Source organism: Mytilus galloprovincialis, chromosome 9, assembly GCF_965363235.1.
Source record: "Mytilus galloprovincialis chromosome 9, xbMytGall1.hap1.1, whole genome shotgun sequence".
Classification (NCBI taxonomy): domain Eukaryota; kingdom Metazoa; phylum Mollusca; class Bivalvia; order Mytilida; family Mytilidae; genus Mytilus; species Mytilus galloprovincialis.
This window is the reverse complement of record NC_134846.1, coordinates 40,985,528-41,057,616: the sequence shown is the minus strand read 5'-3', so window position 1 is coordinate 41,057,616 and position 72,089 is coordinate 40,985,528. Positions and strand designations below refer to the sequence as shown.

At 31.4% G+C, this 72,089-nt stretch overlaps 1 protein-coding gene and 2 long non-coding RNA genes across 3 annotated transcripts; 2 read left to right on the top strand and 1 right to left on the bottom strand.

Annotated features, from left to right (window-relative positions):
• Positions 1 to 8,099: 8,099 nt before the first annotated feature.
• LOC143045011 (uncharacterized) lies at positions 8,100 to 13,934 on the bottom strand. The gene is made up of 3 exons (XR_012968843.1): positions 13,443 to 13,934; positions 11,892 to 11,959; positions 8,100 to 10,082 (listed from the first exon to the last, which is right to left on the bottom strand). It is a non-coding gene; the product is annotated as an uncharacterized LOC143045011 (long non-coding RNA).
• A 1,878-nt stretch (positions 13,935 to 15,812) lies between these two features.
• Positions 15,813 to 24,037, top strand: LOC143046888 (uncharacterized). Its single transcript, XR_012969292.1, has 4 exons — positions 15,813 to 15,889; positions 21,670 to 21,828; positions 23,346 to 23,458; positions 23,903 to 24,037. It is a non-coding gene; the product is annotated as an uncharacterized LOC143046888 (long non-coding RNA).
• A 1,401-nt stretch (positions 24,038 to 25,438) lies between these two features.
• Positions 25,439 to 57,712, top strand: LOC143046553 (uncharacterized). Its single transcript, XM_076219712.1, has 5 exons — positions 25,439 to 25,568; positions 29,410 to 29,598; positions 55,949 to 56,107; positions 57,115 to 57,420; positions 57,690 to 57,712. Exons 1-5 carry the CDS (start codon positions 25,490 to 25,492, stop codon positions 57,710 to 57,712), a joined length of 756 nt encoding a protein of 251 aa, XP_076075827.1. The 5' UTR covers positions 25,439 to 25,489.
• The last annotated feature ends 14,377 nt before the right edge of the window (positions 57,713 to 72,089 follow it).

Here is a 72,089-nt window from a genome sequence, read left to right as displayed (position 1 = left end):
TCATCGCTGGCGACCATGTCAACACATCTTCTATTGGCGACTTCCACCCATACAACTATTATTCCATCTTCCCACAATGCAATGTCAACAAAATTTATCTCAAGTGAACGCTCATGTGTATGGTCTAGTTTGAGAACTGTTTCTGCTTCTTCATCGCAAACAAGTATCAGTGATAATACAATCAGTACGCATATGGAATTTATTACCTCCGACTCACAAATGGATAGCGATGACAGAATAGTGGCAAATGAATCTATAAACAATAGTTTTAATAATAGTATCATTTTTACATTAGGTACGTTCTAAATTCACTAACTAAAAACAGTTACAAACTTATGCCATCTTGAACACATTCTAGCAGTTCAAGCCTAGAACTAGCTGATTCTGCAGTTTTACCTTGAAACTTTTCGTCTTAAGTATATCTGTTTTAGAATTATGTAATACAGTTCTATGAAGAATACATATGTCATTCATAATGACGTGTTAAAAAAATCTTAACTGACAAGCGACTAGACTACAACGTCTCTGTCTTTTGTACAACTTATTCAGCATTTTATTTTACTTAAATAATCTAGGACTACAATTCCTAAAATGAAAAGCGAAAGATATCAACGAGATATTCAAATGCACTAGTCGAAATCACACTGAGCACCAGGACTGATAATTATAATGCATACAGAACAACAAACATTAAAGCAAGAGCAACACGAACTATTTTAAACAAACCGGTTGTAACCTCGGATGCTCTGGATCGGTAATAAGAACTTTGCTGCACGTTAGTCTTGACAATTCTAATTCTAGTGACTTGAATAAAATCTCGTTTGAGGACAGTAACTCTTGTTGGGCGTCTTCTGATAAATGTTGAAATATCAAAAGTAGGAAGATACAACGAATGTCAGTAATAATGATTGTTAAAAAGATCATGTTTCAGACTAGATACACGAAAGATAATCTGTTCAAAATTTTGTTGAAATTGCATCTGTGGATTCGACAACACACTACGGACGACAACCTCGACAAATAACGAAAACGATAACTAAGTGATGGCAACCGCACACAAGAACCACACATAGGGTGATGTGACCTAAAATTTCCCTAAAATGACATTTTTACTGGTGTTTGAATAGATATAGAGTATAGAGTATTAAAGTGTTTTTTTTATAACTAATAACATGACATTCCTATTTCAGTTCTAGCCGCTATTGCATTTGCCATTCTAATAATAATGGCAGTACTTGTAACAAAAGTAAGAGGGTATCACTATAAACTACTCAGAGTCTGAATTGACCAGTTTTTGTGCTCGACCAGTAAAATCGAGCACACATTTTACTCGACTAGTCTCGACATTGTGTCGACTGTACTTAAATGTACTTAAGTGTACTCGACTGGGTCTCGACTTTACTTAATTAGTCTAATTCAGTACTTGATGATCTTTGTGTAGTCTGAAATGGTCTTGACCAAGGCTAGACCTGTTAAGACATGTTTTGACTAGTCTCGACATGTCTCGACTAGTCTCGACTCAGTCTCAACCAGTCTTGACCTGTCTCGACTTGTCTTGACCTTCAAATTTATTTTTGACTTGTGTAAATCAGCCTATCTAACTAAATTAAATATTGATCTTACAAAATGCAAGCTTATTATGTAGTTTGATTTATTGCTGTGAAATGAAAGAATTTAATTTTACAATAGGTAAAAATACAAATTATTATATAAATTTAAATAGGCATCTTTAATTTTTTTAAATTTGACAGCAATACAACAAAAAAACAAAATGACCTAGGAATCGAAATGGGGAATGTGCCAAAGAGACAGCAACCCGACCATAGAAAAAACAACAGCAGAAGGTCACCAACAGGTCGTCAATGTAGCGAGAAATTCCCGCACCCGGAGGCGTCCTTCAACTGAACCCTAAACAAATATATACTAGTTCAGTGATAATGAACGCCATACTAATTTCCAAATTGTACACAAGAAACTAAAATTAAAATAATACAAGACTATCAAAGGCCAGAGGCTCCTGACTTGGGACAGACGCAAAAATTCGGCGGGGTTAAACATGTTTGTGAGATCTCAATCCTCCCCCTATACCTCTAGCCAATGTAGAAAAGAAAACGTATAACAATACGCACATTAAAATTCAGTTCAAGAGAAGTCCGAGTCTGGTGTCAGAAGATGTAACCAAAGAAAATAAACAAAATGACAATAATACATAAATAACAACAGACTACTAGCAGTTAACTGACATGCCAGCTCCAGACTTCTATTAAACTGACTGAAAGATTATGCTTTCATCATATGAACATCAGGCACAATGCTTCCCGTTAGGGGTTTAGTATCATACCATCATAACATATATGAGAAGAACATAACCCTTGTTAATATATATCTAAGATAGCTGCATAGTTTGATGAAAATCCAAGTTGATTTGAAAAAGTTTTAATAAAAAATAAAGACGCCTATCTGAATTTATATAATAATTTTTATTTTCACCTATTGTAAAATTAAATACAGATTTTTTTAGTGTTATTAAAATTTGCTGTTACAAAATGTAAAAATTATTAAAAATTAAGTAATGTATCTCCCGCATGCAAAGCTCTGATTCCTTTCACGGATTTGGCTAAACTTTTTGGACCTTTTGGATTATAGCTCTTCATCTTTTATATAAGCTTTGGATTTCAAATATTTTGGCCACGAGCATCACTGAAGAGACATGTATTGTGGAAATGCGAATCTGGTGCAAGAAAATTGGTACCGTTAATGTTATATGGTACCAATTTTGATTAATCACAGGTCAAATGAATAAGTGTTTTGGTTTTTTTTTCCTGTTAATGCACCTTATGTTTTAAACTTCTACAAAATTATCCTTGCATTTGTATGAAACTATGGATAATAACACAAGTATATCGTTACTTGCACTTCCATCTTTTTTTTTATAATCCTTCAGGAGTATACATTTAAAGCTTAGAAATCTGTCTTAAAGGTTATTTCAAGGAGCAGAAAGTATAAATCCATCATGACAACCGTATTTTACGTACGGTGACCCATAGTTGTTAATTTCTGTGTCATTTTGTCTCTTGTGGCAAGCATAACAAATCTTCGTTTTTATATGTGTCCTTCCTCATAACAATACAAAGTTGTGTAAGATTGCCAATGAGACAAATGTCCGCCACAGACTAAATGATTTGCAGTTGCAGGTCACCAAATGGTCTTCAACAATGAATGAAACCCATACTGTATAGCAAGTCATACAACAATGTACAAAATCCAGACATTTTAACAAATTAATTTATGAAAAAAGTAATAATCAAACACCAAGTCTTCCGTAAATGATGTTTTCAGCTCATTCTTATATTTTACAGTTACACCATTGGTCTAGTTAAGGTGAGGGTTATAATTCCGTAAACATGTCTAACTACGCCATATTCTATGTATGTGCCTTTTCCAAGTCAGGAGACTTTAATTCGGTTGTTGTCGTTTGTTGCTGTGTTAAATATTTGTTTTTCGTTAATTTTTTGGTTCATAAATTAGGCCTATAGTTTCTTATTTGAATTGTTTTACATTTGTCATTTTGGGACCTAATATAACTGACTATGCGATATGGGCTTTGAGAATATCGGTTTGTCGATATGATAGGCATATATTGTGTTCTGACATCGTATATTTAAAACCTCAAAAATTGTTCTAATGTGCCCAGAGCTTAAACTACTTATACAGATGTACTTCTCGATGAATATGGTTTTTTTTTAATTTGTATTAGAAAGCATGCAAAATGTTCGAGGTATGTGACAGCTTTATTAAAATATTCTAATCTAATATGTTCTCATTTGATAATCGTCTTGTACTTTACTTTAGACAAAGAAGGAAGAAAGCTAGTTCAGAAGGTAAAGGCACTCGTTTTAAACTCGGTGGTCGACAACCATATACTTAAAATGAAAACAGGTCATACGAAAAACCATGGAATGATTTGAAGATCCTTAACGTTCTGAATGCAAAGTTTATCATAAAGCAAAAGGTCAAAGTAGCCCTAAATGCCCAATTTATTATGTAGCGAAAGATCAATATAACCACCTTGATTTTGATTTAAGAAGTAAGCAGAGCAATTTTGTGGAAGCGGAATACGATGTGTCTATGCCGACAGTATTATTACCGATGCCAGACATAAATAAGCCATCTTCAAACATTGCAATGCACAATGTTGTATTAAAAAGCGAGAAAAATCAGAGTATGCCATTGGATTTTCCTCTAGGTCTTTTGTCAAAGAAGAAGTCTGCAAAAGAAAGTGTGGCATATTGTGATACTGCAATAGTTCACACCAAATGCTTGTATGATTCACCAAACCAATCTAAAGGGTTTGCAAGAATCTCCTAGAAGACTGGATTTTGTCTCGGTAATTACAAAAACATGGTAAAAATACATGTATGTATGAAATGTTTAATAAATCACATGTATTTATAAAGGCACGCTTAATAATAGTACATTGTTATGTTGAAAAATTATTTTCATTAAAACAATGCAATAAAACTATGACCCTACGATTGTATTTTTTATTGTTTCACTGTTCGACAGAAAACTACAGTCTTTAACAATGCTAGCTTATCAATTAACTTCCTTATGCTTTCATTACAGTCATTTTCATACTGATTGTTTTTTCAGTAAGTCATGTCATGGCTACTGATACTTTTTTTTATTGAATATACTTCTATTCTTTATATCTTCTTGTTGATTGTAGAAGTATGCAGATTATAATTGACAGAGATCGAGAAGATTAAGTTAATAGAAAACAAATGTGTTATTTATTTGTCCTTGTTGTAAATTCAACTATACTAAAAGTAAAAAAGCTAAACTAAAACATGAGTAGTTTGCTTTTTTGTCTAAGAATAGTTTGTATTGTGATAGTGATATCAAAAGCAGGTATGTCGAACAGCTTATGGATTCAACATGTATATGGAACTTTTTTTTCTCCTTACTTTATAAATATTTAATCATTATTTAACAGTGTAGAATCAAAGACAGTCTTAGAGTGCACCACGGCTATTTCATATATTTAAAGTGTCCTGCACATGTGTTTTTTTTTACAACAAAAAAAAACAAAACAGTCTCAAATGTCGTAATTTTATCTCACTCGTTTATAGCTTTTTTGTTCTAAGAACAATTCATCTACGTTTATGTTAAAAAAAAATCAACACCACTACAATAAGTTAGATCGTTAAATATTGCACTAATTTATACATTGCAATTTTCCATAGGAACCCTTTCAACGATTAAAATGTGCTTCTTTTACTATAAAGTTTCGTAAATAGTTTTTTCTTATATTGAACATTTCATATGCACATTTTTTTTCAATGGTCAAACTTTGGGGCTGTGCTTATTTTCTCTACTTATTAGCACTAAATTACTAAGAGTTTTTACTCAAACTAAATTTCCGTTATGCCCTTCCTTTCACTCATGTTCAGGATCTTACTGAGAATTCAATTTGATTGCCACCAATGTGTTTTTTTTCCGGAAACATTCCCAAGTATAGCATGATTTGTCTCTATGACTATTTGAAAAAGTAGAATAGCTGGTTGATTGTTGGTTCCTTAAAGTTCATTGAGGAATGTTTCATGCGTGTTCACAACAAAAACAAATAACCAAGAAATACAATAGGCAAGTAATGTATAAGAGGCAGGACGGGATGATGCCATCGGAAAACTAAGGTAAATGGGTTGCTTACAATGTCTAGTTACAGCCCTCTCCACTCCCAAAAGTTGTTGTAATTGTTCGTAACGTATACAGATAGTGGCACACTCTCCGAACGAGGTAATGGATTAAGCGCCTCCAGTATGATTGGTCGCTACTGCGGAGTAACATTGATCGTATTGGCGGTTGGTAAAAGACAATTGACACACCTTTTTAGCTTAGATTTTGGCTTATAACTCTGAAAGCAAAGCATTTAGGGCAAATCTGGCAGGGATTAAATTGTATATCAGGTAAAGATCCATCTGCCGTGAAATTTTCAGACGAATCGGACAACCGGTTTTTGGGTTGCTGCCCCTGAATTGGCAATTTTAAGGAAATTATACCGTTTTTTGGCTATTATCTTGAATATTATTATAGAAAGAGATACACTGTAAACTGCAATAATGTTCAGCAAAGTAAGATCTACAAATAAGGTATTATAATTCAAATGGTCAGTTGACTCCTTAAGGAGTTATTGCCCTTTATAGTCAGTTTTTACCAATTTTTCGTAATTTTTTTTTTTTATCTTTTACAAAATTCTTCTCCTCTAAAACTACTGGTCCAAATTTAACCATTCTTGACCATAATTATCACTGAGGTATTTAGTTTTAAAAATGTGTTTCTAGACCCTGTCAACCAACCAAAATGTCCGCCATCGCTAAAAATAGAACATAGGGGTAAATTGTAGATTTTGGCTTATAACTCTGAAACCAAAGCATTTTAAAGAGCAATTCAGATAAGGGGTTTAATTGTTTTGCAAGTCAAGATCTATCTGCCTTGAAATTTGCAGATGAATCCGACAACTGGTTGTTGGGTTGCTGCCCCCGAATTGGAAATTTTAAATGAAATTTTGCTGTTTTTGATTATTATATTATTATAGATAGAGATAAACTGTAAATAGAAATAATGTTCAGCAAAGTACGATCCACAAACAAGTCAACATGACCAAAAAGGTCAATTGACCCCTTAAGGAGTTATTACCCTTTATAGTCAATTTTTAACATGTTTAATAATGTTGTAAATTTTGTAAATTTTTGTAAATTTTAACAAAATATTTTCCTCTGTAACTAATGGGCCAAGTTCATTATAAATTAAGATAATTGTAAGAAGCAAGAGTTTCAGTAAAGTCAGATCTACAAACACATCATCATCACCAAAACACGATTTTGTCATGAATCCATCTGTGTCCTTTGTTTGATATGCACATAGACCAAGGTGAGCGACACAGGCTCTTAAGAGCCTCTAATTATATTTCCGGGTTGTCGCCTTTATTTACAGTTTATAAAGATAACTGCACGCTGAATACTAGAAATGAACTCACTTTTGAGAACGAATACTTTCCACGTCTTTTACGAGTAGAAAAGTAACATAATAAATTGTAGCGAGTATGTGAATCTTTAATCTTTTCTTTTAAACTTCAACACAAACTTAGCAACACTGGAACTCTCTCAGGGTGAAGGTGTTTAAATAATTATGTCTATTGTTTACAACTTTCATGAAGTATAATCCAAAAGTAAACGTTGACACTCCATAATTGCGCTATCAACATATGCACTGGAACTTCAAGTAGTAGGTAAAAACATTTTGAATTTTCCCCTTATTGTCGTCTTATGTTTTGGTGGTAAATACTAATGCATAATCAGCACATGCCAATTGTTAATTACATTTCTATATTTTTACGTGATGATTATAAAGGTCCTTTTGTATTGGATGCAGCGAGTTACAACTCCGACCAATGCATATCATGGGTTAGACATTCTATCTTTTGTCGTAAAGGGTGAAGAAGAGGAGACTGGATCGTAACCTTTGGCTAGCGAAAATACTACATATAAGTGAATTAGAAAATCGCAATATAAATTCCGAACTATGGATATTTATAGTATTGTTTAGTTCTATTTTGATATGAACCAACATTTGGGTAATATTGTCTATACCATAAAAAAATGTTTTGGGTAAATTTGCTTGACAAGAAACATATGTTTCTCGGATTTGCACGAAACAAAACGAAACAAGAAGGAAAACCGTTTCTCAAAACATTTCAAAAGCAAACCTGCTTTTGAATTAAACATTCTGACTTATATAACTGGTTTCTATACCATTGATCAAACTCTAAATTGTGAATTCATTCGCAAGATCATTAATGTTCAGTCACCCACACATAGTATCATATTTAACAAAAAATGAATAAAAAACCAAACAATTAGATAATTCGATCTAAGTTAAATGGGCATCTATGAGAAAACCATGCAGATGGTGCTCCATGCAAAGTTGTTTGATTTTGATGAAACTTTGCTGACATGTTCAGGTTGACCTCATATGAAAGTCATGCAAGTTTGAAGCCCTTACACTGCTGGTAACCATGGCAACGATAGGGATTTAGGGTATTTTCGAGTTTATTTATAGATGCATTTACTGAAATGCATAGATTTCATAAATTTCTCAAATAGAAATAAATACTATAATACTTCTGAGTGTTTAAATACTATAATAGCACAGATAGGATGTGTATGAAGTATAAATCACATAATTTTATTAAACATAATGATATATATAGAAAATAAGGGTGTGGCAAAACACATAAAATGATAAAAAATATGGCCTTTTCATCTAATCACACTAAAACAGACACTACAGCCCAAAAGTCGCTTTAATTTACCCTAAATTTCAGAAATGCTGTGCATTTTCTTTGGTTCAAAATATTTTGAAGGGATTTCGGTTGCAAATTAATTTTATAGATTTTATTGATCATTTAGATAGCCTCCCCCCCTTTTTTTGTATTTTCGCAATAAATTGAGGAAAGTCTCATATTTTAATGAAACCAAGCATTCAAAAATAAATACTTGAATTATACAGATTGTAACATGCAATATAGGTAAATCAAATAGAAAATTCAAAGTGAAATGGATTTTTGTGTCACAAACAATAGTAAGCATAAGGCTTAAAAAAGGGGGGAGCTGCCAAAGACAATTTTTTTTTGGTATTTTTTTTAATTCCAAATTCCTTTAGTACACTTGTCCCTATTACTTTAAAGAGTAAAATCCATTCATTTCTTCCTAGTAATCCCATTTTTGGTTATTGCAGCTTGCTAATTACTAAAGTTGTATTCTGGTTACTGAAAAATGATATGAAATTCAATGTCAAGTTCATCATATTGAAAAATCTTGACATACAGAAGTTGTGTCTGACAGGTAAACAAAATTAAGACATGTTGCAACCTTTTACTTGCATGCTGGTTACCATATAAGTCATTTTGATCATGAGTACCTGAGACAGTGTGGATAAAATCTGAATTTCTATTGTACAAAGGGAGATAATCCAATAAAAATGCTGATTTTTAAAACCTTACAATTGCATGTACATATTAATTTAAACTAACATACACTTCATCAATTTAATAAAATATAAACATATCTCTATTTGGTTATCTGGAGAGAGTGTTAATAGTGCATTTGAGCATATACTCTTGGTTTGCTTTTGTTGTAGTACTTTCTAAAATTCTCATAAAAAAGGTCTAAATTTATAAATTCTCTATTAGCATTGATAGTGATACATTTTTAAATATCTCAATCTGTATAAATGATCATAAATGTTATTATTTTTTATAGCATTAGTATTATATTTAACAATCAATGAAGATGATACAATAACACTAAATGGTGCTTACATGCAAGAATAAGATTATTATAAACATACATAAAAAATAATTCGAATTGACTTAGCAGCACAAGACAATTGTTGCATTAGCTATGGATTTTAGGGAAGTATTAAATTGTTTCCATACTATCTTATAATAATTTACATATATGTAACTACATGAACTATGAAAGGTAATTTACTAATAATTCAATGAATAAAACTAGTTAGTCAATCTAAGAAACAATTTCTGACAAATGAAAATATTATTATGTTTATCAAATGGCCAAGTACATTCGTAATCTTCTTTATTGTCTTCAATACTGATGACCTTTAAATACAGAAGTAATTTAGACTTCTTATTCGCTGATAAGAAAGCCTTGCTGATGGTGAGACAGTGAGAACATTCTATTTCCTAGCAAATATCTCTCTCTTCTTATTTGTGTTGCAACTGTGTGTTGACTTGGTGGTTTTCAAGACTTCAGCGAGATTCACATTGCCGTTTTTTTTCCTTTTTTTCAAAGCATATGAGTTTCATTTCAATTTATTTTTATTTGAGCTTGCAATTTTTTAACATCAACAGGAAAAATCAAAGACAGATCAGAGTCTTATTCAAGTATCAGTAATATTATCTAAGTTTTTCTTCATCATAAACATGTTTATCAACAAAAATGTGTCTCAGCAATCAATCTTCTTTCATGAACTCCAGTTATTTTTGGATCACCAAATGTCTGTAAAAAATAATAAGAAAACAATTGTTATACGTTAAATGATTGAAATTTCCTAAAAAGAAATTACTTATTAACTTTGTCTTAGTGTAAAATGTGTTTCGATTATCACAACTCTGACATTCCAGTACATAGAATAAGAAATAAAGTATACTAGCTAAAAATGGACCTAAATTTTATTTTTTTCTTATTCCAAGCTGCAGCAAACTTAATTTTAATGAAGTTAATTTTGCAGATTTCATCTTGTATTAATGACATTATGAATATACAAAAATAGGGGGATGAGTATTGATTGCAAATGAGACAAATATCCACAAAAGTTCAAATGAAATGAATGTAATGCCTCTGTACAACCTTCAACAATGAGAATAAAACAGCTCAAGGGTACATTCTATTACAAATACAGAGATTGCACCTTCATCAGGTTGGGGGGGGGAGCACTTTATAGACACTACATTCAAACTTGATTCACATGATACAGTTCAGAATTTGGATTGTAATGAATTATTAGACACATCATACATGTAGGTTTCTGACACAGAATAAATGTGGTAAAAGAACTGATGATTTTGAAATTGGACTTGTGCCAATATCCAAAATCTAAAGTTTAAAAGACATGATTAGATTTATCATATCAAAGAACCCCATATATGCAATTTTTAATGAATTTAAACAAAGTTAAAGTTTGGACCCCAATTTGAATCAACTTGAAAACTGAGCCCAAATTATAAATCTAAACATGCTAAATGCATGATAACATTTAGCATAGAAAAAAAAACTTCAATAATATTTTAATAAACTAACAAAGGTTTTTTTGCCCCCATGATCTTTTTTGCAATTTGAAAACGAATATTAAAAATCTAAACATATAAGAAGTATTTAACCCAAAAAAGTACAATACACCTTTTAATTTTGCATAATATCAAAGAACACCAATTATTCAATTGTTTTATGAAATCAAGTTTAACTTTTGACCCTTTTGACCCTTTAGCTGATATAGACCAATTTAAAAACAAGCCAACACATTTGAAATTGGTAAAACAATAAGCATAGGAATAAAATATATAATTAATTTTACAGCTAATTTCCTAAGGCATGTAAATCTAAGACTTCGGTTAGCTTGCATGGTTTGTTTGTATACTATACAATTGCAATTGACATAACGTCTAATTAAATTTAAAAGTACTCCATAAAGGTTCAAATATGCCTATATTTATTGTTTGAAGATATCAACCTTAATTTCAAAGCTTGAATCAATATTTATACAAACAGAGCAAGCAAACCTATCAAAGTTTTACGCTACACGCATTAGGAAAATAGCTGTAATAATGGTAAAAGTGTTTTTTTCAAAAATGAAAAATACAAATGTAGTCTTCAGGTTTACCATAAATGCATGTATACTATATATATAAATGAGGATCTCAGTGTCAAGCTGACAAGAAAACATATTTTTTTCTAGGTTTAGTTCTTATAAAGAGAACAATGATGAGTAATGAAAATTTTGTTGTGTAAATTGTACTGATATGGCCCTTAATTGATCATAAAAAAATTATTTGAGTGTTCTGTGTGTTATGTTTACTTTTTGTTCACCAGATTGTTAAAATTGAAGGGTTAATCTAATTTATTGATTATTTATCATGTTTTTACAATAATAAATGTAACTGGTCAATTTCCAATTTCTATATATGATTATATTTCACAAATAATGCCACAACACAGGTCTTATTTGCTGTCTATTTAGTAGTCTTTTGTTATGACTTGTTTGATTCATTTTTTTTATCAATTATACACAAAAATGTATCATATATTTACCTATGTGATCTATCATATCTGCTTTCATTTTAACATTATTTTTGTGCTTTTCCATCTTCAACATTAACCTGGCCTGTTGATAAGAAATAAAATATTGTATATTTGTACATTTGCATGATCAGTACAGTGAGTTACATCTACATGTACATTGTACATTAAGTTGTCTTAACATAATGCATTGGTTCATTGAAAAAAATTTTTTGTAGATATGATAATTAATTTGTGTAAATGTCATAAATGCTATGATATCAATCACATCATCAAGTAATTCATTTCTTCAGTATTGTTATTTTGAATTTGTTTTATCTGAGTAATCTGTAATGTTATAATCTCATGTTGCCCCTTCTGGGCCCTTTAATTTGGAATACATTTGTAGCATATTCTATTCAGATTCTATTTTATTAACGATAGAAGTAAAGACATGTACAAGGTCTCTTTCCATGTTTATAACTGTGATACAGCCATACAGGACCTGCACTAAGGAAATGTAAAGAAAAAGTCTCACAGTAACCAATTTTTAGAGAGAAAAATAACAGCTCATAATTTGTAAAACATTTTTTTGAGATTGAGAACCATATATTGTATCAATCTAGCTGCATTGTACAATGTACATGTAGTACTGGTAAAGGAATGAATAAAGACAGGAAATTCACAACTCTTTGGGAGCTATATTGTGACTTTAACAGTGCTTAATCAAAACCTGTCACAAAAATCTTTAGGGTAGGGATAAAAATAAAGGTAGGTAAGGGTAGTGCGGTTACCACACATACTTTTTAGTTGGCATAAATGTACAGTAGTTTTCGTATGTTTATGTAATTTATACGTGTTTCTCCTTTCTCCTTTTTTTAATATAAATTAGACCATTGATTTTCCTGTTCGATGGATTTTACACTAGTAATTTAGGGGTCCTTTATCTTGTTTATAGCTTGTTGTTCCGTGTGAGCCATGGCTCTGTGTTGAAGGCCGTACATTGACCTATAATGGTTTACTTTAATAAATTGTTATTTGGATGGATAGTTGTCTCATTGGCACTCATACCACATCTTCCTATATCTATCTACTGAATGTTTTCTATTTCAATGGGTTGTATTTAAAAAAAAAAAGGGATTTGAAGCAACCATTATTTTTAAATTAAGAGAAAAAAAAAACAGAGTCAATGGACTCTATTGACAATTTGTCAAACAAACTCAGGGCGAACAGACCTGATACCGGAGGGTTTTGTAATAGAATATATATTTTATCATGATTCTTGAGAGACTGATAGAGAAAAAAGTTTTTCTATTACACTTTACAAGGCAAACACATAAATCTTTTAGTTTCAGAAGAATTTTAAATCATTATAAATGTATGTCAATGAAAATTAAACCAGTGTTTGCTTCAAGAAAATTATGTTAATACGCCCCCCCTTTCCCCCCCCCAAAGAGAAATGGTATATGCTCTTCTTCCGATATTTATGTTTTGAATCAGATGTGATGTTTCTACAGTAGGTCTTTTTATGGTGTCAAATTGCTTTTTCTAACCACAAAAAAAAAAAAAAAATAACAAACTTACCAGAACCAACTGAAACTGAAAGTTTTGCTTTGAAATTTCCGTTGCTAGATTTGGAAGGGTCATGAAAGGATGGCAGCAACTCATTTTGTCTTCTTGTCTACTGCAATCCAACTACTGTCCATGTTTGCAGCATATGCATTTTAAAATGTGAGTCTGAAACCTAGACATGATAGTGATGGTCTAGCCTCATGAGTCATGTCTAGACTATCTGATCAGGATCAGACTTATCCCAGTGGCAGTGGGAATGTCTTTGCCACATGGTTTGCTATGTCTTTGTTACACTCTTTCAATAAAAATAAGTTTTTGGCTACACCGTACTCATCAAAAATATCATTATTTCCTATCCTTCTGCACATTTGTTGATTTCCCTCCTTCTGTTATTGACACTAAATCTACCTTTTATTGTGAAGAGTTTTACAAAGGGAGATAAGTTTAGCTATATTTTTCAGTTTTTCATCTTTTATTCAAATAAGCTTATATCAATTTGCAACCAAAATCCCGTTAAGGAATACTAGTTTGTAGTGAACCATAACGTTTAACAAAATATTTTTTTCAATTTGAGTGACTTTTGAGGTTTATGGACATTTTCAGTACAGGCTGATTTCAAATTTAAGAAAAACACAATTATGTCAATAAAAATAAAAACAAAAATAAAGGTTGAAATAAGATCCAAATTACAGTTTATTTTAGTAGAAAGTCTGAATTTTAAGGCCAAACAAATTTTTTTGTCATATAATACTTTGAACTATTCAATAAAAAAAAAACCAAAAATGTCCATTTTCAACAACATTTTCCAGCAAATTTGGTACTAAACAAGAATTGCCCTGTATTCACATAATTTGAGATAAATTGTCATGTTTTAACCATAGAACTATTAGATGTACTTAATACTTTACTAGGAACTCAAAATCAGCTGAAAATTCCACAACCCCTTTCATAATTTTTTTTTGATTTTGCATGGTTTTCTCGTAGACATCCATTTAAGAGAACAAATCACAAATTAAGACTTGCACATGTTACTTATGCAAATATTGGGCGGTTAACTAACAATAAAAGTACGACTCTAGCCTCTTTGAACTCTTCAATAACAACAACACTAAAAGCACAAGAACATGTACAAAAGTTCAAAATAACGTCATGTGGAATATAATTGCAGTCATTGTGTTTAGATGATATCTGCAGATTTAGTAATCACGCCCTCTTTTGTTTGTTGATATTGATGACTGTCTTAAAGTTTGTATTTCAAAGATTTGAAACTGCAATGTAATGAAAAGTGCAACATGAAGTGATATTGATATCAACAATACATATGTACATTTTTTTGAAAAAAATATTTTTGTAAACAACAAATTTGATTCCCACATTATCAAGAAAATATTGTCGACAAAAGGCGTATTTACATTTGTATAAAAATTCGTCCGCCATTACATAAAATGAAACAGATTCTCGAAAACTTTGACATCATTATGATAATACTCCAAAAGACTTGAAGTCCCAATTTAAAAAGTAATTATTTTTTTTTACCTCAGTATGTTATTCAGAGCAGATATAAAGTCATTCGGTGACAAAATTCAGCTTTACACTAAGAGTGTATTTCTTAACTTTCCTTTTATGAATATAATAGAAAGGAAAAAATTCGCCAGTGGAATTTCAATACACTATAAAACCCTAATATTTGTGATCATTAGATTTATTTAAAATGCATTTTTCTGATATTCTGTTATTCTTATTCGACCACAATACTAAGCACACATTTACAAGAGGATCATATACCAAAGTAAAATTACTGTTTATTACATTAAAACAAACTGAGTATTAACAATGACTTTAGTTTAACGCCATAAGATGTATACAACGGTACATCTTGATAAACAAAGGCTACTACCGTGCAGGTTTTGCAATATCACAGTAAACATTACCCTGTCACCTTAGCAAAGAATCATGAAAGAGCTAATGATTTTAATGATAGTTTTCATATTTGAAATGATATTTATGCATGATATGTACATTGAGAATTTGTAGATTTCGAAACCGAAAGTTGTTTGTAGTACAAATTGTGCAGACTTTAATAAAATATAACACTTGATTCAAATGTGGATGTAAACATTGCATATCAAACGTTTTTTTTATTGTTTAATTTTTCAAAAACAATTTTCAAGACGTCGCCAAGTGGTTTTTTTTTTCTATAAAACAATCATTATATCAATACGAAAATTTCCATAGCTTATTGCAAAATGGTTTGATTGGTTTTTAATTGTCGATTGAAATTGAATAAAACTATGTATTGCAACAAATTATCAATGACAGGAAACGATTGTTATATTTAAACAACTAAATAACAGGAAATTTGTCTTAATGTCAAAATGTTATGAATATTTAAATGGATACAAAACTCATTTGGATGATTTTATTGTTCTTGTGCTTTTTACCTTGGAAAGTCAAAGCAGGTAAATTAAACATATTTCATGTCGTTGAAAATTGTTGCCATTTGACTAGGGATTTTCCATTTTGGATTTTCACCGGAGTTCAGTACTTTTGTGATTTAACTTATTATCGAAAGTAAATTTGTTCAATTCTTAAACGAATATTATGGATATCGCATGAACATAAGAACAATGATAAAAATACAACGATCATGATAGACAATGAAGCAATTATCTACCCGATATTTACTATAGGTCATCGTGTTGTCTTCAAACGTAATACATGTACAAGTTTAAGTTATTTTCCAGATATATCTCAGTTTGAAATTGAGTAATATGACATGTTTTCAACAGTTAATACACTTCTATTCTTTAGTTGTAACAGACAAATAAATATGTTTTATCTTTGAACATGTAAAAGGCATGACCTGAACAGATCTGAGGTCTCTGAAAAACAAATTCCATAATAGTGCATGTGATGAATTTACCGAAGTGAATTCTAACCAATTTACTAAACATAACTTTATAATTAATTGTTTAATTTTGAAAGAGCTGTACTGATCAAAATGGCTGATAAATTTTGTTATTTGTTGACCAAAGATTCACAAAAAAAACTTTTATTTTATTTTTTATTGCAACAGTGTGCAGGATTCCTCGAAATGACCTAGAGAAAGTATTTCAACTTAGTATTCATGTTTCGAGTTAGATATTATGACTTAGTTATAAGGCTTACCACCACAATTCAATTTGTTCGTTGATTCATTACTTTCGTCATTTAAATTTAAAAAAAAAGGATAAATATATGTTTAATTTAAAAACACAAACAACATGATTTCAGACTGCTTATTAATAGAAACGTCAATACTTGTAATTAGACAATATACGTATAGTGTCTTGAAATATGAAATTTATTTGTATGAGCACGGTGGGTATGGTTGTCCTGCGAGAGAACGTTCTGTGCTGGTGATTTGGTCCTGTCAGGTGCTGGTGGGTCCTGATTCTGTGCTGGTGGGTTTGTTTACATTGTATCAGAACGGCAATAAAAGGACTGTTTTGTTGCTTAATTTTTCTCTGACGCGTCATAAGTACCATGTGAAGTATATTACAACAATATTATATAGCAAAAGTCGTTCAAGTTCGTTAAACGGAATTGCCCTGACGCTGTGCTGGTGATAAGAAAAACGGTCCTGGTTCTGTGCTCCTATGCCCTGGTTTTGTGCCTTTATATTTTAGTTAAAAGTGGCATATGTTCAAGATCATTGATGCTGTACTGTTATTGACTAATTAACTGTTGTCTGCATTGACATTGTTTCGAATCTGTTTACTGTTATTATGAGAGAAAAAATACCCCTATTTTTTTATTTTTTTTTTAAATTAAATGTAATCTTATTTATTGGCCTGTTAATGGAACCCTTCTTGCCCCCTTTTGAGATAAGAAAATATGTTTACGATTTTCGGGATTACGATCATTTTGCAAGATCACCAAAATACGTTGTAATTTATACAATACTTATATATATAAAGTAGAGATGATGTGGTATGTTTGTTGTCAATGGACAAATTTACATAAGAAACCAAAGGAAGTATGTGTTAACAACCATACGTCATCGTACGACCTTCAACAATAACCCATGAAATAAAAATGTAAAAGGTTTTGCATAAAATGGAGAGCAAAAATATAGAACAAAGGACTTTCTGAGCGTTGGAATCATATGTCTTTAGCAGCTTAAAACTCATTTTTTTTTGTGAACAATTTAGTGCTGACTATAAGAATGACAATAGTATTGCGGGTTTTTTTGTTTGGTTTTTATTTTTGGTGGTGGGGGGGGGGGGGGGAATTGGGGGTAAGTTAGAGCGAGGTTACAGTGAAAGTTTTAAGCTTGGAATAGAACACACCATCTCTGTAGTAATGACTCCTTACTAAGATATTTCACTTCATCCATTTTTTTCTGCATTTTTTGATATTGTGAATTCCTAGTATTATTATATTAAAATGTAGCCTTAATTTAAATTACAGACAGCCGAGTACGCATTTTACTTTCAAGGCGTGTTTACGTTGATTGTTAAAGTCCTGAAAACGGATAAATGGAAACAAAAATGTTTGATATATCTTGCTTTTGATTCAGTTTTTTTAAACATAAATTAAGGTATTAAGGTATTAAGGTATCATTTAAGTAGGTAAGGTATACTACCCTCCTTTCGAAGTAGCCTGGTCCTACAGACAGAAAGATGTGTCATTTGTCGGACTAGTCTACTCATAAAGTAGGGTAGTTTACATAACCTAACTGACTTTTCTGTTCAGCAAGCAAGATAACCAAAGATATTCCCTTTGTCTACACACTCATTGAAATCGGCTTTAATATTGCAAAAGTTCAAGCAATTTGGGCAAAACATACCAAGTAAAAAAAAATCAAAAGGCAAATGTCTATCTACCTTGCACATTTCAGAAAATTCATATCAGATAACGAAACTGGGTCCAGCAACATGTATAAGCAATTTAAGATTTTGACCCTCACAGTTTCCATTCACCACAAATATTCTCGTTATAACGAATCATTTCAAATACAAAAATACCAGTTGCAGCCTTTTGTTTATCTATTAATATATGTATACGGATAAATTTATGAAAGGCAGCAGGGTCACCAGGGTGAGGAGTCCATGTCATCTGAAATAAATGCTAAGCATAGATCTAGAAAGTATGGTGGCCGGATGCGGCCATTTCGCCTATTCGCGTTTTCGCGTTTTCTCCTTTCACTTTCACGCGAAATCGGGAAATCGAGAAATCGAGAAAGCGAAATCGAGAAATCGAGAAATCGAGAAATCGAGAAATCGGGAAATCGAGAAATCGAGAAAAGTAAAAACTCGAAAACACGAAAGCGAAAACGCGAAAACGCGAAATGAATTTCTCGATTTCGCGTTTTTGCTTTCTCGATTTCCTGATTTCCCGATTTCCCAATTTCTCGATTTCTCGATTTCTCGATTTCCCGATTTCCCGATTTCCCGATTTCCCGATTTCCCGATTTCTCAATTTCTCGATTTTGCTTTCTCGATTTCTCGATTTCCCGATTTCGCGTTGGAAATGTGAGAGGAGAAAACGCGAAAACACGAAAAGGGGAAATGACCGCAATCCGCCACCATAAGAAAGCGACAGATAATCATGACATTAAAAAAACTCTCTTCTTTTCGACTTTTTTCGAACAAATTGAAACATAAAATGAATTATATAGTATTGTGGAATTTTTAACTTGTGTTCAATTCATTGGTTACACCTTTTACTTGTATAACAATCCTGTCAAGTATGAGCTGGGTAAAATATTTCAGAAAAGAAGATGGAAATGTGAAAGTTTCCGTGCGTCAGGTGCAGCAGCATACGAACAGTTAACATGCCTCGTCAGGGTGGAAGCTAAAAAGTCCACAAAAATTTGATTTAAAACCTTTATTCGTTCCAACAAAGTTATTGAGATTTTGTTGAGGATTTAACCATCTACGACAACAAGAATTTTTTTTTTAGAATTTACAGCTCTTCTATAAGTATATGCAAAGCAAACCATTGATCAAATTGCTTGCTATGATTGTTTGGATGTTTGTAAACGACAGGTAAGTAGTCTGTTTACTATATACTAGAATTTGTTTGGACAATAAACATTAACTCCAATTCCTGTCAGTTTGTATTTGTCCAATCAAATCCCAGTATGTATTGAAACTCCGCCTACCTATTGTTTGAAAACATCCAAGCAAACATAGCAAGCAAGTCAATCAAAGTTTTTTTTGCATGCTTTTATAGAAGAGCTGCACTATATAATGCAAAGAAGCGTTTAAGTCTTTCGCCAAAAAAAACTATCAATTTTAGTTTGTCCTATGTAAACTTCCGTACCATTTCCTTCCATTCATGACTGTAAAATATTTCTTGGTACCTTCTTAATTCCTTTATAAGTCTTATGTAAACATAATTATGACATAACTGATGTGAGCACAAGATTCACTGCACACTTTTAAAGTTCTGCTTCATCAAACATTAAAATGTGAACTTAAGTTTTGAGACTTTTTCAATCGACACGATTGGGATTTTTGTATATATGAGAACATGGTTTATCTATTAGTTGAAAATGCGGCTTTGAACTAGCTTTCAGTACCTGCGAGCATTCGTTGTTCAATAATGTGTGTCTTTGTGTTATTATTTTATGTGATAAATTGTTGTGTTGGTACACCACTGTAACAATGAAGGAGGAAATGAGGAGGGTTGGTTGGGTGGAAGTGGGGAGGGGTATGCGGAGCGCTAACAAACATGTCTATGCAGCATGGGCTTTGACCATTGATGAAGCATCAATGTAAGGGGCATTTAATATCTTAATAAAACTATTCTTATTTTAGATACTATATATTATTATCTGATATTGGACAAAAGATGTTGCCCTTTTATGTAATTATGTAAAACAAGTTACGATCATTTGAAAACACATATTAAACAACCAAATGGATGCACAAGAGCTAAAATAGGAGTCATAGATCCTATTGACAACAATTATCTGCCCAATTTTATTGATTTTGTAACATTTGTTTCAAATATGACCAACTTCTTATCCAAAATCACCAGCACCGTATCAGGACCCACCAGCACAATGACAGGACCCACCAGCACAGTATCAGGACATGAATAAATTGAGAAAATTCTAAATTTTAATAAATTGCAAAGTTTTTTCACAAAATAGTTTTGTCGTGTGGATTACGGTATAGAAAGCGGACTCTATGAGCATTTTTGTTTTAGATTTTCAGTTCTAGATTTTCTGAAAATGAGCATGTTTGTGCTACGCTTACTGAAACAGTTTAGAGGGTCAACTTTTTAATGGTTTACATATGAACCCATAAGAAACAAAATTGAAAAATCTCAACTGTTTTCTTCCATTTTTTATGAGTGAAAACGTAAAAAATCATCATTTTCGTCTTTGTTTACATTTTTTCATTGATCACCAGCACCCGTCAGGACCGAATCACCAGCACAGAACGTTCTCTCGCAGGACAACCATACCCACCGTGATGAGGCTTAGAAACGAGGGAAATGCGAGGTTATACCGAGCATTTCCCCTGTTTCGTGCCGAATGCAAATAAATTTCATATTTCAAGACACTAGACGTATATTGTTTTTATACTGAAATCGATAAAAATTTTAAAAAATAACAAAAATTTGTAAAAAATATTGTTAAAAAAAAAGTGTTTGGAATTTCCCTTTTGGGGTACCATTTTGGGGTATTTCCCTATGACCGTAGTCAAGGCGGTAGGGCATTGACATTTTAAGGAATTAGAAAGGGAAAATGAACTTAATTAATAACTTTAATAAACATGGTATATACATTACCAATTTGAAGACATAAGTTTAAATTCATAAACGTTTGACCATTTTTACTACACGTTGTTATGGTTGTGACGTGATGTTGTTGGTGAAATACAGTAGTGCCGGTAAGAAGGCGGGGCTTATAGGTTAGTTGAGGTCATTGACGTATAAAGCTAACGTTTATACGTATAGCTTTATCTGTATAGTAAGATAGCTGATTGCAGTATAAAAAGATTAAAAAGAATAATCCGTATTTAAAAAGATGACCTCATCAACCCAAAGTAATATGCATTGGGTAGATTAATTCAGATATAAGTTGCTCAGTATCCGTCCACATGCCCTCTGAATCGATGATTGGCGGTTACAAATCTGATGTATGGTAACATTTACATAAAATATCTGTTTCTAACCATACGGCAAACATTGATTGAAAATTTTGTTTGAGGTAGTAACTTTTCAATTTTTACTATTTTAGGCCATGGCATGACAATAACTCCCAACAGAATGACTTGGCTAGATAGCTTTAGTTACTGTAGCTTAGCTTCTGAAGACAGTATACCCTATTTAGCTGACGGCGAATACAGAGGTTGGGGTGGTGGGATTTATTTAAACTCGCAATGGATGTTTCATAAAGGTAACAATACAATCAATAGTGTAATAGGGTATCAAAGTTAATAGCATTGTTCTTTTATAAGATAGAGGTTATACTAGCTATCTAATTGCTGGATAAATCCGTATATTTATGTCTTTCTTTTAAATCTTTAACACTCTTTTTTTACGACTTTAATAATGAGCAAAACCCGTATTGCAGAGTTACCTACACATGAAAGGGGATATAACAATATTGAACATATTTTTCAAAAAGCAATAAACCACGTTCAGGTTATAACAGTGTAATATTCAAAACAAATACGACAAACAACAACAATAAAAATGATTATAGATACAAGTAAGTACTATAAAACGCTTTTCGTCGATAACAAACTCAGTAGTGACGCTCTAATAAAAATGTAAGAAGGACAAATAAAGGTTGAAGTTTAAAGCGCATTGAAGACTCACAAAAGGTTTTGGCTAATGTGACAAAAATGACAATATATTGTCTTGGTAGAAAATCCTTGGTATTTCATTATTTATTCACGTTTTGTAAAAAATCAATCTATGATTAGGAATTTCCAACTGGATAACAGGTACTTTATTTGTTTTATTTTTTATTAGATTAGAAAGATTAGAAAATTAAAACAATAAATAGAATTGCATCGCTTAGAAATCGTTTCATTGACAGTTTGATAGGAACACTTTAATTTATCATATATTTTGGACGAGATATTACTTAACTGTTGCATACAGATTATCACATGTAACCGTATTTATTGTTATCGTTATTCGGATTGGTTTCTTTATGGGCAAATACCAGTTTTTCTTTCCGCAACAATGATTTTACAAAGGTTTGTGTGCACCTAATTAACCTGATTTGATCACAATAAATCATCCCAAAAATTTATAAAACATTTGCTGGACTAACAGTTGATGCTTTAATAGTTATGTTTGCTACCAAAAATTACTCATATTCCCCTTTTATAAAATTCGACTTCGACGGCTGATATTCCGCACATCGAACATAAGGATTACATAAAACTCATAATAAAACATATTGAAGGTTGATATCTAGTTACTGAATAAGATACTTCTACAAAGTGTGTAATATTGTAGAGAAGTATCATTCAAGAAATACAAACGATATTGAAATGTATCTGTCTAAAATGTAATTTCCAGTGACACTCGCATATATGTCCGTCGTCAATCGACATGCGACTTAAATTTATACTTACATGTGACATACGAGTTTCGTTAATAAATAATAGATATAACAGGTGTCTTTCCCTTCACGAATTCCAATCTCAATTTGATGAAAAACTTGATTACTTTATGGTAAACATTGTATTATCTTATAATGAATGTACTTGAGCCGAGAAGTAGAAGCTTGGTGAGTGTTTTTTTTTTTTACGGAATCATCTCTACTATTGTACCACATGTATCATCATATAAAAAAAACATTTAACAAAAGTAGCAATGCTTAGTTATGCGTTTTTTAGATATCGGTTTCGTGAATTTAATTGTTCATATACAATGTTTGTATTCTTTCATTTCAAGGATGTCATAGCAATTCTGGATCAATGAATAGTAATGGTGTCTATGATATTAAAAGGTTAAAACCAATACTTTGTTCAGAGAAATGTAAAATGAACGAATATTTTGCAATGAAAGTAAGTAGCGCGTTTTCTTTTTTATATAATGCTATTGCTATTTACTTAAACGTGACATTGGAAATTTCTAATTTATGTTGCAATTATTTACGGCTTCATTGTCCCTGTTCTTAATTTTGTCGTGCCGTTGCATTGATAGCTCTCATTATTAATTGTGTATGGTTTTGAAGACTTTCGATTTAATTTGAAATTTTAACCATGCCAACTATTTCTCTTTTTTTAAGTGTATCTGCTTCACATTACACATAAATCATGTAAATTTCATAAGTTTTAAGATTATGCCATATGCCAATGTACCATTGTGATACATGACCAACTGCAAAATTCACCCTTTCATTCAGCTAGCACCAATAAAACCCCTATAACCACACAGTTGTGCTATTATGTTATTTATGTAGTTGAGCTTATTCTGTACCTAGGGAACTTATTATACTTGTATTGCAGTACAACTGGTGTCTTTGTCTACATTCTCTTTACAATTTGGAGGAAGTTGATTCGTCAAAGTGCACGTACAAATGTGCAGGGTCAAACAATAATGTATGTGGAGAAAGATCTCATTTTACCGTGTACCAGCACTTTATTGGTACGTGATTTGTTTAAATTTGCCTACTATTGTAGCATACAAACAGCTTCTCTTTATTTTTCACCAAAGATTAAAAACGCTTACCTTTAAATACATACATATATATTTATTCATGAAAACACAAAAATCAGGTAAGTATATAATGAAGTATTATTTATATGGTTAAGACGTTTTCATCCTTAACGGGACTTATGTAACTCAGTAACGTTACCACGGGTAGTATTTCCTTTACGCATTCAGGTTTGCTTTAAATGTCTCAATGAAGTGCTTCTCCAGAACCTTTCTATATTCGTCATCATCAACGCGGCGACATTTTTAGAACGGCAACATTTTAAATTTTCAATTGGCGCATATGTCTAGGTGTTCACTTAGTGGTATTTTCTGTAAGTTTGGATGGCTGGTTTGTTGTTTGTGGACACGTTCTCTTGTACTTAGTTTCCGAGTTTGTTCGATGTAATTTCCTTTACATGTTGGGCATGTTGTACAGTAAATAAATTTCTGAATGTGCAAGTCATGTGTGCAGTTACATGAACTATTTATAAAAATAAAGATATAGGAAGATTTGGTGTGAGTGCCAATGAGACAACTCTCCATCCAAATAACAATTTATAAAAGTAAACCATCATAGGTCAATGTACGGTCTTCCACACGGAGCCTTGGCTCACACCTATAACAAGCTATAAAGGGCCCCCAAATTACTAGTGTAAAACCATTTAAACGAGAAATCCAACGTTCTAGTCTATATGTCCACTTTTAAATGTTTCTGATAAACACGTTTTAATATAGTTATAGCTATCGTTACTTCAAATTCCACATCCTGAATCTCTACATGTTTTCACAAAAACATTTGCAATTAAATTGCTCTTTTGAAATCCTTTTTAAGTTTATTGGTTGTCTCCTACCATTTATTATAGAGTTCGATGGAATTATTTTCCTTATCCTCTCACTTTCCATTAGAAAGGGTTAATTCGTTTTGATGGCGTTATACACATTGGTGATGCCAGGATCATGCGTATTGACGAACGGAATTATGATTTTTTATGTTTTTTGTTTAGTAATTCAATGTTGAGTTATACTGCGTTCTTCAGCCTTTTTTTCGCTTTTTAATATATTTATATATATGTGTGCGTGTGCGTATGAGTATGTGTGTGTATTTACACAAAATCATATTCGTCCCGAGTTCTGTAAAAGCGGTTGTCATTATGGAAAGCAAAACACTAAACTAAAAGTGCTATCAAAATCAAATTTATGTGCAGATAATGCTCAACTAGAAGTATTTTGGTATATCGATTTTGCAATGAATAGATAAGTTTTATAGATATTTATCCATTCAAAAGACAGTCAACAATTTAATTTATGTTAATTCATATTCATTGAAATTCATTTAATTCATAGGTAAATCCAAACCCAAGCCTGATGTCGATCAAAGATTTGCCTGCTCTGTTATTATGCCTCGAAATGGTACGTTTGTACTGAAAGCTGTAGACTGCTCTTCTAAATACTGGACAGCATGTGTAATATATGGAGGTAAATCTTCTCAAGAAAAGTTAGGTTACCACTTGTCCTTCCTGATTCAATAGTATGACGTTCTATAATAATTACTCTTAGAAGTATTCAGTATAAATATACTCCATCTCAAACTAGTTTTTATATATTATTTAATTTATCCTTTTACAAATTTTGATGTATACTTAATACAAAAGTCGATAAGTCTGAAAAGACCAGTTTTGTCTGAAATTGCATGATTTTTTACTCGACATTCTTTATTTGTCTGAATAATTATAAAACAATTTTTGACATAGTATAAATTTGTCTAATAAGGTTATTAATTTTTTTTGACAAATATCTTGACAGTATGGACAGTGTCTAAAAATTTCCCGACACTTTCTGTATTATCTGATAAGCGTCTTGGTTAGTCTGGACCAATTCTTGACTGTCTTAAAATTGTCTCGATCAGTCTTGACATATTATTGACATTATTAATAATGTCTGAATATGTCTGGACATATTCTTCACATTCTAAACAATGTCTGAATATGTCCCGACGCAGTCTTGACAGTCTCAAATGTGTCTTTACACTATCTCTACAGAATAAACTTCGCCTGAAACATGTACAGAATCGTTCTGCACTGTTTATAACTTTCTATTGCTGTTATATACTCCGTTTTATTTTGACTAAACTAGACTTTGAACAATCTAGGATTAATTTTGTATAGTAAGATACCCTTTGAGTGCAACTAAGTTGGAACACTCTGAATAATCTTCCATGTAATTTATTTTGATTAAATTTTTTAAAACGTTTAATTATTTTTTCACTTGGAATATACGTCAAAGTTACTGACAAACAGCATTTAGATTTTTGCCGTTCGCAAAACTGCCATACTTAAATAGCTATATAGGTGACTTGAGGTAGTTTTAAAATGTGACCATGTGTCTCTTTTGGACACAACAATTCATCTTTTGCCTTTGTGTAGCTAAAAAGAGGGCGCTTTTTCGTTTAGGTCAAAAATAAAGGCAACAGTAGTATACCGCTGTTCACACTGATAAATCCATGGACAAAAAACAAAATCGGGGTAACAAACTAAAACTGAAGGAAACGCATTAAATATAAGAGGAGAACAACGACACAACATCACAATGTAACACGCACAGAAACGGACCAAGCATCAGACAAAATCCCACGAGAATAACAAATATAACATCAAAACCAATTTGTTCCCATCTTAATTCAAAAACCTGATTCATTTTTTTACAATAACTAAAAACATTTTTTCATTCAAATTTGAGTCTAATTTTATTATTTTTTATCAAAAATCTTTGGGAATTATTTAATTCATTTTTTAAGTTAAAATAATTAACTTCATAATTTTGCTGAAGAAAATCCATTTTTATTCAATTTGTTTTAATCAAAATGATAATGTTCATTTTCATCTATCAACAAACTTTTTAAATGGTAGTAGGATGGTCGGTCAACTGATAAGATGTAAGGCTGATTACAGGTCGAGCAGTACTTTTTCATTTTACAGTTATGTGTACCATTGGGTGTGGAATACCTTAATGTTATGGGGGACATCCTGTCCACCGGTAATACTTATATTCCAACAGATGACACTACACAAATTTTTATCTTTTAAGTCAAGGAGTAAGACTATAAAATCCTTTGAAGCATTAGGATACCGTCATACTTTGCTATTTATAAAAACAATATTTTGGTACAATCATTATTTAACATATTAACATTGAATATTATGAATCTAGGATGAACTATGTCTACAATATAATTGATTTTAATCATTTAGTAATTATCCATACAAATTAGAATCGAAACTTGTAATTATTTACATTGTTTTATACATGTATATCAACATACATTTGTACCCATATTTCTATTGTTAATACTTTAGATTTCATAGCCATATTTGTATTTGTTATACTATTTATATACCCGTATTTTCATTTATTTTACATGCCCAACTTTTATTTTTGTTGTTCGAAGTGTAATTGTAAATGAAACAACAGTATATTATATAAAGAGAAATAAAGATTAAAGTTATATCATGAATATTAAGAATTGTCAAGTAATATTTAAATACAATTTAAAATGTTCAGAATATGTCAAGCCGTTCTGAGAAAAAATAAGAATGTCGAGAATATGTCAAGAAATTACAAGACAGTATTCAGATGTCAAGAATTGTCAAGAAATGTTTAGAACATATTCAGAATGTTAAGAATTTGTCAAGAAAAAGTAAGACACAAGTCATACTTTTGGAGAATGTCAAGTAAAAGTTCATGCAAATCAAGACAAAAAATGTTTTTTTCAGACTTTTAAACTTTTGTAGTGAATGTATCGATTCATTATCACATTGTGCTGTTTTAACATGACGTTGTTTCACATTCACATTAAATAAAGATATTCTGCGATTGACGTTGGAAAAGTGTCAACTATAGGAAATACTGCACACTCATTTCGTATAATATATTAACCACAAATCACAAAATGAACTTTTAAAGTGATTATTTGTTTATTAAATGCTCAATGTTGTATAAACATATTTTATGCTAGCCGGAAAAGTCCAAGACAAACACTCAATGCCATTCGTTTATTCGACAATTGTGTCGTCAACCAACTGTTTTCCAGATGAGAACGTTAGTTTACCAAGCTTGATTTGACATCGTTTGAATAGAAATATCATTGATATTAATTCAATACAAGTACACTAAAAAGGAAAAGATGAATAGAAGTATGACTTGGATTAGTAGCTTTTAAAACATTTTTAGACATTTTGCTGCGAGTTGATAACTTATCATTTTCCTGACAGGAATGAATGATTTATAGTTGCATTAAAATATTTCTCATTTTTGTAAGTGTTATTTTGTGTTCCCAATACCTGTCATGAAGCCTTCACACAATTACATTTTGTGATGATAACTCGCGTATATTTTTGACAATTATTTCCTTTTAATAGTGGTAGTGTCCTTTTTTCATCGTTTTAGCTTCGTTATTCTTTTGAAAGTAACATTTGAAACTTCTGATGGCACTTTAACGTCGTTATCAGCTATTTTTTTCAAAGTAATAAAGCTGTAATACACAATTAACGGAGCGAATATACAGGGTAATGTAGGTTAAGGAAAGTACGATACATTGATGGTGTACTGATAACTCATTGTGTCGTCATCTATAGCGTGCCGTAAGCCATTTGTGTGTAGGAGTTGCATTTAATGTTGATGGTTTCAACTTTTCATGGTGCGAAACGATCCATGTATCCTACATCATAGATTTATCAGCCCATTAAGTAGTGACGTATATAAATCGCCAACAAATAAAATAGAACATTCACCTGATTCAAACAGGTCTATATCGAGACATTATATCTTTCAATGATTTTGTATTTTTTTTTTAATTTTTAGAACAAGACAAGTTTGTACTGACCTGGAATATTTATCCAAATGTTCGTTAAATGTCAGTGATTGAATTAAAACATCTCCAAGTTTATTTCGATCTATTTCTGGATATAAATGAGTTAATCAGTAATAAATTGTTTCACATGTCTAATGCATGAAAAGATTAGTATATTAAATTATAACAACATTCCGGTCGGGTTGATAGTTTTGCCGGTCACTATTACCTTATCGTCGAGCTCATTAAATTCACATTCTGCTACGAGGTCTTTATACCTATATATATTTTTTTTAATATATGTAATCAGTCTCTTTTTTTATTTTAGTAACTAGACAACTCGGATTCACAGAAATTTATCAGTCAGTAATTATTAGATGTGAACACGTCTTCCTTGAATTCATATTTTGTTTATGTTACTTTAATATGTTTGTTTCAGTGTCTTCGTTTATTTCATTTTCTTCATTTTAGTTACCAGGCAAATGGGATTCACAGATTCTTATCAGTCGGCAGGTAGTAGATGTTCCTCGTCAAATGGGTCAATACTTAGCACCATCGACAATCTTGATAAATTGGAGGATGGAAGAGAGTACTGGTCAAATATCTTTAGATCCAGATTTCTGAAATGGACAACTAAGGCAACATTCGACGAAGTCTGTTGTAGGTTTATATGTAAATCAATTCGTAAATTCAGAAATTATTGCGATGTTTTTATTATTGCGAAAAATGTGACAGTGTCATATTCGCAATAATTTAAACTCGCATTTTGAACATTTTAATCTGATGTAAATAGGATTTTTTTCAATATCGCAAAAATTAAAATCGGGTTTTTAGTCTAAAATGACAAAATCACAATAATAAATGCACGCAATAATTTATGAATTTACAGTAATTGCATTTAATTCGAATTGTTCGTACCACGCAAGCCATTTGGTTCTGTTGATGATAACGATAATAAATCACATTACTCATACAAGTAAACGTTACAATACTCACTCCAAAACGGTTCTCAAGCACATGTTTACGTTATCATTGAGGAGCTCATACGTTTAGTACATGACTGGTTCGGGTGTCCCAGTTCAATGTATTCTGTGTAAGACTGATTCAGCGTCTAATGTTGTGAAGGACGATATAAGGTGTCAAATGTGGTGGCTCTTATGTTGTACGGTTTTGTGCTGTTTCGTCATGAGAAAGTTGTTCTTTCTTTTTCATGGTTTTTTACATTACGGATTTTGTCATTTTGTGTTGTCTACTATTTTCATTACTCGGCGCTATGATTTTTAAATCAATGTTCCCTTTTTATGCTAAGCCTGTTTTTTTTATTCATTCAAGTAAGATTAGTTTATTCGATACGAATACTGTAAATTCAGAAATTATTGCGAGGTTTTTATTGTTGCCAAAATTGCGATAGAGTTGTAAACGCAATAATTTAAACTCGCATTTTAAAATATTTTATATGAATAAGAAAGGATTTTTCCAAAATCGTAAAAAAATAAAATCGCATTTAAGTCTAAAAATGACAAAATCGCAATAATAAATTCACGCAATAATTTCTGAATTTACAGTATATAACAGGTCGCCGCATTAACCTTGACAATTGATTTCGTATTCAAATCAATTTCTGTGAATTAATACTTGTGCAACTTACAAAATATCCTCGATATTTGTGGGTAGCTAAAATAATTGAACATGTTGAATTGATTGATGCTTCTACATAAAACCTACACTGAAAAACAAAAGTAACTGTTCATAATGTCTGAAGGAAAGGAGTATACTTTTCATTCTATTTTAGATCAAACTCATTGTAAAGTCAAAGCATGGAATACTGCGCGAATAATATCATCATATGAAACATTTCAATATGTATGGTACAAATCAGTTATCAAAGGTACCAGGATTATAAATTTATACGCCAGATGCGCGTTTTGTCTACACAAGACTCATCAGTGACGCTCAGATCAAAATAGTTAAAAAGCCAAACTAGTACCAAGTTGAAGAGCACTGAGGACCCAAAATTCCAAAAAAGTTGTATAAATATATGATATCAAGTTAAGGCCACACGGCACATATTTGTTTTATCTATGATCCAGGGGGCAAAAACACACGAAAAAAATAACCATATCAGTCAAAGGAAAATATGGACAGAATATCCATTCTAACAATAAACTCGTCCTAAATACTAGCTATAGGAATACAAATTAAAAGCAAGATATCTGTTGTGTCTATGAAATACTCATTAGTGACTTCGAATCAAAGCTTGAAAAATGTCATATTGAGTACGAAAAGGATGAGCCTTAAGTACTCAAAGTTTCGAACGGTTTTAAGGAATAGAGGTTACTGTAATGTATTTATAATACTCGGAACGAAAATCTCTACCCTTTTTATCATATCTATAGTTTTGTTAACAGTTAATCCATTATTTTGACCATATTAATGATACATTTGTAATCAATGATAAAAAGTAAAATCTCAAAAATACTGAACTCAGTGGAAAATTCAAAACGTAAAGTCCATAATAATATATATATAATTTATTAGCCTCCTATTGGAGACTATATAAAAAAGCAAAGACAATTACAATTGATCATATACAAACAACACGAGTTTTTATTTACACAAAGATAGTTAATAAAGACAGGATCACGACGAAAATTTCAATTATTTACACATGTTCTTTACAGTTTGAAGATAATTTGTGTACTACTACATTGTAGTAGCAGTTGCGGTTCGGCAAAAATTTACAAGAATTGTAATTAAAATTTACACACATGAAGTTAAACTCTTTGCGTTCCTAATTATCTAAATCAAAATCGGTGTCACAGGCAGAATACAATTTATCAATTTATTGTCAGTCATATTTCCTAAGTAAACACTAAATGTAATCGGGTTTATGTCTACAACACTCCTCCAAAATTGATCTCGAGCATCAACTATATAGTCACATGATAGTATCACATAAGTACAAGGATCATCAAATAGTTTATGGATTGTCCATGGATTTATGAGTTTGAACAGCGGTATACTACTGTTGCCTTTATTTACTACATTTATCACATAATATTCTGTTGTTTTGTAAGTTTTTAACGTATTATACAGCACGTTAATGTAACAAAATGGGCATACCTGCGCATCAGTGGGTGACGTAGTGTTACTCTCCACGCCGCATGCAGTACACAACACGAGTGAATGTCTTTAAAAACAAACAAACCGGGATCCACTGCAATAAGATGATGCCACAATGTGATAAATTGACGACTTGACTATCGATTTCCAAGTTGCAGAACTTTGAAATTGTCCATCATTGAACAACAACTGATCTATATTAATAAGAATTTACAGACTTTTACATGAAAGATATATAAACCCAAACCTATGTAGTATCTATGTTCAATAGCTATATATACGTATAGTACACATGTGCATATAATAACAAGTTATCAGAAACGTCCTTGCTTACATAATGGATATTGAAGTATTCCAAAAAAAATCACATTACAATCTCAGTGACTCTTTATAAAACTCTGAAAGATAAGACGATAAAATGAAACAGGTAAACACAGAAGATTTTTGATATCGTTCATTTACCCTCCTCCTTTGATTATGCATCAACGTCATCTTCAAATATACTAGGAAAATGACAGAGCTGATGTAAAATATTAATATATTTACAGTCTTTTCTTAAAAAACTATAAGATTTCCTAAATTGTAATTCACTTTCTCAGCAATGCACATGCAGGAAATGGATCAACTCGGTCAATTTTTCGGCAAATTTAATGTTAAAAATGAATGATAATCATATTGTACACAAATTTGAGACATATACGATTTTCAAAGAGGGCATTTCCAAAATTGTTAAACTTATTTCAATGTTTAAGAGTTGTTTTGTTTAGGTATATCAATTTGTCATCAAACTCAAACTTCGTTTTACTTTTTACTTGAAAGATATAACCTTTTTGTTTTATTATTTTTTCAGTTGAAGTAAATGGATTGTTAAATTTGAATTGTTTACATTTAGACGTGAAATACAGGAACGTTAAGTATCAGCCATTGCCTTGTAATTACCCGTACACGGCCATCTGCAAGCCCAAACAACCAGGAGATCAAGCTGTCGTTAGACAGTGTCAAACTAGTAAATATTTAAATTTGTATATTTCTTATGTATATAAAACTTAGGTGACATGTTATAACTGTCAATGCGGCAACTTTCCGGCAAAGTTCAATTGAAATGGATTCTACCAACAATAGACAATAGTACGGCCTTCAACAATGTTAAAATTTCCAACCGTATAATCTTAGCTTGCAGGCTGAAACATTGAAACATGAAAAATACGGAATTATTAAATTGAGAAAATTAACGGCACAAAACAATAAACGAAAAACAAATAGGACAAACATCAACAAGCAAGAGCCATTAAAATACAGGCTCCTGACTTTGGTTAAACATGTTGTTAAGCGATTAGTCCTCCCCTAACCTGAGACAGTTGTGTAACAGCACACCATAAGAAAAAACTATCAAAATCAGTTGAAAATGACTGAACTCATCAGATCGATTCGAAGCATTAAACATGTCTTACAAAATCTCAGACCGGACAAAGCAGGGTACATCCCTAACAACAAAAGACTGAAAGTACATATCTGAGGGTACTGTCAGTTGCTGACAGCTAGTTCATCGCCAATATCAACTAATAAAAGAAACCATGTTTCTATGGCTAATATATCAATCAGTACACATACAACATCCAATTAATTTAGTATAACGACTTCATGAACATCCAGAGAAAAACATGACCTTGTGTTATGCCAAAACATTTGTATCGACAGATTGTCGTACTGTACCAGTCCTTTAGAGTTACAAAAAGAACTAAAAGGCATTTGTAAGGGAAAGGCTAACGAGATATTTAAACTAATATGCCAAAAACATTCTGAAAAAAAACCCGACTAAAATATCAATAACACTTCACATAGCACAACATTAACAACTAAATAATGAACATCGCGAGCCCGACCAAGTGACAAGGGTGATCTTCGGTGCTCCAGATTTGAAACATATACGAAATACAGATACGTTAAGTATATTCCAATACCTTGTGAATGCAAGTACACGGCCATCTGCAAACCATCTGCAAACCCAAACAACCAGGAGATCCAGCCATCATTAGACATTGCCAAACTAGTAAAGATATAGTTGTGCTCATAACTTATAAGTTCTCAAAAGACGAATAAAAAGATAGAAACAATGAAATTAGGTTGTTTATAAAGAAATGGCAACAATACCACAGAGATATTTATAAGTATATGTTAAAATTAAACTGGCAATGTCATTATAAAAAAAGAGTAAATTGTCATTTTCAATTAACAAAATTTCCAAAAGGATAAATTAAGGCGACAGAGTATTAGTGATGTTCAAATCTCATAATTCGATTTCAAAGATACAAATCAAGGTAACAAACGAACATTGGAAAAAAAACCCGGAGGAGTTGATATAGGAGTATTCTGCATATAATAGATTAAGGTGTATATCTAAAAAATCTTAAGAAATCTTTAAAAATTACTGGAAAAATATTGCCAATATTTTTTTTAAAATTCTGCATGGATTTTTGTGCATCTTTTATTAGTTGTTGCATGTTTCGAGTCCGATGGCAAACATATCAAGCATATTCAGGTCAAGAACAATCACAACAACATTAATTAAACAAATATTTTGAAACATTGGAATGGTCGATCAATTTCGTCTAAAGATAACACTATATACATATTTTATAACATAGTAATGTGATCATGTCAGCATGGTATGATATTTTTCATATGAAAATTGCCATGATTTCTAAATTAACCCTTTACAGGCAATGATATCACCACAATCGCTAGAAATCAACCAGAATCAGAGCAGAAACCGGAGCCTACTCCAAAATCGTTAAGTACGGAAACCGTGCATAAAACTAGTTTTGTATCGACAACATCTGACGATAAGAGTACAAATTCAGTCAAAACTTCTTCTCCAAAAGGCACGTCGACAAATTTTGTATCGAAGAATTCAGAGTATACAGACCTTTTCACACACGACCATTCTTTTTCATTGACCAGATCCGTTTTAGTATCCTCATCGTTATCAAGTTTAAGTGAAACTACTGTCATTAAACGCACAGATCATCATACATTAACTGTACCATTGGATAATGAAAACAGAACAATTATAAATGAAACTACAAATACTGATTCATTTTATATAACCACTGTTTCAATAGGTACGTGAATTTAATTAACTTCTACTTATATTGAATGATTGTTTTCATAACATCAAGCAACTATATTCAAAATTATAATGTTATCATAAATATTCCGTGCAAGGTTTGAAATTGATTCAACTGTGATGTATACCAAATTACCACATTGTCTGCAGAAAATGTATACAAGACTGGGATAGACATTTAGCTAATCGGAAGCTTTTTGATCATCAAGGTTTTGTGACGAGCTTTACTTAACATGTTGAGAGTTTTCCATTTTCTCAGAACTAAAATAAAGAATGAAACAGAAAATTATAAAGCAAACAAACAAAAATTCAAACATATTTCATCATTACTAAATTACCTATGAGACTAGAAAAATTGAAGTAAACATTATTAACAAACACACGGATGATGTGTATGACATCGTATATGTGCATGAACACTGCGAACGTCAATAAAATTTGTAAGAATAGGTACATGGCAATGTACTGTTAATATTTTCACACAGTATCACACGACAAGAAACGTTTGAACATACCAATTTCGACAAAACTAGCCAATGCCTTATTACATCCGGATATATTGCATTTATTCTGTATGGACTGTGGATATTATTATATATAAAAATAGATATTTTGATTATAGTAGGTATTAGCAATGCAAGTACCATTACAAAATCTAGCAGAATGCCAAGTAATATTGTGTTTTTAACTGGTTATTTCTGTATTGGTACTGTTATAGATGCAAGGGTAGCTGAATTGGACCCAAAACCCAAAGAGTCCACGTTCTATACGACTGATCGAGAATCTATAACAGGGCCAGTACAGCATCAGTTAGTTCATAACTCTTCCATTATAACATTTTGATTCTTTGACTTTGATTCAAAATTATCAGAAAATTACCGAAAACAAGATACATTTGTATTTTCGAAGTCCTGATAGATTTTTTATCAACATCTCTGTCACCTTTGGAGGATGTGTTTTTCAGCAATCAATCGGCATTCCAATGGGAACTAGCTGTGCTTCCTTCTTGCCGACTTGTTCCTTTATCCAAATTAATCAGATTTTATACAGGAACATCTTGGAAAGAAAACAAGAATTGTGTAGTATCCTTCAAGTTTACTATTCGCTATACAGATGATGACCTCAAGTTAAAATTTGGTCACTTTGTTGAACGAATCTATCCAATTAAACTTAAAATAAAGAATACAATAGATACATTTTAGTCTGCCTCATATCTTAAGTTAAGTCAAGGAATTTACATAGAGTCAGTTGAAAACAGAACTAAACGGCAAAGGGATGATTACATTTACCAAATTGTGAACTTTCCATTTCTATGTATCAACATGGCAAATGCGCCTGCATACGGAGTATAAATTTCCCATTTAGTATAAGCTTGTTCTTCCTATATTGATTTCCACAATAGAGGGTTGCTGCTTACAAAGAATCTATCAAATATAGAGTTTCAAGTGGCGAAGTTGAAGTCATACCGTCGTAAGTTTTACGGACGCCAACACCAGTTGGCAAACCTTTGTGGCATATCCGTTTCAAAAATGATAACGAATACGTTTCTAAATTCTTAAATACCATCCCGTATCACTTTTCTCGAATGTGACCTAACAATTTACACTTATTACCGGGTTTGTAAAAACAGGAGAACCTGAAATCACGCCCCATTTTTGAAAGGGTATGTGTTCATCAGTTTTTAGTTTTCTATGTTGTGTTGTGCGCACAAATGTTTATCTATTATTCTTTATTTTAGCCATGGCGTTGTCTGATTACTATTCTACAGATGAGTTTGCCACTGCATAATCACAATAGTTTGAATGTAAAAAAAAAACACCGCCCATACCGAAAGTGCTCCTATACTATTATCATTGTCATATAATTAAGAAACTTGATTATTTTTTATAATTAAGACTAATGTATATTTCTCTGTATTGATTTATAACCATGATAATAGACAAATCAGCATGTTTTGGATTAAAAAAAATCTATACATGGATAAATAACGGAAATGAAATACACACAAACTGTTATCTCAGTATTTCCCTTTGCATACATCTTCAACTATTTCTTTCTTCGTGTTCCTGAGTCTTGAATTATTGGAACATGTTTTACATGGAGCAAGTCTTCACCATCAAGCCATACTATTAGTAGTTAGCAGAAATAAGGACATAAGTATAAGGACAAAAGTTTCCCCTTCCAAAAGATCGCAACAAGACCTTATCCAATCCTGTTGAAATGATTATCATAGGTACATATAGTGTGACTTTTCTTTTTTGTTGTTTATCGAATTTAGCATCTCCTTTCTGACAGGATTTTATAGCACATTTATACTAGCCGCACATTTCAACGGTTCCCAATTTGGCCAATGCTTCATTGTCGAAAAATTGCAAAGACAATATATATATACCAAGTTACCATTTTGGTTATAACATAATGAAATAGCTGATCAATTGTTCATTTATCTGTTCATAAAAGAACCCTCAAGATATCATAATGTTTTATAATATATATATATATTTCATCCGATGAATAACTTCATTAATCAAATTTTGACATGAAAGTTCGTGATTCAAAACTGTCTTATTTTTACCATTTTAATGTAACTCTGAATTTTTATTATAGCAGGTGTAGTATTTTTTGGTATGGTGATGGTGGCATTGCTTTTGATTGTACGGACAAGGTATGTGAAATAAATGCGTAAGACTTGTTGCAATGTGTTCATGTGCAATATAACGGACACTTGTATGTTCATGACAATGAACAATGTTGACCTTTAAAAAAACTTGCAATGCTCTATTCAAAATTTAATTTCAAATAAAATGTTGATAAATTGTAGTACATTTGATTTTTATATCACATCTCCGTGAGCAGAATATTTATATATTCGTATCTGTTTTAACAAAATATAGAACTAACTTTATTTTAAAGATATTCAGGTTTTTACGGGAAATTCTTTAAAGAAGAACACATATGTTGCTTTCCCCCTGAGTGGATTAAATCTCCTAATTTGCTGAATATTTCATATACAAATTAATGCGATTGATCAATATTTATATCGAAATATTCTATCCATTTAGTCTATGTAGTAAGGTTTATTGGTTCCAAAATCCATAAAAGCGCTTTGAACGCGTGCAATTTATAAATTATTGGTTTTCGTTGGTTTTGCGTTCATGAGTTGAAAGCTGGTGGTTTTTTTTTTAATCCAAAATAAATAACCGAAAATTCACAAGTTTGTCGATATAAAAAGCATAGTTATCTAGCTGATCTGACATCGTTTATTTAAAAACAAATCATTATAAAGTGAAACGAAACTATTAAGGTCGTTTGAAAAATTGCATAAGCTGCTCGTACATATGAACTTTTCGATGTATATGTTTTAAAGCGTTTTAGAAAGCATCCTTAATTTATTCCAGCGATGTTGTTGCTTTTCAGTGTTAAATTGAGATAGTTGTCTTTTCTGTCAATTTGGGATTTTTATCTATTTTCAGAACAAAATGCATATTTTGTCAACTTCTTTGTTATAAATGAAAGTACACAACCAAGTAATTTGAAAAGAAAAAACATTGATATGGCATTTATATGTTTCTGGTCAAATCATTTCTTGTACCACTCACCTGTTTTCTCAATAACTTGGCAAATGAAACTGACTTGTTTGGATATAAAATTTCATTACTCAAAAACTACGTATTGCACATACACAATTTTTGCACCGAGTAAGTTTCTGATCACGATATATTTTTTTTAATTAATTGATATTCTCCACTTGTTTAACATGTTTTGGAAATGATACAAGAACGAGATTTCAACGATACTCATACGTCAGAAAAACTCCTAAAGCATTTCTCATTTAATAATCAACTTATATTTTTTTTATTACAAAGGAGGAAGAAAGCTCGTTCAGAAGTTAATGTTGGTCGACAACCTAATACTAAAAATGAAAAAAGGTCATATGAAAAACCATGGGATGAGTTGAAGGTCCTTAATATAGGCATTTCTAACAGCAAAATTTATGATATAACAAAGAATCAAACCAGCCCTGAATGCCAAATTTATGATGTAGCGAAAGATCACTATCACCACCTTGATTTTGATATAAGAAGTAAGCAGTGTAAATTTGTGGAAGCGGAATATGATGTGTCTATGCAAACAGTGACATTGTCGATGCCAGAAATACATAATTCATTGTCAAACAATTCAATGCCGAATTTCGTGTTCCAACGTGAGGAAAGAAGGCGTTCATCATCAGATTTTTCTCAATGTCCTCTGTCATATAAGGAGGCTGCAAATGAAAATGTAGCATATTGTGATACTGCAATAGTTCAAACCAAATTATTGTATGATCTGCCAAATCAATCTGAAGGGTAATCAAACAACTAAACAGCTCCAAGAAGACTGAATTTTGTCTCAACAGTTACAAAAATCATGGTCAAAATATGTATATAATTTATAATCAATCACATACTTTTATAAAAGCATGACACATAATAGTACATGGATATATTATGTTCATGTTTTAAAGTAAAGTATTTTAACAGTGATCATATTATTTACATTTTTATTTTTTTTCCAACTGCACATACAACTTGTTCAACAGACAATAACACGTCTTTACACATTGCTGGCTTAGCAATTAGCTTCCTTATGCTTTCCATATAGTTATTTTCATCCGGGTAGACTTTCCTTTACCATGAATTCTACAGTTCTCTCTCTTGTTTACATTTATATCAACTAAACAAATAACACATGGTATTTTACAAACGTCATAGTTTTACTTCATATGTTTCAACAACAATTCAGTGACACATGTTATGTAACATATGTATATTTCTCATAAGATAATTGACTGATTACCATTTTCTGACGAGTTTCGTTCTATTTGAAAAAAAATTGTAAAATGCTTCCTCTGTTTTTCTGCTTATTCGCCAAATTGTAGCGAAATATATATTTATATATATTCTATATGATATATTTGGTACCGCTTTTTACTGATTGTGAACATGATCAGGAAGGAAAGGGTTGAGCTTTACTAATTTTCGAATTTTCTCTCATTCTGTAACGTTAATGTATCAATACAATTGTATGATTATGTAAAGGATGTGGCCTACGATGGTTCAAGGTTATTAACTATGATTCTTTGTCTTATTCGTTAACTTTTGCTAACAACAACATTAAAACAAAACAACAATTTGTCAACTTGCGAACAAAATTTAAACACACCTGGATCGTAATTAAAACCCATGCGTCTTACTAAACCTTTTCTTTATATATGTAACTATTTAGGTCATATGTTTGGTAAATCTGATTTACATTGTTATGTTAATGTTTTTATCTATGATTGACTTTGTTTTAATGATTATTAAATTTATTTTAACTCTAGGTGTTCTTAAAAAATAAACATGTATATTTGACATGTTTGACCTAAAGTAATTTGAATGGAAATTGTTTCTATTTTGATGTTGTTTTATTTATTTTTTAATTTTTTTTTAATGAATCTTAATCATGATAATTGATCATTTGTATTTAACAGGTTTTATGATCGGCTAAATAGTTCGACAACAAAGTAATAAAAAAAGAAAGCATGTATTTTGAAGAAAATAGCGTCGAAGTACCATCGCGAACTATGTTTAACTTAACCATTTGTTTAGGATATCAAGGATATACACCTCTGAGGAGCCAAACATTTCTAGAATTAAACTTTTTTTCTTAACTTGATTTTTGGGGTTATAAGACTGTAACAAAATAATTTGTGAAGAAAAAAAAAAACATGATGGTGCACTTCTTTTTTTTGCTACGCCCTTTGAAAGTGCCCAAATTGATGATTTTCCCATTTTTCATCGATTTAAACTATTTTTGCGATATTATCGGGGAAAAAATCAAAATTCCACAATTAAACTTGTTTTCATACTTTCTATAAAGATGAAGTGGAACAATCTGAATAAATTTTACTTCAAAAAAATATAGGTAAGTATTAATACAAGAAAGTTTTATCATATTTTGACGCTGTTTTGTGTAAAATTTACCATGCTGTCAACTTTCTATTTTTGTGATTTATCTCAGTTTTAAGAACAAAATGCATATTATTTCAATTTTTTTGTTATAAATGATTAAAATAATACATATCTAAGCAATTTGAAAAGACCAAAATGATATGGGATATACATGATTCTTGTAAAATAAGTTTTGTATCCCTCACCCTTTTTATCAAAATTTTGGCTAAAAATACTGACCTGATTGGTAGTATAATTTGAAAACTGGATTACTCAAAAACCGTTCATTGTAAATGCACATTTTTTTCACAGAGTTATGTTTGATTATGATATTTTTAAAATTCATTGATATTTTCCACTTGTGTTACATGTTTTGGAAATAATTCAAGAACGAGATTTCAACGAGACTTAACGAGACTGAAAAGTCAGAAGAATACATCCTTTAGGTGGTACCCAACACCTTGACTAAAATTAATTTGGATCGTTTATTTTTTATAAAAACGTTTAACTGATTTTACAGTGTTATCTCCCTGTAGTGTTAGGTACCACCTTAACAACCGCTGGAAAATGCATTTGTTTTGTTCATTGAAAATCTTAGGAAAACAGAAAAATGTTTGCATTCCAATTCTATAGGTCACAAATTGTATTATGTGTTTCGCTGTTCGCAATTAAAGAACGAACGCAAATTATTTCTTCAAACTAAATTTTGAAATAGTTCAAATATAATGTCAATTTGCTCACTGATTATTACTGAAAAGCAATCAGTTTTAAGAAAACTGTGTTTATTTATTAATTGTATTAATACAAAAGCTAGTCCCTCAATGTGAATGCAAAACGTAAAAACACAAAAATACTGAACGCCGAGGAAAATTCAAAAAGGAAAGTCCCTAATCAAATGGCAATCATCGTACTGGTTTCTGTCTATTGAGTTAAATCTAGTGTAATACATGTTACTTAACATGTATGCCATTATAATTATGTACTTCATTTTAGAATATTGTACTGCATTTGTTTACTTCGATTGTTGAATTTACATTTATATTGTACAAACATGTTGTATGTCTCGCTCGTGTCTCTGTAAACTTGTATTTAGATTTTTAGAGAATAAAGTATCTATATATCTAATAAACTGAATGACTTTGTGGCATGATTAATGAGCAATTTGTTCAAGAAAATTGGTACCACTTATTTTATTACTACAACTATTCGATATTTTTCTTGTAGAACTATTTGTCAAGGACAGTTATTACCAGCCTAGTCGTACTAGTGGCTTGTATTTTGGTACTGGCATGATTAATGCGCAATTTGTGCAGGAAAATTGGTACCACTTATTTTATTATTACAACTATTCGATATTCCTGTTGTAGAACTGTTTGTCAAGGACAGTTATTACCAGCCTAGTCATGCTAGTGGCTAGTATTTTGGTACTGGCATGATTAAACGTTTTTCCTGTTGCGATTGATATTTACTGTAACAGTTATAAAATTTTAGAAATCAGTTTCAATTACGTAAAATATCTTCCTCATGCAGAGGTCTGATTCCTTGTACGCTTTTGGCTAAACTTAAAGTCTTTTCGACTGATCAGCTCTTCAACGTCTGTATAAGGTTTTGGATATAAATATATTGTTGCCTGGAGCATCGTTGAAATAAATCAATTGTCCAGATTTGCATTTGGTGCAGTTTTATTGTTACTATTTATATTATTCAGATTAATATTTAACGACTTAGGAATACAAATGAATAGTAGTACAGGGGCTCATGTAATGTTCAAATATGTGGGAGAGATGTGTTTTGAGATTTGAAATGTTGAAGTTTATGAGTGTTGGAAATGTTTTTGTAAGAGTTTTATTAAAAGTTTTGACTCCTGGTGATACAACTTACGGAACCGTAATTAAACGTCTTGTATATTGTATGTTTGTGTTTCTAAAACTTAAAAAAATATTAACACATATTATAGTTTGTGTTCATAAACTATCCATAATTTTAAAACTAAGGCATGTACTTCTATTATATAAAAAGAAGATGTGGTATGATTGACAATGAGACAACTATCCACAAAAGACCAAAATGACACAGACATTAACAACTATAGGTCACCGTACGGCTTCAGCAACGAGCAAAGCCCATACCGCATAGTCAGCTATAAAAGGCAAACGAGAAAACGAACATAAGAACGAACTATAAAAAATCAGTTGAAAAAGGCTTAACACATCAGATGGACAAAAATACAAGTGGACGTAGAACGGTACTTATACATGTAAATATATATATATTTTTCTGTTAAGGGGGCCCGCGGGTCTAAATCAAATTTTTTTATTTAATATAAGAATTCGCTATATTTTTCTATAAATGAACTTTATCTTATACCTAATAGAAAAATGAAATAAAAAAACGGAGTCACCGTTAATTTACGCTCACAATCTGTCTTCGATAGAAGCATACATTTTTGTTTAATGTCCTTTTTTTCTGTAGAGCTAATAGGAGAAATAGCGGTAATATCGAAATAAAAAAAAACTAAATTACAGAAATCGCGTAAATTTTACAATTATTTAGTTTATGTACAGCTTATTCGAAAACAGCAATAAAAAATATAGGTCACCGAAGAGTGAAAAAAGATATTTCAATTTTAATGTAAAAAAAATGTGATTTTTGCACCAAAGGGAGATAATTTGGAGCTTAAAAATGATATCTACATTTTAAAAGTCACCAGGGGCCAACACCAACTGTTTTTTTGGAATGATTTTTGTACCATATGGTAAAGTAACAACTACTTAAGGTAATTTAAAAAAAATTGTAATGAAAAATAAATATTTATTTTTTTTTTGAAAATCTGATACCCGCGAGCCTCCTTAATTTAAGATGTATACAGATTATATTGTTTTGACAGTAGTCCGAGAAGATTAAGTCAAAAGAAAAAAAATCATTCGTCCTTGTTGCATATTCGACTCTATTTAAAGTAAAATTTCACCGACAAAATGTGTCGGAGTTCAATTCATCTAAGGATAACATTGATTATAATAGTAATTACAAAAGTAGTTAAGTCGTCGAAAAGCCTTTGGATTTAACATTTATATGAAACTTTGTTTGTCCTTATTTCAATGAATATTGTCTACTACGTACGTATTTCATCGTTTCTTAATAAAACAGTTGAGAATCAAATGCTGTCTAAGCGTCCAAATGGCCATTTTATATAGTTTGAGTGTCCTGCGCTATTTTTGTTACAAGTAGCAATCTCAAGTGTTGTCTTATGATCTCACACAATAGTAGCATATATATTCTCTAAATCATTCATATAACTTTGTGTCGAAAAATCAGATAAGATAGAACGTTAATGGTTGCACCTCTGTTAATGTACGCAACGCAATTTCCCGTAGGGACTCTTTCTACTGCTTATTTGGGCTACTTTGACAATGAAGTTTTGTAAATAGTTATATTTTGAAATGGAAAGTAAATATGCACACAGAGGGCTAAGCTTCTTATTTCTGTGTTTATTAACCCCAAACTTCTAAACGTTTAAACTCATTCTTATATTCAGCTCTATCCTACTCTCCCCTTTACTAAGGGCCATTCTCGCAATTTGCTTTAACTGCTATCCATGGATTTTAATACGTCTTGAAATATTCCCAAGGTTTGTCTCTATGAGAAGCAACATAGAGATAATATCCTGGAGCCAGAACGAAAACAAAACAAATACATATACATGTATGAATATATTATATCTTTCCAAAAGAGGTGTGGTACATTTTATTTTAAAAAGCTGTATTTACTAATTGCAACCTAAATATATTGTTAGCAAAAATGTATACATAAATTATATTTTAGTCCAAAAAATTGCTTTGTGAAAAAGTAGAATAGTTGATTGATCGTTTATTGCTTAACCTATATTGGTACATACTTCATGTATGTTCAGAATGAAAACAATTTACCATATAAACCAATAAGCAGGTCTTGTTGACTAGACCGTCCTTGATAATGGTCGGGAACATTCGGGCTGCCATAGGAAAATGAGGGCAAGCTAGGTCGGGACAGACAGAAATTTTGTTCTCGTTGCAGTCTACCTACGAACTCCTTAAAAGGTGGTAACAAAGGTTCTTAACGTGCCAAGATCGCTGGTCACATTCTGAACGAGGCGTAAGATTAAACGTTCCCATTATGATCGGTGGTAGCTGCGAACTTGTACATCTCTCCTGTCCAGAGAGACACTCCACTTTGGCGTTGATTTTACTGACAGTTGGTAGAATACCTTTAACAACCTTTTTTATATTTTTTGAAATCTTGGGTCTGAAAGTTGGAAATAACGTTTTGTATACACAATTTATAAAGATGACTGCATCTTGAATACTGTAAAATTTCCGAATAAATTAATTTCCGTGACTTTCACGATTATACAAATAACGCAAATATAGATGGCAACAAATATGTAAAAAAGTTTTCCTAACACCACAACATCATCTGCATTACACCTAAACTCTCTCAAGCTGGAGGTGATTAAAGATGTTCACCTCGGACGAGTTGAAGAATTCTATAAATAAACTTATTTTTTAGGTTTATATAACTGTGAAAACAAATAAGTGAGAAAAAAAATCATATGGAGGTGCAATTCTATTTTTTGTTTTTGTTTGATACAGCTATTTAAAGTCTCCATTTTATATCGCACTTTACAGGTACCCCTCTCTTCATCCCTTTTATTTTTTTTTTATTTGGTGAAAAGATACTAAACAAATATATAAAAAAATATTTTCATATAACGAAAGACACGTTTAAAACTCTTGACTTGCCTTGTTGGGTCCAAAAGCATTAAAAAAAAATTTAAATCAAACTTTTATCAAAATTCTCCAAAAACTAATATTTGAAAACTGTACACGGATTGAAATTGTTTTATTTTACGTTGTATGTAAAAAATGAAAAACATCTTCAGAAATACAGCATATAATAAATATGTCATATATGCATATAATAAAAGACACATTTAAAACTCTTGACTTGCCTTATTCGGGCTGTTATAAAACAGTGTTACGACCATCCTCAACATTTTTGTTTTTTTAATAACGACCATCATGCTCGAATTTTTGAATGACTGTTTAACGAACGTTTGAATGTTTTAATGCATCAAATTTGGTTTCAATATCACCGAACTGCCGAATAGTATGTATGAGACAAGCGGTTTGCCTCAAATGAACCTTTTACTGCACGAAAATCGGAAAAGAAAAACTTATCCCTAGAGATGTCTCCCATCTAATGTTGGTCGTACCACCAGTGTGTAGGGCATCGTGTTGTCTTCAAACAAACAAAAACAAGTTTAAGTTATTTTAGAAAAATACATGTATTCCGCTAGGAAATTGAGTACTGTTCTAAGTCTTGCATTTTGTTTAGCAATGTATACATTCAATATAAACGTTAATACTTGTGAATACATAAAATAATAATCCTTGTTTCGGAGGATGACCTAATCAGCCAAATGCAACCTGTATTTGGGTATTGAATAGTTAACAAAGCTATTGACTACAGTCAAGCATTATAAGCTTAGTCATCGGTAGCACATGCCCTCTGCATCCATTTATTGGCGATTGCAAATCTGATTTAAGAGTTTTAACAATGCTTGTGTAGATTTGAATTAGATACTTGAATTAAGTATTATTTTTTTTCTAATCGTACGGAAAACATCGATTGAATATTTTGTTAGAGGTAGTACCTTTTCAATTTATATTATTGTAGGCCATGACATTACAGTTACATCCCACAGAATGACTTGGCTAGAGAGTTTTAGTTACTGTAGTCTAGCTTCTGAGGATAGTATAGCCTATTTAGCTGACGGAGAATATAGAGGTTGGGCTGGTGGGTTTTATTCAAACTCACAGTGGATGGTTCATAAAGGTACTAATACCAGCAATCGGGTAATTGGGTATCAAAGTTAATATCATTGTTCTTTATATAAACCTGATAATATCATTGAACAGCAGTAGTTCTGAGACAGTTCAACAGCTGATTTAACAACATTGTCTATTTCATGTTCACGTATAAAACATAAGAAATGATTATTTCTGTTTCTCAATGAACGATACATTTAGTTCTGGTTTAGAATAAAACTATCTGCTTTAAGGAAGGGTAATTGTGTAACGTGAGAAGATTTAGATTAAAGTATACAACGATTTAGATCTTTGGTATATAATAAAATAAAAAAGTAGCAGTTCTAGTTTGAGATTCGTTTATATTGAGCAATATTTGCATACAGAATTCTTTTCATATACTTGCAGTCGTTTTTTTTTCTTTTCATTTTTCACAAATTTAGTGGGCGTATTAGTTGTTTTCTAAAATCATATCATAATCCGGAGTAACACAACGACAATGTGTTTCCATGTAGCTGCTTATTTTTTTTTAGGAGAAGTGATACCTGAACAAATCAAAAATAGCATCGTGATGCTTCAGATGTTGATCTAGCTCGACAATTGTTAAATATTGTCGAATATTTCTGTCTTTCTATGTCTTATGCATTTTTATTCTCCCTTTAAAATCCTCCATTCTCTTGCTTGCGTCTTTGATAATAACGCAACGTTATGCACGCATGACAGGGGGTATAACAATGTGAAATGTTTTTTTAAAAAGAAATAAACCACGTTCAGGTTATAACAGTGTAATTTACAAGAAAAATACTGTCAATTTCTTGGTAGAAAGTCCTTTATATTTCAATACTTATTCACGTTTTGTAAAAAGCCAATCTATGATACGGAATTGACAACTACTGTATAACAGGATTACTTTATTTGTTTTATTATTTCACATGATTAAAAAATGAAAAAAATAAACAGAATTGCATCACTTTGAAATCGTGGAATTGACAGTTTGACATGAACATTTTAATTTCTCAAATATTTTGTACGAGCTGTTCTCTAACTGTTGAATACGGATGATAAAATGTAACCGTATTTATTTCTATCATTATTCGAATGGAATTTTAATGGGCAAATGCCAGTTTTTCTCTCCGCAACAATGATTTTACAAAGATATGTGTGCACATGATTGACCAGAATTAATCACAATCAATCATCCCAAAAGTGTATAAAACGTTTGCTGGACTAACAGATGATACTTTCATATTTATGTTTTGCAACCAAAATATGCCCCTTTTATAAATTTCGACTTCGTCAGCTGACATCCCTAGCTACGACCAAAAGGATAACATAACTCATAGTAAAACATATTGAAGGTTGATATCTAGTTACTGAATAAGATACTTCTACAAATTATGTAAAACTGTAGAGAAGTATCATTCAAGAAATACACATTGCAAATTATCGACTGAGGACAAATGGCAGATTTTCTTTGTGCCTGCAGGGATTCCATTATTGACTTAAATTCAAATGACAATTAACAGCAATAAAACAAAAAAATAAAAGGGTTATTACTGTTATATAGGAAATATTTAGATATTAAGAAAACCAATACCAAAGAAAAGTATCAGGAAAACTTTACAAATTAGGAAACTTATCATGAACATTACTAACAAATTACAAGGGTTATCTTCGGAAAGTGAAAAAAAAAGAATTACATTGTCACATACGAACTATGGAAATACAAACGAAATTGAAATGTATCCGTCTAATATGTTATTTGTAATATGTCCGTTTACCGGCATACGACTTTACGTTATAATTACATGTGACATACGAGTTTAGTTAATAAATAATAAATATAGCAAGTGCCTTTCTTCTTCAGTAATTCCATTCTCAATTTGATGAAAAACTTGATAACTTTATGGTAAACATTGTATTGTCTTGTATAAAATGTACATGAGTCGAGAAGTAGAAGCTTTGGTGACTGGCTTTCCTTTACGGAATCATCACTATTATACCACATGTACATACATCATTATATAAAAAAAAAACATTTTACAAAAGTAACAGTGCGTGTGAATTTAATTGTTCATTTTTGAATATACAATGTTTGTATTCTGTCATTTGAAGGATGTCATAGCAATTCTGGATCAACGAATAGTAATGGTGTCTATGATATTCAAAAGTTAACACCAACACTTTGTTCAGAGAAATGTGAAATGAATGAATATTTTGCACTGAAAGTAAGTAACGTGTTTCCTCATGTTTTAGTTAAAGTTATTACTATCTTCCAAAACGTGACATTGGAAATTTTAAATTAATGTAGCAATTATTGACGGCTTCCTTATTCCTGTTCATATTGTTGTCGTCCCGTTGATAGCTTTCACTATTAAATGTATATTGTTTTGAAGCCTTTCGATTTAATTTGGAATTTCAACCATGTCAACTATTTCTCTTTTTTCTTTAGTGTATCTCCTTCACATTACACATACGATATTTATGTTATAATATCGAAGATTTTCTTTCGTTAACTCACACATGTCAACGTTGTACCATTGTGATACATGACCGGCTGCAAAATTCACCTTTTCATTCAGCTTGCACTAATAAAAACGAAATAACCACACTGTGGTGCCTTATGTTATTTATGTAGTTGAGCTTATTCTGAGCAAAGGTAACTTATTATACTTGTATTGCAGTTCAACTGGTGTCTTTGTCTACATTCTCCTTCCAATTTGAATGAAGTCGATTCATCAAAGTGCACGTACAAATGTGCAGGTTCAAACAATAATGTATGTGGAGAAAGATCTCATTTTACGGTATACCGGCACATTCTTGGTACGTGATTTGTTTATACTTGCCTACTACTGGTCCGAGACCACAATTATTTCGTAGTGCATTTCTTTTAGAACATAAATGAAAATTAAAAAAATCCCACCTGCGCTTTCTCAATGAAATTTCTACGGTGTGTTGTACTACTTTTTGGACAAATTATATCACAATTATAGAAAACTTCATCGGCTCTAACTCAAAATATGGACAATTTTATGTTTAGGGCGTCTTGAAATCTTTTGACAGCTTCCGAAGTGCTCGTTTTTAACCTTTTTCAACTGGACCAAATCCCTACTTTCCTTTAAAATTCTGGACCCAAATTATTTTACATTGTGATTTCACCCCCCGCCCCTACTTGCCATTTGAGGCATGAAACATGGAGAAATAAACTTGAAGGGGATGTAAAAAATATATTGGCAAGTAACCCACTGTAAACACTAGGGACTATATTTGTGGACAACGAACATCAAGGGACGACAATTGTGGTGTCGGACCTACTGCAGTATACAAACAGATTTTCTTTATTTTTCGCCAATGATTAACAACTCTTACCTTTATATATATATATACATATATATATATATATATATATTCATGGAAACACAAAAATCAGGAAAGAAGATAATGAAATATTATTTATATTGTTCTAACGTTTTTATCCTTCACGGGACTTATCAAAATACGTAACTCAGTAATGTTACCACAGTGTAGTATTTTTTTTACGCATTAAGCTTTGCTTTAAATGTCTTAATAAAGCGCTTCTCCAGAACTTTTCTATATTCCCCATCATCGCGACGACATTTGTAGAACGGCAACATTTTTAATTTTCCATTGGCAAATATGCATGTCTAAGTGTTCACTTAGTGAATTCGCCGTAAGTGTGGGTGGCTGCTTTGTTGTTTGGTGACTCGTTCTCTTGCACTTAGTTTCCGAGTTTGTTCGATGTGAAAATCTTTACAGGTTGGGCATGTTGTACAATAAAAAAATTCTGACTTTTCAAGTCAGGTGTGCAGGTACATGAACTAATTGTAAACATATGTCCACTTTTAAATGTTTTTGATTAACACGTTTTAAGATAGTTATAGTTATCTTTACTGCAAATTACACATCCTGGATCTCTACTTGGTTTCACAGAAACATTTGCAATTGAATTGCTCTTTATGGATCCGTTTTAGTGCTATTATACACATTCGTGATGCCAGGATCATGCGTATTGACAAACGAACTTATGATTTTTTTTCTGTTTTTTGTTTCGGTATAAAAAGTTGAGCTATACTGCGTTCTTTAGCTTTTTGAGCTTTTTAATATATATATGTGTGTGTGCGTGTGCGTATTTGTATGTGTGTGTGTATTTATTCAAAATTATACTTGTCCCGAGTTTTGTTAAAGCGGTTGTCAATATGGAAAGCAAAATACAATACTCAAAGTGCTATCAAACCCAAATTTATGTGTAGATAAAGTTCAACTAGAAGTATTTTGGTATATCGATTTTGCAATGAATAGATGAGTGTTATAGATGTTTATCCATTCAAAAGACAGTAAACAGTTCAACTTATGTTGATTCATATTCATTGAAATTCATTTGATTCATAGGTAAATTCAAACCCAAGCTTGATGTCGATCAAAGATTTGCATGCTCTGTTATTGTGCCTCGAAATGGTACGTTTTTACTGAAAGCTGTAGACTGCTCGTTAGAATACTGGACAGCATGCATAATATATAGAGGTAAATCTTCTCAAGAAAAGAAAGGTTCACAATTTCCCTTCTTGATTCAATAGTATGACGTTATATGATAATTACTCTTAGAAGCAATCAGTATAAATATACTCGATCTACAACTAGTTTTTATATATATTTAATTTATCGTTTTACAAAACTTGATGTATACTGATTATTAATTATTACATTGTGCTGTTTTAACATGACATTATTTCACATTCTCATAAAATGAAGATATTCTGCACTTGACGTCGGAAAACTGTCAGTTATGGGAAATACTGTACACTGGTTTCGTATAATATATTAGCCTCAAAACACAAGATGAACCTTTAAAGTACTCATGTGTTCATCAAATGATCAATGTTGCATTAACATATGTTATATGCTACCCGAAAAAGTCCAAGACTAACACTCAATGCCATTCGTTCATTCGACTATGTATCTTCAAACAACTGTTTTCCAGATGAGAACGTTAGTTTACCAAGCTTGGTTTGACATTGTTTGAATAGAAATATTATTGATATTAATTAAATACTAGTACACTAGAAAGGAAAAGATGTTTAGTAGTATGACTTGGAAAAGTAGCTCTTAAAACATTTAGACATTTTGCTGCCAGTTGATAACTTATCATTTTCCTGACCGGAATGAAATAATTATAGTTGAAATATATTTCTCATTTTTTAGTATTCCCAATACCTGACAGGTTATTTAGACTCTGTCATATGTGTTGAAGCCTTCACACAATTACATTTTGTGATGATAACTCGCATATATATTTGACAATTATTTCCTCTTAATAGTGGTAGTGTCCTCTTTTCATCGTTTTAGCTTCTTTATCATTTTGATAGTAAATTTGAAACTTCTGATGGCACTGTTCCGTCGTTATCAGCTCTGCTTTGCAAAGAGTAATATAGTTTTGTTACGCAATTGACGGAACGAATATAAAGGTTAATATATAGGTAAAGGAAAGTACGATACATTGATAGTGTACCGATAAAAGTAATGTATCGTCAGTTATAAGCGTTCCTTAAGACATAGTAGGAGTTACATTTAATGTTGATGATTTTAACTTTTCCTGGTGTCGAAAACGAACCATTAATCGTGCATCAGATATATATCATCGATTATTAAGTAGTTACTTTTAAAAAGTTGCTAATTAATATATATAATAAGACAATAACAATCAAAACCAAGGAGTAAATTCTTTCACCTGACTCAAACTGGTCTATATCGAGATGGAATTAAAGCATCTTCATTGTGTTGCAAGTAGCTCCAAATTTATTTCGAGCTATTTCTGCATATAAATGAGTAGATTATAATAGATTTGTTTAACATGTTTAATGTATAAAAACATAAGTTTACTAAATTATTACAACAGTCCGGTCGAGTTAATGGTCACCAATATCGTAATCGTCGGCCTCATTTAATTCACATACGCTACGAGGTCTTTATACTTATATATATATATTTTTTTAATATCTTTGATCAGTCTATTTTTTTCTTTTAGTAACTAGACAACTCAGATTTAGAGAAACTTATCAGTCAGCAATTAGTAGATGTTCCTCGTTAAATGGGTCAATACTAAGCACCAAATACAATCTTGATAAATTGCAGGATGGAAGAGAATACTGGTCAAATATCTTTAGATCCAGATTTCTGAAATGGACAACTAAGGCAACATTCAATGAAATATGTTGTAGGTTTATATGTAAATCAAGTTGCAAATTCAGAAATTATTGCGATGTTTTTATTATTGCGAAAAATGTGACAGGGTTATATTCGCAATAATTTAAACTCGCATTTTGAAATTTTTTATCTGATCTAAATATGATTTTTGTCAACATCGCAAAAATTAGAATCGCGTTAAAGTCTAAAATGACAAAATGGCAATAATAAATGCACGCAATAATTTTTGAATTTACAGTAGTTGCATTTATTCGTACCACGGTAGCCTTTGGTTCTGTTGATGTGAACGATAATAGAACTCATTACTCATGCAAGTAAACTTTACAATACTCACTCCAAAACGGTTCTCAGTCAAATGTTTACTTTATCATTGAGGAGCTCATACGTTTAGCACATGACTGGTTAGTGGTGTCCAAATTCAATGTATTATGTGCATGACTGATTCAGTCGCTAATGTTGTGAAGGACGATATAAGGTGTAAAATTTGGTGGCCCTTATCTTGGACGACTTTGTACTGTTTCGTCATGAGAAAGTTGTTCCTTCTTTTTCATGTTTTTTTTTACATTACAGATTTTGTCATTTTGTGTATTTTGTACTATTTTCAATACTCGGCGCTATGATTTTCAAATTAATGTTCTCTTGTTATGCTAAGCCTGTTTTTTTTATTCATTCAAGTAAGTTTAATTTGTTCGGTAGGACTATATACAACAGGTCACCACAATAACCTTGACAATTGATTTATTATTCAAATGAATTTCTGTTAATTATTACCTACATGTTCATACATGTGCAACTTACAAAATATGTTCTCAATATTTGTGGGTAGCTAAAATAATTGAACATGTTGATTGACGCTTCTATATACAAACATACACTTAAAATGAAAGAAAACTGTAAATAATGTCTGGAGGAAAGGAGTATACTTTTCATTTTATTTTAAATCAAACTTATTGTAAAGTCAAAGCATGGATACTGCGCGAATAATATCCTTATATGAAACATGTCAATGTTTGTGGTAAAAATCAGTTGTGAAAGGTACCAGGATTATAATTTGATACGCCAGCAGCGTGTTTCGTCTACACAAGAATCATCAGTGACGCTCAGATCAAAATAGTTAAAAAGCCAAACAAGTACCAAGTTGAAAAGCATTGAGGATCCAAAATTCCAAAAAAGTGGTTTAAACATATGATACCAAGTTAAATCCACACGACACAGATTCGATCTATGATCCATGGGGCAAAAGCACATGAGAGAAAATAACCATAGCAGTCAAAGGAAGATGTGGACAGAATATCAATCCTAACAATAAACACATCCTAAATACTAGCTATAGGAATACAATTTGAAAGCAAGATATGTGTTGTGTCTATGAAATACTCATTAATGACTTCGAATCAAAGCTTGAAAAAATGTCATATTGAGTACGAAAAGGATGAGCCTTAAGTACGCAAAATTTCTAACAGTTTTAACAAATAGAGGTTATGTATTTATAATACTCGGAACGAACACCCATACCTTTTTAATCATATCTATACAGTTTTGTAAACAGTTAATCCATTAGTTTCACCATATTAATGATACATTTGTAATCAATGATGAAAAGTAAAATCTCAAAAATACTGAACTCAGTGAAAAAGTAAAACGTAAAGTCCTTATTAATAAATATATAATTTATTAGCCTCCGATTTGAGAGTATATAACAAAGCAAAGACAATTAAATTGATCATATACAAACAACACGAGTTATTATTTATACAGAGACATTTAATAAAGACGGGATCACGACGAATATTGCAATTATTTACATAATATGTTCTTTACGGTGTGAAGATAATTCGTGTACTACTACATTGTAGTAGCAGTTGCGGTTCGGTAAAAATTTAAGAAGTGAAGTAGTGCTACTCTCCTCGCCGCATGCGGTACACAGAACGAGTGGATGTCTTTGAAAACAAAAAAATCGGGATCCACTGCCATACGATGATGCCACTTTACTACTTCAACCTGATAAATTGACGACTTGACTATCGATTTCCAAGTTGCAGAAATTAGAACTTGTCCATCATTGAAAAACAACTGATCTATATTAATAATAATTTACAGACTTTTACATGAAAGCTATATAAATCCAAATCCTTGTAGTCTCTATGTTCAATAGCTATATATATAGTACACATGTGCATAGAATAACAAGTCATCAGAAACGTCCTTGCTTACATAATGGATATTGAAGTATTCAAAAATTGTTGGCATTACAAACGCAGTGACTCTTTTAAAACTCTGAAAGATAAGACGAGAAATGAAACAAAGAAGATTTTTGATACCTTTCATTTACCTTCCTCCTTTGATTATGCATCAACATCATCTTTAAATATACTAGGAAAATGACAGAGCTAATGTAAAATATTAATATATTTACAATCTTTTCTTAAAAAACTATAAAATTTCATAAATTGTAATTCACTTTCTCAGCAATGCACATGCAGCAAATGGATCAACTCGGTCAATTTTTCGGCAAATTTAATGTTAAAAACGAATGATAATCATATTATACACAAAGTTGAGACATATACGATTTTCAAAGATGACATTCCCAAAATTGTTAAACTTATTTCAATGTTTAAGAGTTGTTTTGTTTAGGTATATCAATTTGTCATCCAAATCAAACTTCGATTTACTTTTTACTTGAAAGAGATAATCTATTTGTTTTATTATTTTTTCAGCTGAAGTAAATGGATTGTTAAATTTGGATTGTTTATATTTGCAAGTGAAATACAGACACGTTAATTATATTCCAATACCTTGTGAACTCAAGTACACGGCCATCTGCAAACCCAAACAACAACCAGGAAATCAAGCCGTCATAAGGAAGTGTCAAACAGGTAAACACATAATTTTGCATATTACTAAAAATTTTTCATAACACGAATATTAGAAAAATAACATTAAAAGAAAGAACATGTGTAACAATATAGCGAAAGATACCAAAGAGTAATACATTCCTAACAGTAAACAACAAACAGACAAATGCATGACAAAAAACAAATTCCACAAGGCTATATTAACTTAAAATGGTGAATTAAAGCGACAGAAGATTAGAGATTTCGAAGAGACAAATCAATGTAACAAACAAGAACCGCTCCTGATGAGTCGACAATGTAAGGGTTTCCTTAATATAACATATTAATGAATCTGTGGAAATCAATTAAAATTATGAATTTGATGAAAATGAATGTTAAATATAAACTATATCTATTTCGGTTTTTTTTTTGGTTGTTGCATTGATCTTGTATTACTTGTTGCCTGTTCGATGTCTATAAGGGCATATCCAGTCGAGAACAATAACAACAAACTTTAACAATAAATCAAATAAATAAGATTATTTATAAAGGCTGCGTAAGACAACCATTAAATCACATTGTATTATAAATTAAAACATATTGGAAACTTGATCTTGGAATAGACATTTGATTGGACATTTCTTAGCGTGTATTTACTTAATTGCACCATAAACTATAACAGTACAGACACAAGTTTAATATTGACGGGTAGAATAAATGCACATAGAAACACATTAATATGTCGATCGAAAGTTTTGCAAAAAGTGCATCAATCTTGTCAACAAGAAGATATACAGCTCTTATTATCTTATCATAAGGCTTCATATGAGTTAAAGCAAATAATTTTGCAACATTTGTTTTCAAATGACTATTTACTCAAACGGCAAAAAATGTGTTTGATACGATTATGTTAAAGTGTAGCGTGAACAGTAAAATTTCAAAATTGTCAATAATAACAACTCACTTCTTAATTTTATCATTCCTCAATGTATGATTTATAATTCACTTAAACATGTGAAAATATATCTTGTGTATTTTGTAATACTCAGAAATGTCTACTACAGCAAGTAAAAAGGAGGAAATATCAACAAGAGAAAGATCTACATCCAGTATAAAAGAGAAAATATCAGCGGAAGAAAGCAAAATGACGTCAATGACGATTTTAAACTCGGTTCATGAAAGCACAGACGTAACAGTATTTTCATCATCGACCACGACAAACAAGTCATCAATATTTGTAGCATCATCAACGCCGATTATGTTCACAAATAACATTTCAACCAATATAAGTGATACTAAATTTGTCAAAAGATCTTCGACAAAGGAACTTCATTTCAGCGTCACTACTACATTTAGTGAGTACTTTAATAAATCTATCTGTTTATCATTGGTATATCAATGTCAAATTTCTAAATGCACATGTATTTGAATTTTATTCAACTAGTATTTTACGGGAAAGTGTGAAAAAACGTCGTGTTCTTCGACAAGGCACTGACAAAAACTAATGTATTGCGCATCGAAATTCTATTACTCCAATTTTTTTTTTTAATTTTGCCTAAAAATATCGTTTATCTTTGGACTTGTTGTCCTTAATAATATAGACAAAGAACATTTCTGAATCCAGCTCGCCTTTCAAATAACAACTAAAAAATCTATAGCGAGAAATGTGCACTTTTACAATGCTTTGGTATGTTATCAAACTAGTTTTACCTCCGATAATATGGTTCTCTTTTGTGTTGGTCCTTTGACCTCTTCATGTTTTATAATTATCTGTCAACATTTCTGTGACTTACCTATTTGTACAATTTTAACAAATTTATATGGCACGTTGTCATGTTATTTTGAGCTTGACTATCGGTGAGATTACATGGAGATCTAAGTCCCAATGGTCGTCTCCGGTTTCTTTTATAATTTTTGTGTGTTTTGTTCATGGTGGCTTTGATCTTTGAAGTATCGGCTTGAAGAGGGATACTAATTTTTGTTTTATAATCGTTTGGTTTTATGTTTGTTTTATTTTAGGCATAGCTGTACCAGTTTTTCTTGCAGTATTTGTTTTAGTGTGTCTCCTAGTATCACTGTAAGTATTGTCCTCTTTTTATGTATGGTCAATCCAATTGTCCATATTTCTATTATACTGTAAAATATAATTCACTTTACAACACTATAATTGGATACTAGAAGGTCAATTGATATGTATATCGGTGAACTTTATTTGCTCATTTTTTACATTGTGTTGTTAAGATGTTTTAAGTACAACATGATTTACATTTACCTGTGTTGTTTTCCTCTATGTGCTGGTCGCTAGCATTCACATAACATAAAAACAATCAGCACTTTTTTCGGTCTACCACACGCTATTTTCTGTTGGCTAATGTTTCACTTCCATGAAAATAGAATGAACAATATTCAAACATGACACAAAATAGATCAATTACCCAGAATGGATTTCACACAAGGAATATTTTCAGAATCTGTCAATCTTTACTCAAATTCACAGAATGAAGGGTTTATGAATGTTCTTTGAGGTTATAAAACATTATGACGTGCGTTTTTTTTTTTATATGTTGATAATTTATAAAATAGGTTTAAAACTACAACATTTGAATTCTTTTGTCAAATATGAGGAATTATCGCTATCACAGTACAATGGACATGTTTAACCAAATCTAATATGTATTGGCAGTGTATGTGTACAACTATGTTGTGTCTCTCAGATAAACATGCTGTATGTCGGTTAATTGTGTCAATGCAAAATGTTTTCAAAGCTTTCGAAATTTGTAACAACAATGAAAAGCGGGGAAGAATGTTTGTTTAGATGAATGTTTTTTTTTAGAATATCTTTCTATATATTCAAATTCCAGTTTAATCTAACAACGTTCAAATGTTGACATCGGGAGTAAAAGAAATTTTTAACAATGTATTCTACTTCTTCCCATGTGGTATCAATGTACAACATTTGCTTATTGTTGAGTGAATCTTGCTTAGTTGTTCCAGTCATCCAATAAATCTTCAAACGTAATTTCTTTTTTATCTTAGGATTGGCATACTGCGTCGTCATTGGAGAGCAACACAAGACCGGAACCAATATGAGCTGACTCCAACGACGGAACCTAGAATATATGCACAACCAGAAATACACCATTACGAGGTTGTTGATGACATCCCTTCATGATTTAACATTAAATAGGCGTCGGTACACTAACTGATAAAGACTCGTTATTTAGTTATTTTTTTGTATCGTATTAAAAGCCAATTTCATCGAGTAAAAATGCTTATACGAATAGTACGATGGTATCCTTCATTGTGCCACAATTTATTTTAATATTTTTTTGTTTATCAATCTTTCTTAAAAACTGTCATCTATAAGTTTATTTTTTCATAACTTTATATTTTCAATTTAAACTTGTATGCAGTTACTAATAGAAATAAAAACTGTCTTACTAATATTTGTATTTTGTTTTAAGTTTGTCCAAAATGACCGGAGCTGTTCATCATGTGTTTAATTGTACTTGTTTACAATTTCGAAATGAATAATCCTCGTTTAACGTATGCCATTTTTATCAAAATTTTCTTTAACAAGTTTTAAAGTAATGCATATCAATTGAATACTTTTTAAAAGAGTTTTATCCTTGGAAATATATATTGCATTGTAACCGCTTCAAAGTGTGAACTCCTTGTCAACTATTTATCAAGTTTACACAAAAGGTGTAAATAAGAAAACCCTTAAACAATTTTGAAGAAGAATGCTGATTAACTTTTAAAAAAAGAGTTATACCTCTTGGAACAACTATATATTATATTTATTTAACATTGCATTTACAATGCTCACGTGTTGCCTTCATCGCATGTAAGATAGCTATCAAATAAAATCGAATCTTTTGTTACTAGTGTCTGTGAGTTAAAAAGTTACAATTAAACTATAGCATTGGTGAACTATTTTTTACAGAAATTGTTTCCTATTGAAAGTGAATACACTAAACAATGCACAGTTAGCACTCTTACCCCTACATTTCTTGTCGGATTTTAAAAGTTAATATCAAAGGCTAATATGTATACGTAAAATATAGGAATGTGTCGACCATTTCTTTTTAATGGAGTTGTTCACTTTAAAAATAGTTGTATGTAGAAAAATATGGTATTAGCTATGTCATGTGTACATTTATTGTAAACTATTACATGTAGTAAAACGTTATAATTCAACATATTTTATTTCAGTTATTGTCTAGATTTTAATGTGACAGTGGTGTTACATTAGACAGTAAAATACAAAATATTTTCAACTCCGAGGAAAATTCTAAACAGAAAGTCCATCATTAAATGGTAAAATAAAAAGCACTAACCCATCAAACGAATGGACAACAAACATGACAATTACCAAATAACCTATATAAAAAAAAAACTAAAACAATTATAACATTTATAAGATTCAATGGAAAACAACTTCATCCATCAAATAGAAAGAAGTTAACACACATCCACAAACTACATAAGACACAAAATACAGAGTTGGAAGTGATCGCATTTGGCGGCTAGTTTAAAGCCAACAATAAACATTCTATGACATGAATAATTGGACCTCATTGTATCCGTATTCCTGTGACCTTCAATTCAACCCATCAGAAACAAATTGTTTGTACATGCATTAGTCGTGTTCAGACATCTATAGGAAAAGAATGTAAACATTGGAAGTGAAATAAAGGTTAACACGTGCACACCATTTTAAAACGCACTGCGCTGTGATGGGTTTTAATAATCATATTGTGTAACTTGCTTGTCTCTTTTCAATGATTTTCAAGTATGCAGCTTAAAGAGTATCATATTAACCAAATTAGTTAGATATACTGAAAATATTAAGACACATATTGTAAACATAACGTAACAAGAATGCTAAATCTCTGTGTCTCGAGGAAAGCGTATGGCTCAAAGATGGCACTTTGGGAGATAATATATATGCGAACAAACATAACCAGTACTGACACCTAATACAAGGTAACAGGTTTGTTTGAAAAATACCTAAATGATATGAAGAGAAAGCGTAAAAAATTAAATAAAACTTATTGCACACTATATAACAGTGTTTGAATTCCATATCGAGAGAATAAAGATATTTACAGTAGATCATTTTGAGACACAGTACATTTTGAGTTATATTTTTTTTCTTGGTACTTAAAGAATATCCTGTTAAATATACATAAAAGATATTTATTGTACCCGGTTAAGACCATGTGGCTTTTTGCCATTTGCCTTGTCTGTTTTCATATTTGATCAGGCAAAAACGCATAAAAAATCAAAAAGCATAGTCGAAAATGAAAAATCTGGAAGTCAAAACACGAAAACCCATGGACGGTTTCACTTAATTGCGTTTTTGCATTTTTGATTTTGTCAATTTGGGCTTCTGTAAATCATGATGTTCTTTTTGGATGACGATTAATAATTTAGGGACAACATATAGTATGAAACAAATTATAGAAGGGGGTTAGAAGAACACCTTCTGAATCCAACTTTTGTCTGATATTCCTATTACAAGATAAATTTCACCTTTTGAAGATCGCATATTGCTAATGATTTATTCTTTACCGATGAACTAATGTTATAGTAGTGTTCTGCAATCATCCAATATGATATGTATGTGCTGTTATGTCCGTTTCTCGTTGACACATTTGTATAACTCGTACCTCTTATATTCATCATATGATTTTTAGATATAACAAATTATATAATTAGGTCAATACATTAGATTCAGCAAATGTGTTTAGTTTTGACAATATATAATGTTGGTTCTTTTTTGACACGAAAGTAAGGTCAACATTAATATATCAATTAAAAGCGCTTGGAATGTTTCCTTAAAAAGTTGGTTTTGACGAATTTTCAGAGTTGTCTTTTAAAACTATCGCAGGTCTGCTTTTTTTTTCTAAAACCAACATTATACTAATAATATAGTTTTTTTCGTTTTTTACAAACAAACTACAAGTACTCGTCCGTTGTCCGCCTCTTTTTGTGAGTTATATAATATTCATAGATATTTTTTTTTTGTTAGCTTTATCGTTACCAGATATGATCTCTATATTTCATCTTATGGAGGCAAAACGTGGAAATGCTACTAGAATAAACACTTATTGCTGCGATGGAAATGGAATTCCGAAGTAGGCACAAATTGTAGAATGGGGCGGGACATAATTTTAGTATGAGTTATAAGTCTAACAAGTTCGGGGGAATATATATGTTGAAAATTAGCAGCACAGCCCTATATGTTTTTAACCGTTGAATAGAAAAGTAATCCATATTAACTTTTAATTCCAGGATATAATTTGTTTTCGAAAGTTCATAGTAAAAGTGGCACAGTGTTAGCCTCAAAGGGAGCTCTTATTTGAAATTGTATTGTCTCTGTTTACAAAAATGCAACCTATATTTGATAAAAAAGAGAATATACAGAATAATACTAGTTAAAATCTGATTTATCTCAGAGACTTTTCCGAAACTAACTCAAATATGAAGTTTCATAAATATTTCACGAAGATTGAGAAACTATGATGACTCAGCAAAATTGCATAATTTATTTAAAGCCCTGAATGCCAAATGAATGCAATAGCATTATATGTTAATTTTATCTTTAAGAATTAAGCAAAATCAATTCTAAGAGAAAATTCGATCAAACACGTTTTCATTTGTTCTCTGTCGGCAGCTATACAATGACACCAGTACCCATTGACACAAAAACAGGAAACGGTTAACAAGTAACATGCAATTACTACTAGTTTTCACAGAATAAATAAGTCGAATGGATTGGACTATAGCATGTATAGTGATCTTTTCGTTGTTTCTTTCTGTGTGCAATGACGTACGTAATGGGAAACGTAAGGTCTATTGCTGAAGTATTATTTAAGAATATAAAAATAAAGACGTTGTATGATTGTCAATGAGACAACTCTTCACCCGAGACCAAAAGAAATAGAAATTAACAGCAAAGGTCACCATTCGACCTTCAACATTAAGCGCTTCTGGCGCAAATACAAAATCTCCATCCTGGTATATATGATGAGTCTATTTGACAAGTTCAAAAAGTAAAGGTGTTCTTAAAACATATACATGTCTATTTAACCCACTGTAAGTTAAACGAACATTATTTGTATTTTGATGTTGTTATATATTTGTCTGCATGGGACACATATTCATGATTGGTATTAAACATGTTTTATGTTCGCTTCCAGAGTAATAATTTCCATATATAAATATTTACATTAAATTTAACATATATTTTGAAGATAATAACAACGAAATACATTGGTAAACTAATATTAACTTAAGGACACACTAAACCGCTGGAAAAGTTATTGTTTAATTAAAGTTCTTTGGAAAACCAAAAATTAAGCATTGAATTTCCATTTAACATGTTAAACTGGGTTGCTGGTCCCATTTGATATGGTTGCTTAGATATTTTATCTAACTATCGCAATACAAAAACAAATCACATTAAGTATTCAAGCATGAATGGCTTTATTGCTAAATGATTGATTGGTACCATTTATATTATTACTATCACTTGTTCGAAAACTCTGCCCTTGGACTGTTAGTTACGGAGGGTTATTACCAGCCTAATTTCCAAAACTTCGCATAATTGATTGATTGATATTCAACCTGTTTAATCTTATAAAATCTTGAAAATCATTTTGAATTATGGAATATATCTTTATCGTGCAAAGATCTGATTGCTTGTCCAGTTTTGTCTAAACTTCAGGTATGTTCAGTTGATCAGGTCTTCAACGTTTATATTGGGTTTTAGATTGAAACATAATGTGGTCTGGAGAATAGTTTTAGAAACATCAGTTATCAAACAGTGTATTTTGTGCAGTAAAATTGGTATTGTTTATATTATTAAGTTGGATATGTTTAACGTGAAAAGACTACGATCGGACGTAAGTGTAAACAATAGTGTAATGTTTAAATATTTTGAAGACATATTTGGGGAGGGGGACTTCGATATATTCAAAAGGAAGGACATGTTTCTGAATGCTGCAATCATTTTTGTAAGTGTTTTAAAGGCCCTGAACTTACGGAACCTTAAACCAACGTCTTGTATGTTGGATGTTTCTTCTTCTAAATTGCAAATAGGTATGATTTAAGTCATATAACTATTAAAGATATTTAATGGAAGCCAACACAACCAACAAGATCAGTTACCAGGATACTACACCCGAACCTAGTTTTGGCATACATATTTTACCTTTTATATATTTTTTTAAAAACATATTATAGTTTGTTTTCATAAACTATCAGTTAATATATATCTTCCTGTTGATTTGAGATGTTTGCAGATTATATATGTTTGACAGTAGACCAAAAGTATTAAGTCAATAGAAAACAAATGTGTCATCTATTCGCCATTTTTGTATATTCAACTCTACTAAAAGTTGAAACTCTCACCTAAAAAATGTGTCGCAGTTTTATTTTTTTACCTAAGGATAGCATTTACTGTGATAGTGATTACAAAAGCAGGTAGGTCGGACAGTTTCTGGTTTCATGAACCTATTTTTTTATGCGCTACTTTTTTAAAAAGCGTAAGTATCCATTTTATCATTTCTTCATATATCAGCCTTTTACAGACGTTAGTCTTGACAAATCTTATTCTAGTGACTTGAATAAAATCTCGTTTTAGGACAATAACTCTTGCTGGGCGTCTTCTGATAGATGTTGAAATATCAACAGTAGGAAGATACAACGAATGTCAGTAATGATGATTGTTAAAAAGATCATGTTTCAGACTAGATACACGGAAGATAATCTGTTCCAAATTTTGTTGAAATCGTATCTGTGGATTCGACAACACACTACGGACGACACCCTCGACAAATAACAAAAACGATAACTAAGTGATGGCAACAGCACACAAGAACCACACATAGGGTGATGTGACCTTAAATTTCCCTAACATGACATTTTTACTTGTGTTTGAATAGATATAGAGTAAAGAGTATTAAAGTGGTTTTTTTTATAACTAATAAAATGACATTCCTATTTCAGTTCTAGCCGCTATTGTATGTGCCATTCTAATAATAATGGCAGTACTTGTAACAATAGTAAGAAGGTATCACTATAAACTACTCAGAGTCTGAATTGACCAGTTTTTGTGCTCGACCAGTAAAATCGAGCACACATTTTACTCGACTAGTCTCGACATTGTCTCGACTGTACTTAAGTGTACTAGACTGGGTCTCGACTTTACTTAATTAGTCTGATTCAGTACTTGATGATCTTCGTGTAGTCTGAAATGGTCTTGACCAAGGCTAGACCTGTTTCGACCTGTCTTGACTAGTCTCGACCTGTCTCGACTAGTCTCGACTCAGTCTCAACCAGTCTTGACCTGTCTCGACTGGTCTTGACCATCAAATTTATTTTTGACTTGTGTAAATCAGCCCATCTAACTAAATTAAATATTGATCTTACGAAATGCAAGCTTATTAGGTAGTTTGATTTATTGCTGTGAAATGAAAGAATTTAATTTTACAATTATATAAGCTTTGGATTTCAATTATTTTGGCCACGAGCATCACTGAAGAGACATGTATTGTGGAAATGCGAATCTGGTGCAGGAAAATTGGTACCGTTAATGTTATATGGTACCAATTTTGATTAATCACAGGTCAAATGAATAAGTGTTTTGGTTTTTTTCCCCCGTTAATGCACCTGATGTTTTAAACTTCTACAAAATTATTCTTGCATTTGTATGAAACTATGGATAATAACACAAGTATATCGTTACTTGCACTTCCATCTTGTTTTAATAATCCTTCAGGAGTATACATTTAAAGCTTAGAAATCTGTCTTAAAGGTTATTTCAAGGAGCAGAAAGTATAAATCCATCATGACATCCGTAATTTACGTACGGTGACCTATAGTTGTTAATTTCTATGTCATTTTGTCTTTTGTGGAGAGTTGTCCCATTGACAAGCATAACAAATCTTCGTTTTTATATGTGTCCTTTCTCATAACAATACAAAGTTGTGTAAGATTGCCAAAGAGACAAATGTCCGCCACAGACTAAATGATTTGCAGTTGCAGGTCACCAAACGGTCTTCAACAATGAATGAAACTCATACTGTATAGCAAGTCATACAACAATGTACAATATCCAGAGATTTTAACAAATTTATTTATGAAAAAAGCAATAATCAAACACCAAGTCTTCCGTAACTGATGTTTTCAGCTCATTCTTATATTTTACAGTTACACCATTGGTCTAGTTAAGGTGAGGGTTATAATTTCGTTAACATGTTTAACCACGCCAGATTCTATGTATGTGCCTTTTCCAAGTCAGGAGACTGTAATTCAGTTGTTGTCGTTTGTTGCTGTGTTAAATATTTGTTTTTCGTTCATTTTTTGGTTCATAAATTAGGCCTATAGTTTTCTTATTTGAATTGTTTTACATTTGTCATTTTGGGACCTACCATAACTGATTATGCTATATGGGCTTTGAGAATATCGGTTTGTCGATATGATAGGCATATAGTGTGTTCTGACATCGTATATTTAAAACCTAAAAAATTGTTCTAATGTGACCAGAGCTTAAACTACTTATACAAATGTACTTCTCGATGAATATGTTTTTTTTTAAATGTGTATTAGAAAGCATGCAAAATGTTCGAGGTATGTGACAGCTTTATTAAACTATTCTAATATGTTCTTATTTGATAATCGTTTTGTACTTTACTTTAGACAAAGAAGGAAGAAAGCTAGTTCAGAAGATAAAGGCACTCGTTTTAAACCTGGTGGTCGATAACCATATACGAAAAACCATGGAATGATTTGAAGATCCTTAACTTTCTTAATGCAAAGTTTATGATAAAGCGAAAGGTCAAAGTAGCCCTAAATGCCCAATTTATAATGTAGCGAAAGATCAATATCACCACCTTGATTTTGATTTAAGAAGTTAGCAGAGCAAATTTGTGGAAGCGGAATACGATGTGTCTATGCCGACAGTATTATTACCGATGCCAGACAAAAATAAGCCATCTTCAAACATTGCAATGCACAATGCTGTATTAAAAAGCGAGCAAAATCAGAGTATGTCATTGGGTTTTCCTCTAGGTCCTTTGTCAAAGAAGAAGTCTGCAAAAAAAGTGTGGCATATTGTGATACTGCAATAGTTCACACCAAATGCTTGTATGATTCACCAAACCAATCTAAAGGGTGTGCAAGCATCTCCTAGAAGACTGGATTTTGTATCGGTAATTACAAAAACATGGTCAAAATACATGTATGTATGAAATGTTTAATAAATCACATGTATTTATAAAGGCACGCTTAATAATAGTACATTGTTATGTTGAAAACTATTTTCATTAAAACAATGCAATAAAACTATGACCCTACGATTGTATTTTTTATTGTTTCACTGTTCGACAGAAAACTACAGTCTTTAACAATGCTAGCTAATCGATTAACTTCCTTATGCTTTCATTGCAGTCATTTTCATACTGATTGTTTTTTTAAGTAAGTCATGTCATGGCTACTGATACTTTTTTTATTGAATATACTTCTATTCTTTATATCTTCCTGTTGATTGAAGAAGTATGCATATTATAATTGACAGAGATCGAGAAGATTAAGTTAATAGAAAACAAATGTGTTATTTATTTGTCCTTGTTGTAAATTCAACTATACTAAAAGTAAAAACGCTCAGTTTAAACATGAGTAGTTTTCTTTTTTGTCTAAGGATAGTTTGTATTGTGATAGTGATGTCAAAAGCAGGTATGTCGAACACCTTATGGATTAAACATGTATATGGAACTTTTTTTTTCTCCTAACTTTATAAATATCTTATCATTATTTAACAGTTCAGAATCAAATAGAGTCTTAGAGTGCATCACGGCTATTTTATATAATTAAAGTGTCCTGCACATGTGTTTTTGTTTTACAACAAAAAAACAAACAGTCACTCGTTTATAGCTTTTTTGTTCTATGAACAATTCATCTACGTTTATGTTAAAAAAATATACGACACAGATAGATCGTTAAAGATGGCACTAATTTATACATTGCAATTTCCCATAGGAACCCCTTTAACGATTAAAATGTGCTTCTTTTACTATAAAGTTTCGTAAATAGTTTTATCTTATATTGAACATTTCATATGCACAATTTTTTTTCAATGGTCAAACTTTGGGGCTGTGCTCATTTTCTCTACGTATTAGCACTAAATTTTTAAGAGTTTTTACTCAAACTAAAATTCCGTTATGACCTTCCATGTGTTTTTATTCCGGAAACATTCCCAAATATAGCATGATTAGTCTCTATGACTCTTTGAAAAAGTAGAATAGCTGATTGATTGTTGGTTCCTTAATATCCATTGGGGAAAAAAGTAAAAACACAAAAATACTGAACTCCGAGGAAAATTCAAAAAGGAAAATCAAAAATCAAAAGGCAAAATCAAAAGTCCAAACACATCAAACGAATGGATAACAACTGTCATATTCCTGACTTGGTACAGGCATTTTCTAATGTAGAAAATGGTGGATTGAACCTGGTTTTATTGCTAGCTAAACCTCTCACTTGTATGACAGTCGCATCAAATTCCATTACATTGTCAACGATGCATGAACAAAACAAACATACTCAAAGAGTGAAAATGTCAAAAATAGGGGTACAACAGTCAATATTGTGTTATCATCTTAATATCACTACATAAACAACAAATGTAACAAATGGGGAATATTGTATACGTGTTCACAACAAGAACAAATAACCAAGAAATACAATAGGCAGGTATTGTATAAGAGGCCATACGGGATGATGCCATCGGAAAACTAAGGTAAATGGGTCATGTGGGTTGAAACAGAAACTTTTGCTTACGTCAGTCCAGTTACAGCCCCCCCCCCCCCCCCCCCTAAGAGACTCCCAACTTTGACATTGATTTTTTTGGCGGTTGGTAACAGACCTTTGACAACCCGTTTTAAATTTCAGGGTCGTCGCCTGTATTTACAGATTATAAAGATAACTGTACTTTGAATACTAGAAATCAACTCACTTTTGAGAACTAATTATTTCCACGTCTTTTACGACTAGAAAAAATAACACAAATATAAACATAATAAATTGTGAATCTTGAATCTTTTCTATTTAACTACAACAACAACTTAGCAACACTTGAACTCTCTCAGGGTGGAGGTGTTTAGATAATTGTGTCTATTGTTTACAACTTTCATGAAGTATAATCCAAAAGTATTGTAACGTTCCGGGGTTTTCTTGTCAGGATATACACCCGTGGTTACTTTTGTGGGCTTCTGGTGAAGGAAGTTATAATAAAAATCATAATGGATGTTCATAAATTGTAATATTTCTAATTAAAGAATACATCAAATACAGTGGTTCATGAAACACAATACGTTAATTATTATATGCAATAAGTAATACAGCAAGGTGCGTTCATTACACCAAGTTTAATAAAAAAAAAAACATTCTGCTAGCGCTCGGTGCAAGAAGATCTACTTGGTGCACGGCATTTAAATACTTAGCATACTCGGTGCATTAAATATTATAATCAAGTACTCCTACTTGGTGCACTGCATTACTTGGTGCACTACATTCATATACTCAGCATACTCGGTGCATTAAATATTATCACCAAGTACTCCTACTTGGTGCACTGTATTCTTGGTGCAGGACAATCTACTTGGTGCACTGCATTCAAATACTTTCACCAATCAACTTTACTTGGTGCAGCAAATCTACTTGGTGCACTGCATTATCACCAAGTGCTCTTACTTGGTGCAGCAAATGCTAGTTTAAGAGATACTGCTTACTGCATAGAGGTTTTTGGAGAGAAGCTCAACATAGGAACATGCATTTCGTATTTTATACAACGTGTGACGTGATACACAAGTTATTTATAAACAAGAACACGTAACGTTACATTTGGCGCGCTATACTGAAACTAAGTATAAACAAATACAAAATGAACAATAACACATATAAATGAAGTCGATATATAGATTTAAAGAAGTCAATATATAATATTAGGTCAAAGATGGCTATTTCTTCTGTAAAATACGAATTACAATACAACGGACATCTGCGTACATCAAGTGTGATACAGAGACCATAGTAAAAATAGCTTTCAAATCACCGGGGCGTAACAGTATACGTTGACCCTCCAACATTTTGCTATCAACATACATTGGAACTCCCAGTAGCAGGTTCAGACATTTTGAATTTTTCACTAAGTATTGTCTTATGTTTTGGGGGTAAATACTGATGCACAATCAGCACATGCCAATTATTTATTTATTTTTCTATATTTTTACGTGATGATTTTAAAGGTCCTTTTGTATTGGATGCAGCGAGTTACAACTGCGACCAATGCATATCATTACCTCATGGGTTAGAAATTCGATCTTTTGTCGTAAAGGGTGGAGAAGAGGAAACTTGATCGTAACCCTTGGCTAGCGAAAATGCAACATATAAGTGAATTAGAAAATCGCTATATAAATTCCCAACTATGGATATTTATAATATATTGTTACTAGTTCTATTGTGATATGGGTAATATTGTCTGTATCATAACAGATGTAAATTTGCTTGAAATTAAACATATGTTTCTTGAATTTGCACTTACAATAATCGAGACAAGAAGTGGTTTCTATACCATTGTTCAAACTCTTAATTGTAAATTTACTCGCAAGATCATCAATGTTCAGTCACCAACACATAATATCCTATTTAAAAAAATGAATAAAAAACCAAACAATTAGATAAATCGATATAAATAAGAGAACAACTCACAAATTAAGACTTGCACATGTTACATATGCAAATATTGACCGGTTAAACTAACATTAAAATTAAGACTTTAGACTTTTTGAACTCTTCGATAACAACACCAATAAAAGCACACGAACATGCACAAAAATTCAAAATAATGCCATGTGGAATACAATTGCAGTCATTGTGTTTATATGATATCTGCAGATATAGAAATCACGTCGTCGTTTGTCAATGTTTGTTGATATTGATGAATGTCATTTGTATTTCAGAGATTTGAAACTGCAATGAAATGAATAGTGCAAAATAAAGTGATATTGTGCAATATCAACAATATATATGTACATTTGTTTGAAAACATATATTTGTAAACAACAAATTTGATTCACTCTTGATTCTACCATGAAAACAGGATTTTTGCTAACTACAAATGATATCAATTACTGCTTTACAATAACATCCAATATTATCAAGGAAACATTGTGGACAAAAGGCGTATTTACATTTGTATAACAATTTGTCCGCCAATACGTAAAAGGAAACAGAGTCTCGTAAACTTTGACATCATTATGATAACAACGCAAAAGATTTGAAGTCACAATTTAAAACGTGAATGTTTTCTTTTTTACCTCAGTATGTTATCCGGAGCAGATATAAGGTCATTCGGTGACAAAATTCAGCTTTACACTAAGAGTGTATTTCTTAACTTTCCTTTTATGAATATAATAGAAAGGAAAAAAATTCGCCAGTGAAATTTCAATACACTATAAAACCCTAATATTTGTGGTCATAAGATTTATTTCAAATGCATTTTTCTGATATTCTGTTATTCTTATTCAACCACAATACTAAGCACACATTTACAAGAGGTTCATATACCAAAGTAACATTACTGTTTATTATATCAAAACAAACTGACTATTAACAATAACTTTAGTTTAACGCCATAAGATGTATACAACGGTACATCTTGATACATAAAGGCTACTACCGTGCAGGTTTTGCAATATCACAGTAAACATTACCCTGTCACCTTAGCAAAGAACCATGAAAGAGCTAATGATTTTAATGATAGTTTTTTTCATATTTGAAATGATATATATGCATGATATGTACATTGAGAATTTGAAGATTTCGAGACCGAGAGTTGTTTGTAGTACAAATTGGGCAGACTTTAATAAAAAAAAAAAAACACTTGATTCAAATGAGGATGTAAACATAGCATATCAAACGTTTTTTGTATTGTTTAATTTTTTCACAAAACAATTTT

Excerpts from the sequence above, each read along its gene's own strand:
- LOC143046553 (XM_076219712.1), top strand. The coding sequence starts at position 25,490 with ATGCCTCGAAATGGTACGTTTGTACTGAAAGCTGTAGACTGCTCTTCT. Across the intron at positions 56,108-57,114 it reads CATAAGGAAGTGTCAAACAG|AAATGTCTACTACAGCAAGT; the intron begins GTAAACACATAA and ends TGTAATACTCAG. Across the intron at positions 57,421-57,689 it reads CAGCGTCACTACTACATTTA|CTCGCCTTTCAAATAACAAC; the intron begins GTGAGTACTTTA and ends TTCTGAATCCAG.